Here is a 72,089-nt window from a genome sequence, read left to right on the forward strand (position 1 = left end):
CTTCAAGCGGGTCCATATGGGTGGTTGTCGGTGTCAAAACCGGAGGATCTCGGGTAGGGGGTCCCGAACTATGCGTCTAGGCGGATGGTAACAGGAGACAAGGGACACGATGTTTTTACCCAGGTTCGGGCCCTCTCGATGGAGGTAAAACCCTACTCCTGCTTGATTAATATTGATGATATGGGTAGTACAAGAGTAGATCTACCACGAGATCAAGGAGGCTAAACCCTAGAAGCTAGCCTATGGTATGATTGTTCTTCGTCCTACGGACTAAAACCCTCCAGTTTATATAGACACTGGAGAGGGCTAGGGTTACACGGAGTCGGTTACAATGGTAGGAGATCTACATATCCGTATCGCCAAGCTTGCCTTCCACGCCAAGGAAAGTCCCTTCCGGACACGGGACGAAGTCTTCAATCTTGTATCTTCATAGTCCAGTAGTCCGGCTATCCAAACATCCCCTAATCCAGGACTCCGTCAGTAGCCCCTGAACAAGGCTTCAATGACGACGAGTCCGGCACGCAGATTGTCTTCGGCATTGCAAGGCGGGTTCCTCCTCCAAGTACTTCATAGAAGGTTTTCGAACACGAGGATAGTGTCCGGCTCTGCAAAAATAAGTTTCCACATATTGCCATAGAGGGAATAATATTTACACAAATCTAATCTGCTAACGTATTCCGTAGCGTGACATCACACCACGGTCAAGCCCTTATTCGAATCGTTTTTACTGCCCCACCTCAGCGTGTTTTGCGAGGCAGTTGCCTTGGCACGTCCTTTCAAAGCAGAGATCGTGTCCCCTTCATTTACGGGATTCTCATCAATACGGACATGGGAAACCCAGTCGTACCCATTGGTATGTTTTCTCGATCAAAGGTGAGTCCCAAACGGTCACGGGGAGGGCCCTTGGTATTCAACCTCTTATAAAGAGACCAAGGCCTTACTCCTTTCTTTCAATCTCAAATGAGTTCGCCCTTCGCCTTGAGTCCCAACACCCAAGGCTCTAGATTTCAGGTGCTTCGGACCTTCGACAATGTTCGGTTCCGACCTTCTGATAGAGGCAAAGGTGTCCCGTCTTTCGATGAGATGATGGATATCGCTTTGGTGGAAGTCGACTTTGACGATCCGACTACGAACGTGCGAGGACGTCGCGCCTTAGCAATCGCTAAACCAACTCCGAGAGGTTATTGACCACGCCGGAGCACGATCAACCTGACCACGAGGGTCTGTTTCCTGCGAGCAAACAAAGAACAAGCAAGAAACTAAGATTGCAATCTGGATATTGCGAATATAAGATGAAAGCTTTATTGATCAAGGTGGGGTTCTGTGACGCCTTTGTCTGGTCGTTGAACACAAACGAAGTACGCGAAGTTGCAGCTATGGCGAACTTTAATCTAAACAAAACCCAAAGTCTAAACGGTGCCCTAAGGGCTGTATATATGGAGGAAGAGAGGGGAATTTCGTGGCCCTTGGTGGAGGGGTCCGAAATCAACCCTATCTCTTGTTTCCCCACACATACGGACTCCTAGAAATAGCCTATACTTATGTATTTCGAAATTACATGGGCCTGGCCCAATAAAAAGGTGACGCAGCACCTATAATAGCCTCGGGACGAAATTTATGAAGTGGCATCTTGTATATTTCGTCCAAGGCTTCATGCACCCATTATGGTGGCTTCAAAGTCCTGAAATCATCACTTGTAACTCCGTTCTTGTTCCCCTTGCGCATGGCATCATCTCCATGCTTGTTCTTGCTCCAATGTTCATCCTTCTCCAAGCTAGGCCCTTCATTTGTAAGCAAAACAAATGTATCCAATTTAGGCAGCATCATATTCTCATGAACATTAGAATCATTACCAAGAAACGAAAGTACCTGATAATTTAATTGGCGTGCGCGAGCTCTAGTAATTGGTCCCGTATATGTAGCAGTAGGGGCTGTGGGTGTAACAATGGTATTGATGTCCTCATCATCCTCCCCTTCTTGAAATGAAGTCGTCCTCGATGGAAGCTCATCTTCCTCACCCAAATAAGGCTTCAAATCTGCAATGTTAAAAGTGGGACTAACCCCAAAATCTGCAGGCAGCTCAAGTTTATATGCATTATCATTTATTTTCTCTAACACCTTAAAGGGACCATCAGCCCGTGGCATGAGCTTTGATTTGCGCAAATCAGGAAATCTATCCTTACGCAAATGTAACCAAACAAGATCTCCAGGTGCAAACACAACATGTTTTCTACCCTTATCTCCAGCAAGTTTATATTTGGCATTCATACGCTCAATGTTTTCCTTAGTTAACTCATGCATTTTTAAAATCAATTCAGCACGTTGTTTAGCATCAAAATTAACCTTCTCCGAAGATGGAAGAGGCAACAAATCAATAGGTGCACGAGGTAGGAAACCATACACAACTTCAAAAGGGCACATCTTAGTAGTAGAATGCAATGAACGATTATAAGCAAATTTAATATGAGGCAAGCATTCTTCCCACATTTTCTTATTACTCTTCAAAACAGCCCTAAGCATAGTAGACAATGTTCTATTGACTACTTCAGTTTGGCCATCAGTTTGGGGGTGACAAGTAGTACTAAAAAGCAGTTTAGTCCCCAACTTAGCCCATAAACATCTCCAAAAGTGGCCAAGAAATTTAGTATCACGATCTGAAACAATAGTATTTGGCACACCATGCAAGCGAATAATTTCACGAAAGAACAAATCAGCAACATTAACAGCATCATCGCTTTTATGACATGGTATAAAGTGTGCCATTTTCGAGAATCTATCCACGACAACAAATATGCTATCCCTCCCCTTCTTTGTTCGAGGTAAACCTAAAACAAAGTCCATAGATATATCCTCCCAAGGAACACTAGGTACAGGCAAAGGCATATATAAACCATGAGGATTGAGTCGTGACTTAGCTTTTTGACATGTAGTGCAGCGAGCAATAAAACACTCAACATCCCGTCTCATCTTTGGCCAAAATAAATGTGTAGCCAGTACGTCCTCCGTCTTCTTCACACCAAAGTGTCCCATTAATCCTCCTCCATGCGCCTCCTGCAACAACAAAAGACGAACGGAGCTAGCTGGAATGCATAGCATGTTAGCACGAAACACAAATCCATCGTTAACGACAAACTTGTTCCACATTCTTCCTTCTTTACAATTCTGCATTACATCTTTAAAATCAGCATCATGCACATATTGATCTTTGATGGTCTCCAAACCAAATATTTTGAAGTCAAGTTGTGAAAGCATAGTATAGCGACGAGACAATGCATCAGCAATAACATTTTCTTTTCCCTTCTTGTGTTTAATGACATAAGGGAAAGTCTCAATGAATTCAACCCATTTAGCTTGACTTTTAATATGTTTCAAAGATTCATGATCAGAATGTATAACAAATTCTTTGGGCCATAAATAATGTTGCCATGTTTCTAAATTCTGAACAAGAGCATATAATTCTTTATCATAAGTAGAATAATTCAGAGTAGGCCCACTCAATTTTTTAGAAAAGTATGCAACAGGTTTGCCATCTTGTAATAACACACCTCCTAATCCAATTCCACTAGCATCACATTCAAGCTCAAAAGTCTTATTAAAATCAGGAAGTTGGAGTAAAGGAGCATGTGTCAACTTATCTTTCAATACCGAGAAGGCTTCTTCCTGTGCGGTACCCCAAAGAAAAGGCACATCTTTCTTTGTAAGCTCATTGAGAGGTGCAGCAATGGTGCTGAAATCTCTCACAAAACGCCTATAGAATCCAGTGAGGCCAAGAAAACTCCTCACTTGTGTGACCGTTTTGGGCTGCGGCCAACTCTCAATAGCTTCAATCTTGGCTTTATCAACTTCAATTCCCTGTGGAGTAACAACATAGCCAAGAAAAGATACTCGGTCGGTGCAAAAGGTGCACTTCCCAAGGTTACCAAACAAACGTGCATCACGTAGAGCAATAAAAACAGCACGTAAATGTTCCAAATGTTCTTCCAAAGATCTGCTATAAATCAGTATATCATCAAAATAGACTACCACAAATCGTTCAATGAAAGCACGTAAAACTTCGTTCGTTAGTCTCATGAAAGTACTAGGCGCATTAGTTAACCCAAAAGGCATGACTAACCACTCATATAATCCAAACTTAGTTTTAAAAGTTGTTTTCCATTCATCCCCCAATTTCATACGAATTTGATGGTATCCACTATGCAAATCAACTTTGGAGAATATTGTAGAGCCACTCAATTCATCAAGCATATCATCTAGCCTAGGAATAGGATGACGATAACGAATAGTAATATTATTAATGCCTCTACAATCAACACACATACGCGATGTACCATCCTTTTTCAGCACTAGAATAATAGGAACAGCACAAGGACTAAGGGATTCGCGTATATAACCTTTGTCGAGAAGCTCTTGTACTTGACGCATAATCTCCTTCGTCTCCTCTGGATTGGTACGGTATGGCGCACGGTTTGGCAGTGACGCACCGGGAATTAAGTCAATCTGATGCTCAATCCCTCGAATAGGCGGTAATCCCGGTGGCACGTCTTGTGGAAAGATGTCAGCGAACTCCTGCAAAATGTTAGTGACAGCAGGAGGCAAAGAGGAAGGCACGTCCTCGAATGAAAGTAATGCCTCTTTGCACACAAAAGCATAGCAAACAAATTTGCTGAAATCTAGCTCATCAATATCAGATTTGGTGGCAAATAAACATGCACTTTTCAATTTAATTTCAGAAGCAACACTAGATGGTTTATTATTAGGCTTCATTTGTTGCTCAAATTCTTTTGCCACAATCAGATTTTCACTCTTATTCTTCTCTTGTTTTGCATTATTAGCTCTATTAATATCATCTTTCAAAATAGAATCAGGAGTCATAGGAAGCAAAGTAATATTTTTATCCTTATGAACAAGAGTATAGTGATTGTTTCTACCATGGTGTACAGAATTTTTATCAAATTGCCATGGTCTACCAAGTAATAAGGAACATGCTTGCATAGGTACCACATCACAATCAACATAATCAGCATATGTAGATATACTAAAATGCACACGAACAGTACGTGTTACCTTAACCTTGCCACTGTTTTTGAACCATTGGATGTAGTAAGGATGTGGATGTGGTCTTGTGGTGAGAGAAAGCTTCTCCACCATCTCCATGCTAGCCAAGTTGTTGCAGCTCCCTCCATCTATGATGACGCGCACAGAACGTTCTTTCACAACTCCCTTGGTATGGAACAAATTGTGCCTCTGATTTTGCTCAGCTTGTGTGACCTGCACACTCAAAACACGTTGAGCAACTAAACATTCATACCTGTCAGCGTCTTCAGGAGCCATGTATTGCATCTCATGATCAGAATCATCTCCACCATGTTCTTCACGTGTAATAAGAGCTAAAGTCTCCTCATCATAGTCACTAGCGGACTCATATCCACCATCCGTGGTAGCAATCATCACATGCGTAGATTTGCATTCTCTCGCATAATGACCTCCTCCCTTACAACGACGACAAATAATATCACTTGTGTGCCCTGTTGATGCCATGGAAGAAGAAGAACGTTGTGCAGGCCCCGCAGGTGCGCTCTTGGCAGATAATGGTGGTTGTGCCTGTTTTCTTGTATCACGGCTGGAGGTGGCACCGGATGGAGGTGCTGGTGCAGTTGAAGTAGAAGATGCACGTGGTGTCCATGATGAAGGTCGGCCTGCAGAAAAGTTAGTTCGCCCCAATGCTTGTCGATCCTGCACTTCACGTTCAGCTTTACAAGCAAGATGGAATAAACGAGTGATATTAGTATACTCCTTATAGTCTAGAATGGTCTGAATCTCTCTATTTAATCCACCCAGAAAACGTGCAAGCATAGCTTCATTATCCTCAACAATACCACATCTAATCATGCCAGTTTGTAATTCCTGATAATATTCTTCTACAGAATTTTTCCCTTGTCTTAAACGCTGCAATTTTTGAAGCAATTCACGTTGATAATATGGTGGAACCCAACGCGTACGCATAGCAGTTTTCAAAGCAGCCCAACTAGTTGGAATAGGATATAATCTACAATGTTCAGACCACCATACACATGCAAAACTAGTGAAAGCACAAACAGCAGCAACAACTCGTCTCTCCTCAGGATATTGTAAACATGTAAATCGTTGTTCAGTTTTTAACTCCCAAGTAAGATATATATCAGGAACATATCTACCCTCAAATGATGGAATATTCAATTTCAGTTTAGGAATATGGACATCATCTCGTACCTGAGGTGGTGGTGCAGGCCTACCATTACGAATATATACCTGAGGTCGACCTGCTGGTGGTGGTACAGGTGGCTGCACGTAGTGCTAATTTTGATCAACCTCATCCTCATAATCTCCCACATAATCATCCTCCTCCGCATCAGCAGCAGGAGCCACAGAAGTATCAACAGCAGCACCAACAGTTTGGCCAAACACAAGAGGAACACGGCTTGCTCGGCGGAGGTCTGTTTCGCGACGTGGAGGTAGTCGTTGTTGTTGTTGTTGGAGAGGTGCGTTAGGTGCAGCGGGTGGTGGTGGTGGAAGACGCGCGAGCAATTCATTAAACTTGTTATCGAGCTTTGTTTCGAACGTCTTCTCAAGGCCAGTGATCTTCTCCATGGCCTCTTCAAAATTGTTCAGCACATCTTGCACCTGTTCAGTCATCATTTGCTGAAACTTATCATGAAGCTCCTTGTTCGATAAATTCTCCCAGTCAATCTCGTCGGCTTGTGATCCTGACATGGTTAGCAGCAATAGAAACACGCAAGAATATGATCCTACAGACTACGAACAAGTGGTGGTGGTGGGTGTCACAAATCCGTCAAGCAAAACTCAAATTCTTACCAGTTCTTACCCAGCAACAGGCGGTGATCGGCAACCGTTGTAGTCAAAACTCTCAAAGCTTGGATAGAGCGATTACCAGGGAGAGTCAAACGCACGACGTAGATGTATGTGGAGCTGGGAAGGCTTATAATTTGGTAGCAAAAAGGGTCAGCAATAATCAATTCAGAGATGCAAAGTTGAATAAACGCTCAACGACGGTACTGTGCTGGTCCTAGGCTAGACTGTGCTAGAGACGCGAGCCTAGAACACCAACAAAATCACGGCGCAGCACGTAAACAAGGGAGGAGCACACTCTGAATTTTTTTTCTCTTTTTTTTGCACTTTTTTTCCTCTTTTTTTTTGCTCCGCAACAAATTTTTTTCGAAAAAGTCTACAAATGGTCTAAAAACTGCCTAGCCAGAATTTTCCAGACTTAGTTTTTTTTTTGAAATTGGAACTATTTTTCTTCTGCGGATGGCTCGGAAGTTGGGGAGTCCTTCTCTGTCACGACTCGGAGTATCGCGTCATCTGGAAATCGAGAACAATGCAACAATTACTGGACTCGGACTAGGACTGGTGGCGGAGATGAATCTGATGGAACTCGGACTGGTGGTGGAGATGAATCTGGTGGAACACGGACAGGTGGCGGATATATGTTGCAGGTGAACTCGGATTGGCGTGATGGCGGCGGATATGTGGTGGCGTATATGGATTCGGATTGGCGGTGAATATGTGGTGGTGGTATATGGCAACAGCGACGATGATGATGCGGTGGTGATATATGGCAGTGGCGACGTGACAACCTGTGAACAGAACTCGAAACTCTAAAAGACTAGACGCTAAGACCAGCAACTGGACACGATGATGCAACCGCAAATTCAACAAAGCAAATACAGAAAAGATTATGCAAGGCTCAGATTGGTTCGGATGGGATGAACTAACCCTATTTTTTTTGGCTTTTTCGTGGACTATAGGTATGAAGAACAGACTCGATCTAAACTATGAAAAACTGTAAAATCTCACCGAGCAACCTGGAAATCTGATACCACTTGATAGAGGCAAAGGTGTCCTGTCTTTCGATGAGATGATGGATATCGCTTTGGTGGAAGTCGACTTTGACGATCCGACTACGAACGTGCGAGGACGTCGCGCCTTAGCAATCGCTAAACCAACTCCGAGAGGTTATTGACCACGCCGGAGCACGATCAACCTGACCACGAGGGTCTGTTTCCTGCGAGCAAACGAAGAACAAGCAAGAAACTAAGATTGCAATCTGGATATTGCGAATATAAGATGAAAGCTTTATTGTTCAAGGTGGGGTTCTGTGACGCCTTTGTCTGGTCGTTGAACACAAACGAAGTACGCGAAGTTGCAGCTATGGCGAACTTTAATCTAAACAAAACCCAAAGTCTAAACGGTGCCCTAAGGGCTGTATATATGGAGGAAGAGAGGGGAATTTCGTGGCCCTTGGTGGAGGGGTCCGAAATCAACCCTATCTCTTGTTTCCCCACACATACGGACTCTAGAAATAGCCTATACTTATGTATTTCGAAATTACATGGGCCTGGCCCAATAAAAAGGTGACGCAACACCTATAATAGCCTCGGGACAAAATTTATGAAGTGGCATCTTGTATATTTCGTCCAAGGCTTCATGCACCCATTATGGTGGCTTCAAAGTCCTGAAATCATCACTTGTAACTCTGTTCTTGTTCCCCTTGCGCATGGCATCATCTCCATGCTTGTTCTTGCTCCAATGTTCATCCTTCTCCAAGCTAGGCCCTTCATTTGTAAGCAAAACAAATGTATCCAATTTAGGCAGCATCATATTCTCATGAACATTAGAATCATTACCAAGAAACGAAAGTACCTGATAATTTAATTGGCATGCGCGAGCTCTAGTAATTGGTCCCGTATATGTAGCAGTAGGGGCTGTGGGTGTAACAATGGTATTGATGTCCTCATCATCCTCCCCTTCTTGAAATGAAGTCGTCCTCGACGGAAGCTCATCTTCCTCACCCAAATAAGGCTTCAAATCTGCAATGTTAAAAGTGGGACTAACCCCAAAATCTGCAGGCAGCTCAAGTTTATATGCATTATCATTTATTTTCTCTAACACCTTAAAGGGACCATCAGCCCGTGGCATGAGCTTTGATTTGCGCAAATCAGGAAATCTATCCTTACGCAAATGTAACCAAACAAGATCTCCAGGTGCAAACACAACATGTTTTCTACCCTTATCTCCAGCAAGTTTATATTTGGCATTCATACGCTCAATGTTTTCCTTAGTTAACTCATGCATTTTTAAAATCAATTCAGCATGTTGTTTAGCATCAAAATTAACCTTCTCCGAAGATGGAAGAGGCAACAAATCAATAGGTGCACGAGGTAGGAAACCATACACAACTTCAAAAGGGCACATCTTAGTAGTAGAATGCAATGAACGATTATAAGCAAATTGAATATGAGGCAAGCATTCTTCCCACATTTTCTTATTACTCTTCAAAACAGCCCTAAGCATAGTAGACAATGTTCTATTGACTACTTCAGTTTGGCCATCAGTTTGGGGGTGACAAGTAGTACTAAAAAGCAGTTTAGTCCCCAACTTAGCCCATAAACATCTCCAAAAGTGGCCAAGAAATTTAGTATCACGATCTGAAACAATAGTATTTGGCACACCATGCAAGCGAATAATTTCACGAAAGAACAAATCAGCAACATTAACAGCATCATCGCTTTTATGACATGGTATAAAGTGTGGCATTTTCGAGAATCTATCCACGACAACAAATATGCTATCCCTCCCCTTCTTTGTTCGAGGTAAACCTAAAACAAAGTCCATAGATATATCCTCCCAAGGAACACTAGGTACAGGCAAAGGCATATATAAACCATGAGGATTGAGTCGTGACTTAGCTTTTTGACATGTAGTGCAGCGAGCAATAAAACACTCAACATCCCGTCTCATCTTTGGCCAAAAGAAATGTGTAGCCAGTACGTCCTCCGTCTTCTTCACACCAAAGTGTCCCATTAATCCTCCTCCATGCGCCTCCTGCAACAACAAAAGACGAACGGAGCTAGCAGGAATGCATAGCCTATTAGCACAAAACACAAATCCATCGTTAACGACAAACTTGTTCCACATTCTTCCTTCTTTACAATTCTGCATTACATCTTTAAAATCAGCATCATGCACATATTGATCTTTGATGGTCTCCAAACCAAATATTTTGAAGTCAAGTTGTGAAAGCATAGTATAGCGACGAGACAATGCATCAGCAATAACATTTTCTTTTCCCTTCTTGTGTTTAATGACATAAGGGAAAGTCTCGATGAATTCAACCCATTTAGCTTGACTTTTAATATGTTTCAAAGATTCATGATCAGAATGTATAACAAATTCTTTGGGCCATAAATAATGTTGCCATGTTTCTAAATTCTGAACAAGAGCATATAATTCTTTATCATAAGTAGAATAATTCAGACTAGGCCCACTCAATTTTTCAGAAAAGTATGCAACAGGTTTGCCATCTTGTAATAACACACCTCCTAATCCAATTCCACTAGCATCACATTCAAGCTCAAAAGTCTTATTAAAATCAGGAAGTTGGAGTAAAGGAGCATGTGTCAACTTATCTTTCAATACCGAGAAGGCTTCTTCCTGTGCGGTACCCCAAAGAAAAGGCACATCTTTCTTTGTAAGCTCATTGAGAGGTGTAGCAATGGTGCTGAAATCTCTCACAAAACGCCTATAGAATCCAGCGAGGCCAAGAAAACTCCTCACTTGTGTGACCGTTTTGGGCTGCGGCCAACTCTCAATAGCTTCAATCTTGGCTTTATCAACTTCAATTCCCTGTGGAGTAACAACATAGCCAAGAAAAGATACTCGGTCGGTGCAAAAGGTGCACTTCCCAAGGTTACCAAACAAACGTGCATCACGTAGAGCAATAAAAACAGCACGTAAATGTTCCAAATGTTCTTCCAAAGATCTGCTATAAATCAGTATATCATCAAAATAGACTACCACAAATCGTCCAATGAAAGCACGTAAAACTTTGTTCATTAGTCTCATGAAAGTACTAGGCGCATTAGTTAACCCAAAAGGCATGACTAACCACTCATATAATCCAAACTTAGTTTTAAAAGCTGTTTTCCATTCATCCCCCAATTTCATACGAATTTGATGGTATCCACTATGCAAATCAACTTTGGAGAACATTGTAGAGCCACTCAATTCATCAAGCATATCATCTAGCCTAGGAATAGGATGACGATAATGAATAGTAATATTATTAATGCCTCTACAATCAACACACATACGCGATGTACCATCCTTTTTCGGCACTAGAATAATAGGAACAGCACAAGGACTAAGGGATTCGCGTATATAACCTTTGTCGAGAAGCTCTTGTACTTGACGCATAATCTCCTTCGTCTCCTCTGGATTGGTACGGTATGGCGCACGGTTTGGCAGTGACGCACCGGGAATTAAGTCAATCTGATGCTCAATCCCTCGAATAGGCAGTAATCCCGGTGGCACGTCTTGTGGAAAGATGTCAGCGAACTCCTGCAAAATGTTAGTGACAGCAGGAGGCAAAGAGGAAGGCACGTCCTCGAATGAAAGTAATGCCTTTTTGCACACAAAAGCATAGCAAACAGATTTGCTGAAATCTAGCTCATCAATATCAGATTTGGTGGCAAATAAACATGCACTTTTCAATTTAATTTCAGAAGCAACACTAGATGGTTTATTATTAGGCTTCATTTGTTGCTCAAATTCTTTTGCCACAATCTGATTTTCACTCTTATTCTTCTCTTGTTTTGCTTTATTAGCTCTATTAATATCATCTTTCAAAATAGAATCAGGAGTCATAGGAAGCAAAGTAATATTTTTATCCTTATGAACAAGAGTATAGTGATTGTTTCTACCATGGTGTACAGAATTTTTATCAAATTGCCATGGTCTACCAAGTAATAAGGAACATGCTTGCATAGGTACCACATCACAATCAACATAATCAGCATATGTAGATATACTAAAATGCACACGAACAGTACGTGTTACCTTAACCTTGCCACTGTTGTTGAACCATTGGATGTAGTAAGGATGTGGATGTGGTCTTGTGGTGAGAGAAAGCTTCTCCACCATCTCCATGCTAGCCAAGTTGTTGCAGCTCCCTCCATCTATGATGACGCGCACAGAACGTTCTTTCACAACTCCATTGGTATGGAACAAATTGTGCCTCTGATTTTGCTCAGCTTGTGTGACCTGCACACTCAAAACACGTTGAGCAACTAAACATTCATACCTGTCAGCGTCTTCAGGAGCCATGTATTGCGTCTCATGATCAGAATCATCTCCACCATGTTCTTCACGTGTAATAAGAGCCAAAGTCTCCTCATCATAGTCACTAGCGGACTCATATCCACCATCCGTGGTAGCAATCATCACATGCGGAGATTTGCATTCTCTCGCATAATGACCTCCTCCCTTACAACGACGACAAATAATATCACTTGTGTGCCCTGTTGATGCCATGGAAGAAGAAGAACGCTGTGCAGGCCCCGCAGGTGCGCTCTTGGCAGATAATGGTGGTTGTGCCTGTTTTCTTGTATCACGGCTGGAGGTGGCACCGGATGGAGGTGCTGGTGCAGTTGAAGTAGAAGATGCACGTGGTGTCCATGATGAAGGTCGGCCTGCAGAAAAGTTAGTTCGCCCCAATGCTTGTCGATCCTGCACTTCACGTTCAGCTTTACAAGCAAGATGGAATAAACGAGTGATATTAGTATACTCCTTATAGTCTAGAATGGTCTGAATCTCTCTATTTAATCCACCTAGAAAACGTGCAAGCATAGCTTCATTATCCTCAACAATACCACATCTAATCATCCCAGTTTGTAATTCCTGATAATATTCTTCTACAGAATTTTTCCCTTGTCTTAAACGCTGCAATTTTTGAAGCAATTCACGTTGATAAATATGGTGGAACCCAACGCGTACGCATAGCAGTTTTCAAAGCAGCCCAAGTAGTTGGAATAGGATATAATCTACAATGTTCAGACCACCATACACATGCAAAACTAGTGAAAGCACAAACAGCAGCAACAACTCGTCTCTCCTCAGGATATTGTAAACATGTAAATCGTTGTTCAGTTTCTAACTCCCAAGTAAGATATATATCAGGAACATATCTACCCTCAAATGGTGGAATATTCAATTTCAGTTTAGGAATATGGACATCATCTCGTACCTGAGGTGGTGCTGCAGGCCTACCATTACGAATATATACCTGAGGTCGACCTGCTGGTGGTGGTACAGGTGGCTGCACGTAGTGCTAATTTTGATTAACCTCATCCTCATAATCTCCCACATAATCATCCTCCTCCGCATCAGCAGCAGGAGCCACAGAAGTATCAACAGCAGCACCAACAGTTTGGCCAAACACAAGAGGAACACGGCTTGCTCGGCGGAGGTCTGTTTCGCGACGTGGAGGTAGTCATTGTTGTTGTTGTTGGAGAGGTGCGTTAGGTGCAGCGGGTGGTGGTGGTGGAAGACGTGCGAGCAATTCATTAAACTTGTTATCGAGCTTTGTTTCGAACGTCTTCTCAAGGCCAGTGATCTTCTCCATGGCCTCTTCAAAATTGTTCAGCACATCTTGCACCTGTTCAGTCATCATTTGCTGAAACTTATCATGAAGCTCCTTGTTCGATAAATTCTCCCAGTCAATCTCGTCGGCTTGTGATCCTGACATGGTTAGCAGCAATAGAAACACACAAGAATATGATCCTACAGACTACGAACAAGTGGTGGTGGTGGGTGTCACAAATCCGTCAAGCAAAACTCAAATTCTTACCAGTTCTTACCCAGCAACAGGCGGTGATCGGCAACCGTTGTAGTCAAAACTCTCAAAGCTTGGATAGAGCGATTACCAGGGAGAGTCAAACGCACGACGTAGATGTATGTGGAGCTGGGAAGGCTTATAATTTGGTAGCAAAAAGGGTCAGCAATAATCAATTCAGAGATGCAAAGTTGAATAAACGCTCAACGACGGTACTGTGCTGGTCCTAGGCTAGACTGTGCTAGAGACGCGAGCCTAGAACACCAACAAAATCACGGCGCGGCACGTAAACAAGGGAGGAGCACACTCTGAATTTTTTTTTCTCTTTTTTTTGCACTTTTTTTCCTCTTTTTTTTTGCTCCGCAACAAGTTTTTTTCGAAAAAGTCTACAAATGGTCTAAAAACTGCCTAGCCAGAATTTTCCAGACTTAGTTTTTTTTTGAAATTGGAACTATTTTTCTTCTGCGGATGGCTCGGAAGTTGGGGAGTCCTTCTCTGTCACGACTCGGAGTATCGCGTCATCTGGAAATCGAGAACAATGCAACAATTACTGGACTCGGACTAGGACTGGTGGCGGAGATGAATCTGATGGAACTCGGACTGGTGGTGGAGATGAATCTGGTGGAACACGAACAAGTGGCGGATATATGTTGCAGGTGAACTCGGATTGGCGTGATGGCGGCGGATATGTGGTGGCGTATATGGATTCGGATTGGCGGTGAATATGTGGTGGTGGTATATGGCAACAGCGACGATGATGATGTGGTGGTGATATATGGCAGCGGCGACGTGACAACCTGTGAACAGAACTCGAAACTCAAGACTAGACGCTAAGACCAGCAACTGGACACGACGATGCAACCGCAAATTCAACAAAGCAAATACAGAAAAGATTATGCAAGGCTCAGATTGGTTCGGATGGGATGAACCAACCCTAATTTTTTTTGGCTTTTTCATGGACTATAGGTATGAAGAACAGACTCGATCTAAACTACGAAAAACTGTAAAATCTCACCGAGCAACCTGGAAATCTGATACCACTTGATAGAGGCAAAGGTGTCCCGTCTTTCGATGAGATGATGGATATCGCTTTGGTGGAAGTCGACTTTGACGATCCGACTACGAACGTGCGAGGACGCCGCGCCTTAGCAATCGCTAAACCAACTCCGAGAGGTTATTGACCACGCCGGAGCACGATCAACCTGACCACGAGGGTCTGTTTCCTGCGAGCAAACGAAGAACAAGCAAGAAACTAAGATTGCAATCTGGATATTGCGAATATAAGATGAAAGCTTTATTGTTCAAGGTAGGGTTCTGTGACGCCTTTGTCTGGTCGTTGAACACAAACGAAGTACGCGAAGTTGCAGCTATGGCGAACTTTAATGTAAACAAAACCCAAAGTCTAAACGGTGCCCTAAGGGCTGTATATATGGAGGAAGAGAGGGGAATTTCGTGGCCCTTGGTGGAGGGGTCCGAAATCAACCCTATCTCTTGTTTCCCCACACATACGGACTCTAGAAATAGCCTATACTTATGTATTTCGAAATTACATGGGCCTGGCCCAATAAAAAGGTGACGCAACACCTATAATAGCCTCGGGACGAAATTTATGAAGTGGCATCTTGTATATTTCGTCCAAGGCTTCATGCACCCATTATGGTGGCTTCAAAGTCCTGAAATCATCACTTGTAACTCTGTTCTTGTTCCCCTTGCGCATGGCATCATCTCCATGCTTGTTCTTGCTCCAATGTTCATCCTTCTCCAAGCTAGGCCCTTCATTTGTAAGCAAAACAAATGTATCCAATTTAGGAAGCATCATATTCTCATGAACATTAGAATCATTACCAAGAAACAAAAGTACCTGATAATTTAATTGGCGTGCGCGAGCTCTAGTAATTGGTCCCGTATATGTAGCAGTAGGGGCTGTGGGTGTAACAATGGTATTGATGTCCTCATCACCTTCGAGGCTGATGGATGCCCTCCTCCGTCACGGAGGAGGACGTGCTGAAGTTGAGAGAGGCTAGGTTCTTGATCGGCGAAATCTGGCATAGGCTGCCTACTCAAGGGCAGGTCATTCCCACTCCCAAGCTTGGTGAGAGTGTGGTGTTCATGTCTCACTTCCTTCGGGGGCTAGGCTTCCCGATGGATCCCTTCATGAGGGGCTCATGTTTTATTATGGGCTGGAATTTCACGACTTAGCTCCGGAGTCCATCCTCCATATTTCCTCATTCATCGTCGTGTGTGAATCCTTCCTCCATATTACTCCTCACTTCGGACTATGGCTCAAGACCTTCAAAGTAGAGCCGAAGATGACCGAGGGACGGCACGCGAAGTGCGGAGGTGCTTTTATAAGCAAGAATGCTGGTGCTCCATGGCCCGAGGGCTCTTTTCAAGAGGAGTCCAGCTTATGGCAATGAGAGTGGTTTTACATCACCGTTCCCAGGGGCACCAAGTGGGTGGCGCCACCTGCCTTTCGCTCGGGTCCCCCACCACAGCTAGTGTCATGGGTCAATAAAGGACTGGACTGGGGGCCATCCAAGGACGTGCCCTTGTTGCATGGCTGCATTCGAGATCTCTTAGAAAGAGACATTAACCTGGTCGTGGTGACGCAGGTCATGTTGATCCGCCGAGCCTTGCCCGGCAAGCATCACCCCTTCGCCTGTGGGAGTTCAATCCGGAGGGACCACGAGCTCTCCAGCATTTCATGGGCACAACGCCCGTGGAGATGTACAAATTGTTCTTCGGATAACAAGCAATGTGCCCGGACTTGACCGAGGACGCAGGCCTGAGCTGCAATCGCCCGGATACTCAAGTAAGTAGCCCTGTGCCCGGACTCGCTATCCGTATATTTATCATAAAATTGCCCCTAAAAGAGTTGTCCTTTAAACAGGAGTGGATAGCGAAAGCAAAGCTAATCAGGTGTCCGGACCCCCTCCCCGAGACCATGCCGGATCCCATGCTAGTCAGGATGTTGGAGGTTGTGCCTTCGGAGGAAAGCGAGGGAGGGGACAAGGAAGCTACAGCCTCCTCGAAGGAGGTTGTCCGGAAGGTAGGAATCAAAAATTCCTCTCCTCAGGGGAAGAAGAGGACCGCCTCTGACGACCCGGAGACCATGGCCTCAAAGCGGGGGAAGAAATCTTCGTCAGAGGGTCCTGCGCCGGGGGATACTTCGGCCGAATTATGCCCTCAAGGGGATCGGCCCTCCACCGAGATGTAAGTAGAGAGGAGTTTTTGTTTTTAAGAAATGAGAGAAATCCTTGCATTATATCTGAGAATAGTAATCGAAAATTTACCTTGTAGCTCGGACCTTAGCCCTTCTCAGCAGAGCTCGTCTTCGGGGGATCTTCTTTCGGAGATGATGGAGAGCGGAACGCCTCCCCCTGCTATACCTCCTTGCGAGGCGGGCGACCCTGAGGTATCGTCGCAGAGGGTTTCTCCGAATCTGGCAGGGCCGGAAGGTAGTCATATGCCCCCCCAAAGCCCTCCACGTCCGGCCTTCGAAAAGGGCCATCGGACGAGTCCGGCACCGTCTGGTGCGCGGTCGGAGGAGCTGAAGGATCTGCTAGGGCGAGCATCTATCTTAGAGGAGCACCGTGCATTGATGGGTACGGTGATTGAGAGGATTTCATCCGCGGAGAGCGGATTGCAGGAGGCCGTCAGGAGTTTACTGACAAGTTTTGAGGTACGCGAAATAATGTACCCTTTTTGGACAGTTGCGCATAAATAAGATGCGCCCTGTGTAGATAGTAGCCCCTGAGACTCTGTGCGTTGTCAAAAGTGACGGCGCGCAGAGGATCATAATCCCAGGTCTAATATGCCGCCTTCATACGTAGGTGGCGAAGTGTCGGGTGGCCAGCCGGACTGATGAATTTGCCGAGCTAAAGCGGCAACTTGACGTGGCAGATGCCAACATCGCGCTTGTCAACAAGCGGCTTGACGAGGCACAAGGTATGTAATTACTCCGGCGGCACCTGGTAAGAGGAGCTTTATGCTAGTATCTTCCAATGTGTGCGCTTGATGCAGATGGTGCTGCTGCCATGGAGAATCTTTGGGCGGAACTTGCCCGAGCCAAGGAGCAAGCCAGGAAAAGTGATGCGGCTGCCGAAAAGGCAATTGAAGAGCTGAAAGCCGAACATGCTGCTCACTGCCGAAGCAAGAAGGAAATGGCCGAGATGGCTGTGAAGCTGAAGAGCGCTGCTGACCATTGCAAGCTTCTTGAAAAAGAAGATCAGGCGGAACAAACGTACCTGGAGAAGGCCATTGCCGATGCCAAGGATGCTCGCTCTGCGATGAGAGCTATGAAGGAGGAGCTGCGTCAGGCCAGAGAGATCGCGGCTGGAAAGCCCTTTATGCCACGGAGGAAGTTCTGTGATCCTAAACATGCTCCGTTAGACCGGATGTGGAGTACGGCGGACACCTATCTGGATTTGGCAGCGAGTGCCGCAGATGCGGCCGAACACTTCCGAGATCAAGAAGATCGTGAAGCGGAAAAGCTCTTTTGGTCGCAGTTCCACAATCTGGAGCGTCCACTGTCATTAGCCGATCGTTTGGCCGAATGGGCCGAGCTAAATAGGTTGTCCGGACTCGCCATGAAGTATGTCATGAGTCATCTGTGGCCAGAGAGGCCAGAGCTGAAAAGTTATTTCAACTTGGTGCAGCAGTTCCTTGGTGCGGCGCCGCATATCAATGCGATGAAGAGGTTAGCGTGCATAGAGGGTGCGTGGATGGCTCTGTCAAGACATACTGGGCGGAAATGGAGGCCACCATTGTTGCATCCCCAGACTCGGATGGAAGCCGAGTACTTGCCGAGCACTATTTTCAGGAAGTTCTGCAAGGCGCTCGTTTAATAGAGACGCAGTGCTCGAAGGATACTATATTCGAATAGCATATATTATTGTAAAACAATATTTTGATAAATTTTAGAAGCTTTTTATACTTGTGCCTGCAAGTATTATGATACCTCCTATGCAGCCGTTTAACATATATGTATATATAATCTGAAAGATGGCAGTCGTCGGCTTCAGCCCCCACGCACATAATGCGGGGGGGGGGGGGTTCGCAGAAGGCGCATTTTCACACTTGATCCAACGTCTTGGTCCTACAAAGGAGGTGATAGCGCAGCGAACTAGGCAATCGGACTATGATGCTTTATCACTTTCACTTAGGCATAGGAGTTTGACAGTGAGGCTACTTATATAGCCCCTGGTGGCGCCTGCGCTCGCCCGAACTCGGGGTGCGTATGTGCCTAGCCGGGAAGCGGCCCTTCGTTAAAGCGGAGGAATCCTAAAGATTCCATTAAGTCATCGAGTGGTTGACCAGTCTCACGCTATATCATGACAGTCAGTTTTCGGCTTTCTCTACTGAGGTGCTCGCCTGGCCGAACCGGGGCACAATCGCAGTAGTTCTCCTGGTGCCGCCTTAGCCGATAGAGTGGACCGTAAGGTAGCAAAACACAGGAGCCGGGCAAACCCAACATTTGACCAAAGACATGATTATTTGGAGCTGATGCATATAAGGCCAAACTCGCGACGCCGAACACTCCCTAAGGTATTCGGTCTTTATGAGGGCGGGCGGGATAACGCCCTTAGTAATAAGCCCCTAGTGTCCAGGTACGCGCAAAACTCTGACATGGCCACATGCCAAAATGCCAGCCTCCTCCTTGGTTATACCAAGAAACCAGGGGATGTGTATCAACAAGAGACAATAAAAAAGGTTTACGCAGGGTCTTAATCTGAAAAGAATCCTTGGAACGGGTCCCTAGTGCACGTCTGCGCCTGTGTCTCCGTTGTGCCGTATCCTAGATGGGCGTAGCACGGTGTTCATCTGTAAAAGAGAGGAACTTAGTTGAAGAAAGATCGTGCCGAACATGATTTATACTAAATAAACAAAGTATAAATAGAAATGGGTAAAATTGAGCTTTATTGTCTCTTGTTTTATATGCGCGGAGCCCCTAGTACAGGGGTATACGGCTATTAAGCCTTTATCAATTGTATGTTTATGCCGGACTCGTCTAGCCGTGTCCGTGGTCTTGACGACCTGTTTAGGTGCTTTGGCTGGTGAAGCGCTTTATTGTGGGGCTATCAACGCAGCCGCACTGTCTTCCGCGCGGGAGGAACACTCAATGTTTTCCCTTTAATGAGATGATGCCTCGTAGACCGGGCATCTTAAGTGTAAGAGATGCATAATGCGGTATTGCGTTAAAGTGGGTGAAAGCTTCGCATCCCAGCAGTGCTTGATAGCTACTTGAGAATGGGGCGATGTGGAAAGTTAGCTGTTCGCGACGGAAGTTATCGGGGGAGCCGAACATAACTTCTAACCGGAGAGAACCCATGCAACGGGCATCCGGGCCTGGCGTTACTCCTTGAAAGGAGGTTTTGCTATGGCGAATTTTTGTTGGGTCTATCCCCATGTTGCGGATTCTGTCCTGGTATAACAGGTTTAATCCACTACCGCCGTCCATCAGGACATTTGTAAAGTGGAGTCCGCCGATTATTGGATCTAATACCAAGGCAGTCCAGCCTGCGTTCCGGATACTTCTAGAGTAATCCTGATGGTCTAAGGTGATCGGTTTTAACAACCATTGGCGAGACTCCTTTGGGATGGGCCATATGGCGCGTATCTCTGTTGGTGCCATTCTATTCGTCATGTGAAGTAGGTTTACTATTTTGACTTCTTGTGGGAAATCCTTTTGTTTCCTGGTGCTCTGCTTGTGGGGTTCATCATCATCCTCACTTGGTGTGTCGAGCCCCTTGTGTTCGGTGTTGAGTTTGCCGGATTGCTTGAAAACCCAACAATCTCTGTGGGTATGGTTCGCAGGCTTCCCGGGAGTACTGTGTATTTGACATATCTTGTCCAAGATTTTGTTTAAGTTGGATAGCTCGTCCTTGTTATCCTTGAGGGGCGGCTTTCTCTGATTCTGCCGCGAGCTTTTGAATCCGGCGTTGACCGCTGTGCTCTTTGGGCTGTTTCTCTTATTCCGGCGCTGGTCCTTGCTGTGTCGGGGTTTTCCGTTTCCATCCCTAACTTCGGATGTACTTGGGTCGCTGGTGCTACATCTTGCCAACCAGCTGTCCTCTCCTGCGCAAAAGCGGGTCATGAGGCTTGTTAATGCGGCCATTGTTCTTGGCTTTTCTTGGCCGAGGTGTCTGGCGAGCCATTCGTCTCGAACGTTATGCTTAAAAGCTGCTAGGGCTTCGGCGTCCGGACAGTCGACTATCTGATTCTTTTTAGTAAGAAATATGTTCCAGAATTTCCGGGCTAACTCTCCGGGCTGTTGAGTTATGTGACTGAGATCGTCTGCATCCGGTGGGCGGACATAGGTCCCTTGAAAATTTGCCCGGAAAGCATCCTCAAGCTCTTTCCAACTTCCAATGGTGTTTTCGGTAAGGCTTTTGAGCCAATGCCGGGCTGGCCCTTGAAGCTTGAGGGGTAAGTATTTTATGGCGTGGAGGTCATCTCCTCTGGCCATGTGTAGGTGGAGGATATAACCCTCGATCCAGACCCCAAGGTCTGTTGTTCCGTCGCACGCCTCTATGTTTATGAGCTTGAATCCCGCCGGAAATTCATGGTCCAGCACCTCATCGGTGAAACATAGGGGGGGTGCGGCACCTCTGTATTTGGGTGTGCCGTCATTTTCGGATATTTGTTGTGTTGCATTGCTTACTAGAGCTTGCTTTCTTGGCCCGTAGATAGATCTGGCCGGGCCACCTTTTTGATGCGGATCCTTTGGTGGATCGCGTGCCGGCTTGTGTGCGGCGCCGCTTGCCGCTCCATGCTGGCCATGCGGTCGTCTATCCGACCGGGTGTCTTTCCTATTTTTTGACTGCGGGGGCTCTAAGGCCTCCTCGTCAAATTCAGGCAGTAGCTTTCGCTTTGGATAGCTTTTTGTGCGGCGACTGCCACCATATTTGTCTGCGGTGTTGCGTACTTTGCTCCATCTAATTCTGAGTGCATCTTCCGCAGTTTTGAGCTTCCGCTTCTGCTTTTTCAGGCTACGCGCAGTGGTCACGAGCCTTTTGTGGAGGTTCTTCTGCTCCATGAGCCTATCCGGCGTAAGGTCATCCGGGCTATTGTTTTCACCGGGGACGGGGTGTTCGGTTCTCAATGAAAGCACCAATGTTGGTGTTAAAACCGGCGGATCTCGGGTAGGGGGTCCCGAACTGTGCGTCTAGGCGGATGGTAACAGGAGACAAGGGACACGATGTGTTTACCCAGGTTTGGGCCCTCTCGATGGAGGTAAACCCTACTCCTTCTTGATTAATATTGATGATATGGGTAGTACAAGAGTAGATCGACCACGAGATCAAGGAGGATAAACCCTAGAAGCTAGCCTATGGTATGATTGTTGTTCGTCCTACGGACTAAAACCCTCCGGTTTATATAGACACCGGAGAGGGCTACGGTTACACAGAGTCGGTTACAATGGTAGGAGATCTACATATCCGTATCGCCAAGCTTGCCTTCCACGCCAAGGAAAGTCCCTTCCGGACACGGGACGGAGTCTTCAATCTTGTATCTTCACAGTCCAGGAGTCCGGCTATCCGGACACCCCCTAATCCAGGACTCCCTCAGTGGTTGCTATACTTTTGCTACATTTTCCAAGTGCTTACAACTCTCGCTTTTGATATATTTGGTTCTTTTGAGTTGTAACACTTAAACTTGATGGTCGTCAGCTACCTTTTCGTCAACTATGTAATGTGATGATAAATTCCGCATGTGCGACGATAAATTACACACGAAGTCATTTTGCAGATGTCCATTTTTCATTATGCATGTCACTATCTTCGTTATATCCCTTCATGCATGATGAATTGTCTTCATAAGTAGAAGAGGAGCTCCGCAAGTACAACCTGCCATGTGCATTTGCATTCAAAAGCAAAATACTTATATGCACATCTTCAGGGGGAGCCTTTCTGCTACTTACGAAGACAATACCTAAATCCTTTACAATTTCACATACTTTTATCCCCGTTGAAAACTTCAACCAGTTTGTCATCAATCACCAAAAAGGGGGAGATTGTAAGTGCATCTAGTGCCACCCCTGGTTGGTTTTGGAGTATTGACGACAAACCTGGTTGAGGGACTAATGTGTTTGTGAGAATTACAGGATAACACAGGTAGTAGTCCGTCATTGATTCGGTTTACCTACCGGAGATGACCACTAAAGATAAGACATTGAAGACAAAGGTGGCATGTGAAGATAATCACATTGAAGACTGTGACAAGAGAAAACATCGTGTGAAGACTATGGAGCACGAAGACTTAGTTGTTTCGTTGTTTCTTTTTCTTCTTTGTTGACTCATAGGAACCACGTACCATTAAGTGGGGTCCCAGTGAATAGAGTCAGAGAGACTGAAGTGATGCTTAACCAAAATCCTATGTCTTCGAGCAAAGACAATGAGAGCAAATCTTATCCAGAGCTGGATGAGTCAGCTTTACTTGTAGCCCAAGTAAAGTTGCCACGTGTGTTTGAAATCTGACCATTGGAACACGTGTCAGTTCCTTAGTGACCCAGGGTCATTTCGGACAAATCAGGTTGGGTTGCCTAGTGGCTATAAATAGCCCACCCCCTACACCATAAATTGGTGGCTCCTCAGAGTTAGTGCATGACTTTTGTCGTTTGAGAGCAACCCACCTCGAAGCCTTTGAGAGAGAAATCCTTGCGAGGACAAAGCCCTAAACACCCAGAGCCAAAGAGTGTTAGGCATCACTGAAGTCTTCCTGTCTGTGTGATCTGAAGACTTGTTACACTTGAGGACTGTGAATCCTCCAACCAGTTAGGCGTCGCGTTCTGAGCATCCAAGAGTCATTGTGGATCGCCGGTGAACGAAGTCTGTGAAGGTTTGGAAGTCTGCCTTGAAGACTTACCTGAGTGATTGGGCGAGGACTGGGTGTCCTTAGCTCAAGGGGAATAAGGTGAAGACGCGGTCTTCTGAGTTAAATCTCGGCCTCCCTAACCAGACGTACAGTTGTCACAGCAACTGGAACTGGTCCAACAAATCATTGTCTTCTTCACTAAGCAACTAATTCTATCCTTCCCATCTCTTTATTTACAGTTGGTCCTTGTGAAGTCATTGCCTGTTTGCATTATCTCTTTGTCTTTACTGTGTGACAGTTTGTTCTGATTGGCTTCATACTATCTTCCATCCTGATCCGTACTGCCTAGATGCTATTAGTCTTCGTGCTTTCTCTTCATTGAATACTTGACTAGGGTTTGCCTAGTGTAGTCTACCTTCCGCTGCATGTTTATAGGTTCATTTCTATCATTTGTCTTCGAAACATCCATGTTTTTAAGACTTTCATAAAAATTGCCTATTCACCCCCTAGTCGATAACTAGCACTTGCAATGACTGGCTTGAAGCCAAAGGTCCCCTTAGTAGCTTTCGAGCTGAAGGGAAGAAGGCATGCTGAAGACGAAACCAGGAAGAGGAAGCTCAAAGACACCTCTGCTGATGCTCCCTCCAAGAAGAAATTGAAGAAAAAGGCTTGAAAGTCTTCAAGAACAGAGCGTGTTGCTACCCCAGAGCCCCTCAACGTTGAACCCATCTCTGTTGCTCTCCCTGCCTCTACCAACCAAGAGCGCCGCCTGGTGATTCATGAGCCTACTTCCACAGAGGATCTAGAAAGTGAAGAGATTCCAGCTATTGACCCCATCACAGCCGAAGACATTGGTCATGAAGACAATGTGAATGATGATGAAGTCCTTCCTCAGCTTGAACCCCAGTTGGTATCATCGCCTGCTCTCACGAGCAGTGAACTTATTAGCATTGGTCGTCCATTGACACCGGTTGCTCAAGATGACTCATGGGTTGAGCAACAACAACAAACACCCCTATGCAAGACGAGACCCTACGTACTCCACCACCTCAATTCACCACACCAGTGCTTGATGATGACAATTAGATGGAACAAACCACTCCCTCTCCAAAGGCGTCGCCAACATTTCGCAGGCTTCGCAAAGGCTCAGGCCACAGGTCTCCATGACAAGCATTCTAGAAGAGGATGTGCAACACAGCAGCCCAGTAGCACGTCAAGTGTTCCCTGAAGCCACCCCTTATGTGGCTGCCTCTGAGTCTGAAGCTAAAGTTGCTAAAGATATTCGGGCTGCATCGGCCGAAGAAAAAGAATAAGAGAAAGAAGATGAAAGAGAAGCCACACCCCCTGCCAGTGATCCAGTCGCTCAAGAAGAGAATGTGATCATGCCTGACCCTCCAGTTGTTGAACGTATGGAGGTCGAAAACAATGACGCTGCCACAACCAACTCTACTGAAGCCAATGACACTGTCATGGCTAAAGACAATGTAGAGCCCGAAGCCAATGCTTCTACTGACACCATTGTGCAGCTAATCATCTCTAATGATGATGTTCCCCCTCCAAGGCCTCATACTATGGAACGCGCGTTCGATCATGGTGAGTTGGTGACTGTCAGATGGCCTATCATGGTTCCACCCACTGCTCCCGGACCGCAATATGATTATCATGTGGAACAGAGGCCTCAAGTTTAGAAGCCTAAGCCAAGACTGCCAAGGCATCCAAGTGTTGCAACAACACAGGGCTCGTTCAGTGTGCTCAGCTTCAGAGAGCACAACACCTTCTTTGACAGCGCCAAGAACCCATACATGAAGCCAAAGATATCCTCTGGCAGGTTTTGGAGTCATCAGCAACGAAGCTACTAGTCTTGCATCCTATACAACCAAGACCGGATTTTTCCGCATAAGCGTCTGGATTGTGATGCTATGGCTGGGCTGCCATGCCTCGAAGAGGCCCTTGATTCTTTTCGATATGTTGGGCTTCTGTCGTTTGTGACTGATAAGGAGCACTTGAATGAAGAACTTCTGCTCCAGTTCTATGCTACATTGCACATTCGAGGCCAACAGGGATCCGAAGACTTGGATCCTTGAGTGGATGCCAGGAGATGCTCATCATGAAGCCAAAGCTTAGGACATCATTGAGCTTACTTCTCTGCCCACTCCAGGTGAGTTGTACGAACCTAGTTGTCAGCTTCATCAGAGAGAACTGCAAAGCATTTTTCAGAAGCCAGAGCCCAACATGAGCCAGATGTTAAGCATGATGAATCCTTTGCCCCATGACACCGAATATCCCAAGGAATTATTTGTTCAGGACCTTGAGTACTTGCCACACACAGTCTATCATATCCTGAGGCGTACTCTCTGGCCAATCAAAGGAAATTCTTCTGAAGCTAAACTCGAAGGCACCATGAAGACATTGGTTTTCTATATCATGTAACATCCCAAATTTGCAATTTGGAATGTTATACATAGATCATCATGCATATCATATTTCTTGCATTTTGGTTGATCCTAGAAATTTCACGCAACTCAAGGACCTTCGGAGAGAGTTGGAGATTTCGTTATTTTCATATTTGAGTTTTCTCAAATGTTGAAAAGAGGATCATTTGATTTATTTATTTTATCTTCAATTATTTTTCCGGTGTCAAAATATATGAGAGAGGGAATAATATGACTTTCCCAAATTTAGGAAAAATGAAGATTTAATAAATAGATCAATTTGGTTTTGCCGGAGTTATTTGCATTTTATTTGGATAGGGAAAAATGCATGTTTTCAAAAATTGCATTTTAGGTCCGGAGTAAAGTTCATTTTGTTCGGCTCATTTTTAGGACTCGGAGAAAATTTACTTTAGATTTTTCGGAGTTCGTTTAGTTCTCCTTTTTGTTTTTTTCTGCGCGCTGAACCATTTTTTTTTAAAAGAGAGAGCCAGGCCAGCCAGGCCTAAAGCCCAGCCAGCCAGCCGGCCCCTCCCCTCGCGCGCGCGCAGCCAGGCGCAGGCAGGTAGCCGCCTCGCCTCTTGCCTCAAGCCGAGTCCCAGCGGGACTTAGGCCGGCCCTTTCCTTGTTCCGTTTTCTTTTCTTTTTTCTACTAGGACTCTTTTCCTAATCCTAGTCTATTTTCTTGTCCCCTACCCCAAGTCTCCTCACCCCTCCCCAATATAAATACCCCAACACCCCCCTCTAAACACATCAAATCAAAGCCGCAGCAAGCAGCAGCGCGCAGCCCCACCCCGCGCCCCACACGCGCCGCGCCACCCCACACCCGCCGCCGCCGCACCTTGCCCACGCCGCCGCCGCCCTACGCCGCCGTCGGCGGAGCCCCTCGCCGGAGACCTCGCCGGAGGTTGCCCCGCGTCTCTTTTTCTCGGATCGTTTTCTTCTAATCGTTTCGATTCTTTTCTTCTCTAAACCGTTCCAGTTTTCTAGATCGGTTTTTCGTTCGGTTTTCTTCTCCGAAACCCTAGATCAGATTCGTTTTCTTCTCCGATTTAGTTGCCTTTGGACCGTTCACCGGACCGTTCGTCCTAATGAACGTGATCACCGGATTCTTCTAGGTTAACGAACGTCCGTTCGTTTAACCGTTCTTCTTTTTCTTCTCGTCGGATTTATTCCGCGATCGCGATCTCAGATCCGATCTTCGTTCTAGTCTTTCTTCTCGTTCGTTTATCGGAATCAGGTGATTCAAGCGCCTGGAGTTTCGTTTCGAAACCGCCGTTCCGTCTAATCAACTTAAACAAGTTTTTGCTACGGTAAAATTTGACCTAGTTTCAACTTGCTAGAACCGAGTTGTTTCCTTCCGCCGTTTGTTTTTCCGTTTCTTTGTTCGGTTCGTTCTTTCTTTGAAACCGGAGTTCTTAAGTTGAACTATCTGGTTCGATCACTTGTTTGAGTTTTACCTGTGCATTGGATGAGTACTTATTGTATGCTTGTTGTTTGTCTGCGATAGATCACCTGGATTGCGCCGCCTGTTACTTCAAAACCCTAGGACTCGCGGATCATCAGCAAGGCAAGTAACACTTTGATCATACTTTCTCTACAACCCATGTTTTATTGCATTAGATCAATCCTCTCACATTGCATGATTAGGATCTAATTAAATTGTGGGATGGGAAGTAGATGAGGTAGTACCTATTACCTGTATCATTATGAAACCTTTGGGAGTTACTTCTACGTTTGCTTATTATGCCGTGCTATGCTAGTGGACGTGGATTGGGTGAGTGATATCCATGACAGATGTGAGTTGATAATTTTAATGGTTTATCTAAGGTGGCAACTTAAACACACATCTGGGTGGATTGAGGCACCTGATGTCTATTAGGACTTGCCTGTTTTTTTTGGACCGCCACCCAGGCTCAAAGGGATCATAAGATAATTCATGCTAAAAACTTCCATGTGCAGCCACATGCTACTATGGGCTCTGGCATAGTTGACTAAGTCATGCGAACTCTTACGGGGTGGACTAGCAGATGTAGGGGATGTAGGTGTACCGGTCTACCCCACGTGTAAGGTGCTAGTGCTTCGGAAAGACTATGTCTCGGTCATTCGTTTCTCAAACACCATGTAGTGCGAGAAAACAAATGGAGGTGATCGAGTCATGTGGGGAAAAGTGCGCAAACCTCTGCAGAGTGTACAAACTAATCATGATTAGCCGTGTCCCCGGTTGTGGACAACTTGAGTATCTAGTACTTGAATATCATGTGAATCTCAACATGTTACTTCTAATTAATGTTGTTGGGTTTTAATTATTTTTAATTGGAATTGAGAATGCTGTCAACCATTCTCAATGTTTCACAACCACCATGATAGTTAAATAAATTTATTCCTTTGCAGTAGGGAAAAACTGGCTTTACGCAAAAACTGTAACCATAGAGCTTTCCACCAGCCATATATGCATATAGTATAGCTGTTTCATTTCATTACTCTCTATGTGTTACATTGCCAGCATATTCCATGTGCTGACCCGTTTTCGGGCTGCAACTTCTCATGTTACAGACTTTTCAGACGACGAGTAAGGTGTTTTAGGTCGTGGTTCTATACTCAGTGATGCCATTGGAGTTGATGGACCCATTTATCTTCCAAGTCTTCCGCTGTTATCGACACTAGATGGCCTTAAGCCATGTTTATTGTAATAAGTTCTCTTTGAGACAACGATGTAATAAGTGTGTGATTGCCACTCTGCTATAAATCCTTTGATGTACTGTGTGGTGTCAGCATTACTGATCCGGGGATGACACCTGAGCACAGAGCACTTGATCCATTCGGGTCGGGTCACGACAGAGATGGTATCAGAGCACACGCTGACTATAGGACACGACCACTAAGTTAAAGCCATAGATCACCATTCTCTTCTCATTTTCTAACTCCTCATCTTTTCTACTCTTTTAGGATGACGCACGCGAAGATTAAGTACGCTCAACCCGATGAAGGCACACCATTTGGATTTCACCTGAAGGAAGTCACCAAGTACCTGAACATTGGATTACCAAGCTTCACGGGAACCTTCAACGCCACTCTGCCTGAAGAGGAGCGCTGGAAGATTCAAGCTCACGTTCCGGGAAGGACATTCGCGCCAATCATGAAGCCTATAGATAGTGTTTTCAATGCACCAACCTGGAGTCCGGGAAAGAGCATGGCCGCTCATATCACCATAGGACGCATTGGAGAAGTTTATCAAGAAGACCTCAAGGACACTATCTACCAGATTTGCGGACGCCGAGATGAACAATGGGAATTAGTCAGCACCAAGAAGGATAGATCCATTGCATCTTTCATCCAGGAGTTAAACCAGCACATTCGACGCCACGAGAACCAGATGTGCAATGACATGATAGAGTTGAAGAATGCAAAGGCAAGGATCATCGAGCTAGAAGGAGAGCTGAAGTCTACACGCAAAGACTACATGGACGAGATCGTAGCTCTAGCGAGACACAATGGCGATCTTAAGCAGGAGATTGAAGAACTCAAGAGGAAGTTAGGATCCAAGGAGGAAGACAAGTACGTCGCATGTTCGGACAACTACATCATCATTGACGACACCGATTCGGATCCAAGTGAACCCGACTTTGAAGACGAAGCTCGAGCAGATATCATGGAGTCTTCCATCGGTTCAAATTTCTAGATGACCACCAAATAGTAGTAGTATTCCCCCATGTAAACATTATAGTTCAAGCACTTTTGCGATAGTTTTAGACCGTTTGTAAGCCCTTGTTTGATTGATTGAAGTGATTTTGTGTGCATTTGCTCATGTGCATTGGGGTAGTGTTTTCCCTTTAGACCTCTCTCTATTCTTAATTCTCGTCTTTTCTAAACCCTCAGATGCCTCCGAGACGTGACAATGGATTTCCACCGGAGCTCACTCAGTTGATCCAGCAGCAGAATCAATTGATGCAGATGTTAGTCCAGAACCAGCAGAACAACAACAACAACAACCCACCACCACCACCACCTGTTGACCACTTAGCCCGTTTCCTTAGGCTGAATCCGCCGGTGTTTTCTAGTAGCACCGAGCCGATAGTAGCAGACGATTGGCTCCGCAAGATAGGAAGGGAGTTGACCACTGCAGGATGCACGGATGGTGAGAAAGTGAAGTTTGCCGCTCACCAGCTTGACGGACCCGCGGCGGCATGGTGGGAGAATTTCACTGCCACTTACCCAGTTGACGTTGTCACATGGGATCAGTTTCAGCAAGCTTTCTGCACTGCCCATGTTTCAGCAGGAGCTATGGCCATAAAGAAGCGTGAGTTTCGCAACTTACGCCAAGGAGGAAGGATAGTTGGCCAGTACGTTGACGACTTTAGTAAGTTAGCACGTTATGCCCCAGATGACGTTGCTACGGATGCAGCTAAGCAGGAGAAGTTTTTGGAAGGACTGAATGATGAACTAAGTATGAAGTTGATGGTAGCAAGTTTCAACAACTACCAGGAGTTGGTAGATCGTGCCATCATGATAGAAGGGAAGCAACAGCAGATTGAGAACCGTAAGAGGAAGTATGGACAGGGGAAGTATAACTCTGGAGCCCAGCAGAAGCCCCGTTTCACCCCTAAACCGGGATTTCAGTTTCAGCACACCCATGGAGGAGGTAGCTCGCACAACCATAATGGCCACAAGAATGGTAATGGGAATGGAGGAAGCAACGGCCAGAACCGGACCACCCCATCGACCCCAACCAAGAGGGACCTGAGTCAAGTCACTTGTTTCAAGTGTTCGAAGACCGGACATTATGCCAAGGAATGTCCCGAAGGCCAGAATGGGAATGGCAATGGAAACTCTGGGAAGAAGCCGAACCCTTTCAACAGGGGACAGGTGAACCACGTTAATGTGGAGGAGATTGAAGATCAGCCCGATGCAGTAATAGGTAAGTTTTTGGTTAAGTCATTTACTGCACTCATTCTTTTTGATACTGGTGCATCGCATTCATACATATCAAGGGGATTTGTGGAAAAGTATAGCCTGCCCACTAGGATTCTTAAAACACCTATGCTAGTAAGCTCGCCAGGAGCAGAATACATGGCCAGACAAAGATGTTTCCAAGTACCATTGAGTATAGGAAGGCATGTATTCCCAACGGATTTAATTATTCTGGAATCCCAAGGGTTGGATGTGATTCTTGGTATGGATTGGATGTCGATGTATGGAGGAAACATCGATTGCGCCAGTAAGACAATTTTGCTTACCACACCAGAAGGAAGAAGGATCAAGTATGTATCCCGGCATGTGCCAAACAGGACACAAGTGAATTGCCTAACAGGAGTTGTGCAGGAGGAAGTACCAGTGGTAAAGGATTTTCCTGATGTATTTCCTGAGGAATTACCAGGCATGCCACCGGATAGAGACATTGAGTTTTTGATTGAGTTATTTCCAGGTACAGGCCCAATATCAAAGCGACCGTACCGGATGCCAGCAAAAGATTTGGTGGAAATTAAGAATCAGATTAAGGAGTTATTGGATAAAGGTTACATTCGCCCAAGTTCTTCGCCTTGGGGATCACCCGTACTTCTAGTGGAAAAGAAGGATGGATCATTAAGGATGGTTGTAGATTATCGGGGATTGAATGAAGTAACCATCAAGAACAAGTACCCACTGCCAATGATTAATGATCTGTTTGATCGTTTGCAAGGAGCTAAAGTGTTTTCCAAGATCGATTTGCGATCAGGGTACCATCAGTTGAAGATTCGAGAGCAGGACATACCTAAGACAGCATTCACCACGAGATATGGACTGTATGAGTATACCGTTATGTCATTTGGATTGACTAACGCACCCGCCTATTTTATGAACCTGATGAACAAAGTGTTTATGGAGTTTTTGGATAAGTTCGTCGTAGTGTTCATTGATGACATCTTAGTTTATTCGAAGAATGAAGAGGAGCATAAGGAACATTTGCGTTTGGTTTTGGAGAAACTAAGGGAACATCAGTTATACGCCAAATTTAGCAAATGTGAGTTTTGGTTGAAGGAAGTTGGATTCCTTGGACACGTTATATCCGGAGAAGGTATAGCAGTTGACCCCACAAAGGTTGAGACCGTAACCGAATGGAAATCACCAACGACAGTTGGAGAGATCCGGAGTTTTCTTGGACTCGCAGGATACTACCGGAGATTTATTGAGAATTTCTCAAAGATTGCGAAGCCTATGACGGAGTTGTTGAAGAAAGATACTAAGTTCAAATGGACTGAGGAGTGTGAGGCTAGTTTCCAAGAGTTGAAGAAACGCTTGGTTACCTCACCAGTATTGATTTTGCCAGATCAGACCAAGGATTATGAGGTGTATTGCGACGCTTCACGTCGAGGACTTGGAGCAGTGCTTATGCAGGAAGGAAGAGTTGTTTCGTACGCTTCACGACAACTGAAGCCTCATGAGTTGAATTATGCCACGCATGATTTGGAATTAGCAGCCGTAGTGCATGCATTGAAAGCATGGAGACATTTCCTCATTGGAAATCATTGTGAGGTGTACACGGATCCTAAGAGTTTGAAGTACATTTTCACGCAGAAGGAGTTGAACCTCAGGCAAAGGAGATGGTTGGAGCTCATCAAGGATTATGATATGAGATTGCATTACCATCCCGGAAAAGCTAATGTAGTAGCTGATGCATTGAGCCGTAAGAGCCATGTCAATACCCTAGTGACGGGGAAAATACCAAAGGAGTTAGTAGAAAACCTTCGTGAGCTATGTTTGGAAATAGTTCCGAGAGGCTATGTAGCAGCATTGGAGATTCAGTCAACATTGATGGATAAGATCAGAGAAGCTCAGAAATCTGACAAGGAGATTGCTGCTATAAAAGAGAAATTGAGCGAAGGAAAAGCAAAGGGATTTCGTGAGGATGAGCATGATACCCTATGGTTTGAGGACCGTGTTTATGTGCCCAATGACCCGGAGATCAGGAAGTTGATTTTGCAAGAGGCACATGATTCACTGTATTCGATTCACCCAGGGAATACCAAGATGTATTTGGATTTGAAGGAAACATTCTGGTGGACCGGAATGAAGAAGGATATTGCAGCATATGTAGCGGTTTGTGACGTATGTCAGAGAGTAAAGGCAGAGCATCAGAAGCCAGCAGGATTGTAACAACCATTGCCGATACCCGAATGGAAGTGGGATAAGATAGGCATGGATTTTATCATAGGACTACCCAGGACGAAAGCAGGATATGACTCGATATGGGTAGTAGTTGATCGTTTGACAAAGGTAGCACATTTTATTCCAGTTAAGACCACTTACACCAGTGCTAAGTTGGCAAAGATATACATGACTAGGATCATTTGTTTGCATGGAGTTCCGAGGAGTATCGTATCAGATAGAGGAACCCAATTTACCTCAAAGTTTTGGAATCAGTTGCATGAAACTTTAGGAACCAGACTAGAGTTCAGCACAGCTTTTCATCCGCAGACAGATGGACAGACCGAGAGAGTCAATTAGATTTTGGAAGATATGCTGAGAGCTTGTGCACTAGATTATGGATCAAGTTGGGACGAAAACTTGCCGTATGCGGAGTTTTCTTATAACAACAGTTACCAAACCAGTTTGAAGATGGCATCTTTCGAAGCTTTATACGGAAGGAGGTGCAGGACACCGTTGTCATGGGACGAAGTTGGAGACCGTCAATTCTTTGGACCAGATTTGATTAAGGAGTCTGAACAGAAGGTTAAGTTGATTCGCGATAGGCTCAAGGTAGCCCAGTCCAGGCAGAAGAGCTACGCAGATTCAAAACGCAAGGAGACAGTTTACGAAACCGGAGACAGAGTTTATCTTCGAGTATCCCCACTTCGAGGAGTTAAGCGCTTTGGAGTTAAGGGAAAGTTAGCACCGCATTTCGTTGGACCATATAAGATTTTGCAACGTATGGGAGAAGTCGCTTATAAGTTGGAATTACCAGAGGGACTGTCAGGAGTTCATGATGTATTCCATGTTTCTCAGCTGAAGAGATGTCATGCCGAGATGGCAGAGATACCGCTAAGAGATACAGTGCCGCTGGAAGCGATTCAGTTGAAGGACGACTTAACATATGAGGAGAAGCCAGTCAAGATTCTCGAGTTTGCCAGTAGAGTTACTCGCAGCAAGGTTATCAAGTTTTGCAAAGTTCAGTGGAACCACCACTCAGAGGATGAAGCCACCTGGGAGAGAGAAGAAGATTTGCTCAAGGACCACCCTCACCTATTTTCTAGCCAACCCGAATCTCGAGGGCGAGATTCATCTTAAGGGGGGTAGGTTTGTAACATCCAAAATTTGCAACTTGGAATGTTATACATAGATCATCATGCATATCATATTTCTTGCATTTTGGTTGATCCTAGAAATTTCACGCAACTCAAGGACCTTCGGAGAGAGTTGGAGATTTCGTTATTTTCATATTTGAGTTTTCTCAAATGTTGAAAAGAGGATCATTTGATTTATTTATTTTATCTTCAATTATTTTTCCGGTGTCAAAATATATGAGAGAGGGAATAATATGGCTTTCCCAAATTTAGGAAAAATGAAGATTTAATAAATAGATCAATTTGGTTTTGCCGGAGTTATTTGCATTTTATTTGGATAGGGAAAAATGCGTGTTTTCAAAAATTGCATTTTAGGTCCGGAGTAAAGTTCATTTTGTTCGGCTCATTTTTAGGAGTCGGAGAAAATTTACTTTAGATTTTTCGGAGTTCGTTTAGTTCTCCTTTTTGTTTTTTCTCTGCGCGCTGAACCGTTTTTTTTTAAAAGAGAGAGCCAGGCCAGCCGGGCCTAAAGCCCAGCCAGCCGGCCGGCCCCTCCCCTCGCGCGCGCGCAGCCAGGCGCAGGCAGGCAGCCGCCTCGCCTCTTGCCTCAAGCCGAGTCCCAGCGGGACTTAGGCCGGCCCTTTCCTTGTTCCGTTTTCTTTTCTTTTTTCTACTAGGACTCTTTTTCCTAATCCTAGTCTATTTTCTTGTCCCCTACCCCAAGTCTCCTCACCCCTCCCCAATATAAATACCCCAACACCCCCCTCTAAACACATCAAATCAAAGCCGCAGCAAGCAGCAGCAAGCAGCCCCACCCCGCGCCCCACACGCGTCGTGCCACCCCACACCCGCCGCCGCCGCACCTTGCCCACGTCGCCGGAGCCCCTCGCCGGAGACCTCACCGGAGGTTGCCCCGCGTCTCTTTTTCTCGGATCGTTTTCTTCTAATCGTTCCGATTATTTTCTTCTCTAAACCGTTCCGGTTTTCTAGATCGGTTTTTCGTTCGGTTTTCTTCTCCGAAACCCTAGATCAGATTCGTTTTCTTCTCCAATTTAGTTGCCTTTGGACCGTTCGCCCTAACGAACGTGATCACCGGATTCTTCTAGGTTAACGAACGTCCGTTCATTTAACCGTTCTTATTTTTCTTCTCGTCGGATTTATTCCGCGATCGCGATCTTAGATCCGATCTTCGTTCTAGTCTTTCTTCTCGCTCGTTTATCGGAATCAGGTGATTCAAGCGCCTGGAGTTTCGTTTCGAAACCGCTGTTCCGTATAATCAACTTAAACAAGTTTTTGCTACGGTAAAATTTGACCTAGTTTCAACTTGCTAGAACCGAGTTGTTTTCTTCCACCGTTTGTTTTTCCGTTTCTTTGTTCGGTTCGTTCTTTCTTTGCAACCGGAGTTCTTAAGTTGGACTATCTGGTTCGATCTCTTGTTCGAGTTTTACCTATGCATTAGATGAGTACTTATTGTATGCTTGTTGTTTGTCTGCGATAGATCACCCGGATTGCGCCGCCTGTTACTTCGAAACCCTAGGACTCGCGGATCATCAGCAAGGCAAGTAACACTTTGATCATACCTTCTCTACAACCCATGTTTTATTGCATTAGATCAATCCTCTCACATTGCATGATTAGGATCTAATTAAATTGTGGGATGGGAAGTAGATGAGGTAGTACCTATTACCTATATTATTATGAAACCTTTGGGAGTTACTTCTACGTTTGCTTATTATGCCGTGCTATGCTAGTAGACGTGGATTGGGTGAGTGATATCCATGACAGATGTGAGTTGATAATTTTAATGGTTTATCTAAGGTGGCAACTTAAACACACATCTGGGTGGATTGAGGCACCTGATGTCTATCAGGACTTGCTTGTTTTTTTGGACCGCCACCCAGGCTCAAAGGGATCATAAGATAATTCATGCTAGAAACTTCCGTGTGCAGCCACATGCTACTATGGGCTCTGGCATAGTTGACTAAGTCGTGCGAACTCTTACGGGGTGGACTAGCAGATGTAGGGGATGTAGGTGTACCGGTCTACCCCACATGTAAGGTGCTAGTGCTTCTGAAAGACTATGTCTCGGTCATCCGTTTCTCAAACACCATGTAGTGCGAGAAAACAAACGGAGGCGATCGAGTCATGTGGGGAAAAGTGCGCAAACCTCTGCAGAGTGTACAAACTAATCATGATTAGCCGTGTCCCCGGTTATGGACAACTTGAGTATCTAGTACTTGAATATCATGTGAATCTCAACATGTTACTTCTAATTAATGTTGTTGGGTTTTAATTATTTTTAATTGTGATTGAGAATGCTGTCAACCATTCTCAATGTTTCACAAACACCATGATAGTTAAATAAATTTATTCCTTTGCAATAGGAAAAAACTGGCTTTACGCAAAAACTGTAACCATAGAGCTTTCCACCAGCCATATATGCATATAGTATAGTTGTTTCATTCCATTACTCTCTATGTGTTACATTGCCAGCATATTCCATGTGCTGACCCATTTTCGGGCTGCAACTTCTCATGTTGCAGACTTTTCAGACGACGAGTAAGGTGTTTTAGGTCGTGGTTCTATACTCAGTGATGTCGTTGGAGTTGATGGACCCATTTATCTTCCAAGTCTTCCGCTGTTATCGACACTCTGCTATGTAATAAGTTCTCTTTGAGACAACGATGTAATAAGTGTGTGATTGCCACTCTGCTATAAATCCTTCGATGTACTGTGTGGTGTCAGCATTACTGATCCAGGGATGACACCTGAGCACAGAGCGCTTGATCCATTCGGGTCGGGTCGTGACATATCATCAATGGCATCAGATTCAACACTCAGGATTTCTTCATCCGACAACTTGCGGCTTCTGGGGTTGATCTTTTTGGCCTGAAATTTTATGCTCCATGGATGATGTGCTTGATCAAGCTTCATTCAACCATCAACTATCAACCTTCAACGCGCAACCATATTATATTTTTGCCTAATGTTGGTATGTCTATTGAAGCCATCTACCCCAAGCTAGCAAAGAATCCACTCCACCTTCAGAATGCAGAATTCCAAAGCTTCACGCAGCCTAGTGAAGGGATTCATGTGCGAAATGCTGCAACTCCTGCTCATCCTCTGGCTGGCAACTTGCGTCTGCTGCACTGTGCTAATACTGAAGCCACTGCCAGCACCATTGCTCAAAGGCCTCAGAAGTGTCCTCGTGTCCTCAACGACCATCAGCTTCTGGAGTCTTTACATCAAAAGCAGGATAGGCATGATGACTGGTTGAAGCGTCAGATGCAGAGTCTCTTGGTAGATGTTAATCATATTCACAACTTAGCCACCAAGAACTCTTTCGTTGCACATGAAGCCTGTAGGCGGTCCTGGAAGAGCCTCACATTGCTCTGCTCTGAAGATGATCTTCGTGAAGATGGATTCACAGAGAATTTCAAGTTTGACTCCAAGCCTCCACAAATTGCAAGCTGGCATCACACACCATCCATTGAAGATTCTGAACATTCGTCTTTGGCTGCAACTGTTGTTGCGATAGTCGTCTATGAAGAAGATGACGCCACTTCACCAACGCTGGCTGCTCTGCACCACGATTCTGCATCAGGCCTGTCTACACCACCAAACTCCAATGTCGACCCTGCTCCATCATCTACTCCAACTGGGAACGAGTAGATCCTCTATGTCTTCAAACCTTTTTGGTCCTTAATGACAAAAGGGGGAGAAGCATATGTCTTTGTGAGAATTGCATGATAGCACAGGTAGTAGTCCCTTATTGATTCGGTTTACCTACCAGAGATGACCCCTAAAAATGTGTGAAGACATTGAAGACAATGGTGGTTTGTGAAGACGTTCACGATGAAGATTATGACGTGAGAAGACATTCACTTGAGGACTATGGAGTGCGAAGACATAGTTGTTTCGTAGTTTCCTTTTCTTCTTTGTTGAGTCATAGGAACCATTGTACTATTAAGTGGGGTCCAAGTGAACAAAGTCAGAGTGCCTTATGCGATGCTCAACCAAAAAAATCCTATGTCTTCGAGCGAAGACAATGAGCACAACAGAGCTGGATGAGTCAGTTTTGCTTGTAGCCCAAGTAAAGCTGCCGCGTGTGTTTGAAATCCGACCGTTGGACATGTGTCAGTTCCTTAGTGACCTAGGGTCATTTCAGACATATGAGGTTGGGTTGCCTCCTGGCTATAAATAGCCCACCCCCTACACCATTAATTGGTGGCTGCTCAAAGTTAGTGCACGACTTTTGTCGTTTGAGAGCAACCCACCTCTGAAGCCTTTGAGTGAGAGATCCTTGTGAGGACAAAGACAAAGAGTGTTAGGCTCACTGAAGTCGTTCTGTTCGCGTGACCTGAAGACTTGTTACACTTGAGGACTATGAATCCTCCAACCGGTTAGGCGTCGTGTTCTGAGCATCCAAGAGTCATTGTGGATCGCCGGTGAACGAAGTCTGTGAAGGTTTGGAAGTCTACCTTGAATACTTACCAAAGTGATTGGGCGAGGACTGGTGTCTTTAGCTCAAGGGGAATATGGTGAAGACGTGGTCCTCTGAGTTAAATCTCAGCCTGCCTTACCAGACGTACAGTTGTCACAGCAACTGGAACTGGTCTACCAAATCCTTGTCTTCGCCAAGCAACTGGTTCTATCCCCCACTTCCCTTTACTTTTTAGTTTGTCTTCATGAAGTCATTGCTTGCTTGTCTAATCCGATTGACTTCACTGTGTGAAGACTATTTACTGTTTTGCTTCATACTGTCTTCCATCCTGATCCATACTACCTAGCTGCTGATAGTCTTCATAGTTTCACTAGATTTCTTACTTGACTATGGCTTGTCTAGTGTAGTCTATCTTCTGCTACATATCAATAGGTTAAATTCATCTGTTTGTCTTCAAAGACTCGTGTTTTGAAGACTTCCATAAAAATCGCCTATTCACCCCCTCTAGTCGATAACTAGCACTTTCAGTTAGCCGGATTCTATCATTGATTCATTAAGGACTTTAGCACTATTGCATCACCTTTGCATGCCTTGAGTAAGAAGAATGCACCTATTGTTTGGGGACCATCCCAAGATACCGCATTTCATGAGCTTAAGAATTTGCTTACTCATGCTCCATTGTTTGCTTTACCCAATTTTGATAAAACTTTCGAAGTCCATTGTGATGCTACTGGTAATGGTATTGGTGGAGTTTTGATGCAAAACGAGCATTGCATACTTCAGCGAAAAACTTTCCGGCGCTCAACTTAACTATCCCATCTATGACAAAGAATTATATGCCTTAGTGTGAGTATTACGTGTTTGGGAGCATTACCTTCGCCCGCATGAATTTGTCATACATACTGATCATGAGACACTTAAATACCTTAAAGGCCATACCAAGTTGAATAAATGGCATGCTAAATGGAGTGAATTTATTGAATCTTTTCCTTATGTGATCAAGTACATTACGGGTAAAGAGAATGTTGTGGAGGATGCTCTTTCCCACAAGTACATGTTAGTTACTCAACTTGAAGTGAATGCCATTGGCTTTGAGCATGTTAAAGATCTATATGCACATGATCCTTCGTTTGCGATTCCTTATGCCAAATGTCTTGCTAACACTTACTGGGAGAACTATTACCTCAACAATGGCTACCTTATGCGCGCTAACAAACTTTGCATGCCTGATTCGTCTCTTAATTTGTTACTTTTGCAAGAGGCTCACGGCGGAGGACTTATGGGACATTTGGGGGCGTGACAAGACCTTTGCCACACTCTCCTTCAGGTACTTTTGGCCCAAGATGTTTTGCGACATCGCACACTTCACCAACTGGTGCTCTACAGGCCGCAAAGCTAAGTCAAATGCTCAATCTCATGGTTTACATATGCCACTTTCGGTTCCATATCAACCATGGGAAGATATTAGCATGGATTTTCTACTTGGATTGCCTAGGACTCAAAATGGAAAGGATTCTGAATTTGTTGTTGTGGAGCGATTCTCTAAAATGGCACATTTTATCCCATGCAATAAGATAGATGATGCTTCACATGTTGCAAATCCTTTTTGTAGGGAAATCTTGAGGTTACATGGCGTGCCAAGGACTATTGTTTAGGACCGAGATGTCAAGTTCCTAAGCTACTTTTGTAAGACACTATGCGCCAAGCTCGACATCAAGCTACTATTCTCGATGGCCTATCATCCCCAAACCAATGGCCAAACGGAAGTCACCAACCGGACGCTATCTACTCTCCTACGCGTGTTGATCAAGAAGAACATTAAGGAGTGGGAGGAGTGCTTACCCATCGCCGAGTACACGTACAACCGCTCAAGACACTCTACTACCGGCAAGTCCCCCTTCGAGGTCGTCTACGGCTTCAACCCTTTGTCACCCTTGGGCATCCTCCCTCTACTGCTTCAAGATCGAGCGAACATGGACGCAAGTGCAAGAGCAAGTTATCTCAAGAAGGTGCATGAAGATACAAGGGCCATGATCGCGAGTCAAGTACAATGCCTCGCCACCAAGCTCAACATCAAAAAGACACCAATGTTGTTCCAACCGGGCGATCTAGTATCGGTACATCTCCGCAAGGACTGCTTTCCCAATGAGTGCAAGTCCAAGCTATTAACACAAGCCTATGGGCCATTCTGAAGGAAATATGCCCTAGAGGCAATAATAAAGTTATTATTTATTTCCTTATTTCATGATAAATGTTTATTATTCATGCTAGAATTGTATTAACCGGAAACATAATACATGTGTGAATACATAGACAAACAGAGTGTCACTAGTATGCCTCTACTTGACTAGCTCGTTGATTAAAGATGGTTATGTTTCCTAGCCATAGACAAAGATTTGTCATTTGATTAACTGGATCACATCATTAGGAGAATGATGTGATTGACTTGACCCATTTCGTTAGCTTAGCACTTGATTGTTTAGTTTGTTGCTATTGCTTTCTTCATGACCTATACATGTTCCTATGACTATGAGATTATGCAACTCCCGTTTATCGGAGGAACACTTTGTGTGCTACCAAACATCACAACGTAACTGGGTGATTATAAAGGTGCTCTACAGGTGTCTCCAAAGGTACTTGTTGGGTTGGCGTATTTCGAGATTAGGATTTGTCACTCCGATTGTCGGAGAGGTATCTCTGGGCCCACTCGGTAATGCACATCACTATAAGCCTTGCAAGCATTGCAACTAATGAGTTAGTTGCGGGATGATGTATTACGGAACGAGTAAAGAGACTTGCCGGTAACGAGATTAAACTAGGTATTGAGATACCGACGATCGAATCTCGAGCAAGTAACATACCGATGACAAAGGGAACAACGTATGTAGTTATGCAGTCTGACCGATAAAGATATTCGTAGAATATGTAGGAGCCAATATGGGCATCCAGGTCCCGCTATTGGTTATTGACAAGAGAGGTGTCTCAGTCATGTCTACATAGTTCTCGAACCCGTAGGGTCCGCACGCTTAACGTTCGTTGATGATATAGTACTATGAGTTATGTATGTTCGTGACCAAATGTTGTTCGGTGTTTTGGATGAGATCACAGATATGACAAGGAACTCCGAAATGGTCCGGAAGTAAAGATTGATATGTGGATAGTAGTGTTTGATCTCTGGAAGGGTTCCGGAATTCACCGGAAGGGGTTCCGGATGTTTCCGGAAATGTTTGGGCACGAGAACACTTTATCTGGGCCAAAGGGGAAAGCCCACGAGGCTTTTGAAAAGTGCAAAAGGAAGTTTTGCGGAGACTAGAGGCTAGACGCCAGGAACCCTGGCGTCTAGGGGGTAGACGCCGGGAACCCTGGCGTCTAGCCCTGGAGTCCGAGAAGGACTCTTGCCTTTCGGGTGAAACCGACTTTGAGGAGGCTTTTACTCCAAGTTTCGACCCCAGGACTCAACATATAAATAGAGGGGTAGGGCTAGCACCAAAGACACATCAAGAAACACCAAGCCGTGTGCCGGCAACCCCGTCCCCTCTAGTTTATCCTCCGTCATAGTTTTCGTAGTGCTTAGGCGAAGCCCTGCGGAGATTGTTCTTCACCAACACTGTCACCATGCCGTCGTGCTGCCGGAACTCATCTACTACTTCGCCCCTCTTGCTGGATCGAGAAGGCGAGGACGTCACCGAGCCGAACGTGTGCAGAACTCGGAGGTACCGTGCTTTCGGTACTTGGATCGGTCGGACATGAAGACGTATGACTACATCAACCGCGTTGATATAACGCTTTCGCGAACGGTCTACGAGGGTACATAGACAACACTCTCCCCTCTTGTTGCTATGCATCACCATGATCTTGCATGTGCGTAGGAATTTTTTTGAAATTACTACGTTCCCCAACAGTGGCATCCGAGCCTAGGTTTTATGCGTTGATGTTGTGCACGAGTAGAACACAAGTGAGTTGTGGGCGATATAAGTCATACTGCTTACCAGCATGTCATACTTTGGTTCGGCGGTATTGTTGGATGAAGCGGCCTGGACCGACATTACGCGTACGCTTACGCGAGACTGGTTCTACCGACGTGCTTTGCACACAGGTGGCTGGCGGGTGTCAGTTTCTCCAACTTTAGTTGAACCAAGTGTGGCTACGCCTGGTCCTTGCGAAGGTTAAAACAACACCAACTTGACAAACTATCATTGTGGTTTTGATGCGTAGGTAAGAATGGTTCTTGCTTAAGCCCGTAGCAGCCACGTAAAACTTGCAACAACAAAGTAGATGACGTCTAACTTGTTTTTGCAGGGCATGTTGTGATGTGATATGGTCAAGACATGATGCTAAATTTTATTGTATGAGATGATCATGTTTTGTAACCGAGTTATCGGCAACTCGCAGGAGCCATATGGTTGTCGCTTTATTGTATGCAATGCAATTGCGCTGTAATGCTTTACTTTATCACTAAGCGGTAGCGATAGTCGTGGAAGCATAAGATTGGCGAGACAACAATGATGCTAAGATGGAGATCAATGTGTCGCGCCGGTGACGATGGTGATCATGACGGTGCTTCGGAGATGGAGATCACAAGCACAAGATGATGGCCATATCATATCACTTATATTGATTGCATGTGATGTTTATCTTTTATGCATCTTATCTTGCTTTGATTGACGGTAGCATTATAAGATGATCTCTCACTAAATTTCAAGATAACGTGTTCTCCCTGAGTATGCACCGTTGCCAAAGTTCGTCGTACCCAGACACCACGTGATGATCGGGTGTGATAAGCTCTACGTCCATCTACAACGGGTGCAAGCCAGTTTTTGCACACGCAGAATACTCAGGTTAAACTTGACGAGCCTAGCATATGTAGATATGGCCTCGGAACACTGAGACCGAAAGGTCGAGCGTGAATCATATAGTAGATATGATCAACATAATGATGTTCACCATTGAAAGCTACTCCATTTCACGTGATGATCGGTTATGGTTTAGTTGATTTGGATCATGTGATCACTTAGAAGATTAGAGGGATGTCTTTCTAAGTGGGAGTTCTTAAGTAATATGATTAATTGAACTTAAATTTATCATGAACTTAGTCCTGGTAGTATTAGCATATCTATGTTGTAGACCAATAGCTTGCGTTTAGCTCCCCTGTTTTATTTTTGATATGTTCCTAGAGAAAACCAAGTTGAAAGATGTTAGTAGAAATGATGCGGATTAGATCCGTGATCTGAGGTTTATCCTCATTGCTGCACAGAAGGATTATGTCCTTGATGCACCGCTAGGTGAGAAACCTATTGCAGGAGTAGATGCAGATGTTATGAACATTTGGCTAGCTCAATATGATGACTACTTGATAGTTTAGTGCACCATGCTTAAACGGCTTAGAATCGGGACTTCAAAGACGTTTTGAACATCATGGACCATATGAGATGTTCCAGGAGTTGAAGTTAATATTTCAAGTAAATACCCGAGTTGAGAGATATGAAGTCTCCAACAAGTTCTATAGCTAAGATGGAGGAGAATAGCTCAAGCAGTGAGCATGTGCTCAGATTGTCTGGGTACTACAATCGCTTGAATCAAGTGGGAGTTAATCTTCCAGATAAAATAGTGATTGGCAGAATTCTCTAGTCACCATCACCAAGTTAGTAGAACTTCGTGATGAACTATAATATGCAAGGGATAACGGAAACGATTCCCAAGCTCTTCGTGATGCTGAAATCGACGAAGGTAGAAATCAAGAAAAGCATCAAGTGTTGATGGTAAACAAAACCACTAGTTTCAAGTAAAGGGACAAAGGGTAGAAAGGGGAACTTCAAGAAGAATGGCAAGCAAGTTGTTGCTCAAGTGAAAAAACCCAAGTCTGGACCTAAGCCTGAAACTGAGTGCTTCTACTACAAAGGGACTGGTCACTGGAAGCGGAACTACCCCAAGAAATTGGCGGATAAGAAGGATGGCAAAGTGAACATAGGTATATTTGATATACATGTTATTGATGTGTACTTTACTAATGTTTATAGCAACCCCTTAGTATTTGATACTAGTTCAGTTGCTAAGAATAGTAACTCGAAACGGGAGTTGCAGAATGAACAGAGACTAGTTAAGGGTGAAGTGACGATGTGTATTGGAAATGGTTCCAAGATTGATATGATCATCATCGGACACTCCCTATACTTTCGGGATTAGTGTTAAACCTAAAATAAATGTTATTTAGTGCTTGCATTGAGCATGAATATGATTGGATCATGTTTATTGCAATACGGTTATTCATGTAAGTTAGAGAATAATTGTTGTTCTGTTTATATGAATAAAACCTTCTATGGTCATACACCCAATGAAAATGGTTTGTTGGATCTCGATCGTGGTGATACACATTTTTATAATATTGAAGCCAAAAGATGCAAAGTTAATAATGATAGTGCAACTTATTTGTGGCACTGCCGTTTAGGTCATATTGATGTAAAGCGCATGAAGAAAATCCATGCTGATGGGCTTTTGGAATCACTTGATTATGAATCAGTTGATGCATGTGAACCATGACTCATGGGCAAGATGACTAAGACTCCGTTCTCCGGAATAATGGAGCGAGCAACAGATTTGTTGGAAATCATACATACTGATGTATGTGGTCCGATGAATATTGAGGCTCGCGGCAGGTATCATTATTTTCTGATCTTCACAGATGATTTGAGCAAATATGAGCATATCTACTTAATGAAACACAAGTCTGAAACATTTGAAAAGTTCAAAGAATTTCAGAGTGAAGTGGAGAATCATCGTAACAAAAATAAAATTTTCTACGATATAATCGCAGAAGTAAAATATTTGAGTTACGAGTTTGGGCTTCAGTTAAAACAATGTGAAATAGTTTCACTACTCACGCCACCTGGAACGCCACAGTGTAATGTTGTGTCCGAACGTCGTAATCGTACTTTATTAGATATGGTGCAATCTATGATGTCTCTTGCCGATTTACCACTATCGTTTTGGGGTTATGCATTAGAGACAACTAAATTCACATTAAATAGGGCACCATCTAAATTCGTTGAGACGACATCGTATGAACTATGGTTTGGCAAGAAACCTAAGCTGTCGTTTCTTAAAGTTTGAGGTTGCAATGCTTATGTGAAAAAGTTTCAACCTGATAAGCTCAAACCCAAATCGAAGAAGTGCATCTTCATAGGATACCCAAAAGAAAATGTTGGGTACACCTTCTATCACAGATCCGAAGCCAAGATATTCGTTGCTGAGAATGGATCCTTTCTAGAGAAGGAGTTTCTCTCGAAAGAAGTGAGTGGGAGGAAAGTAGAACTTGATGAGGTAACTGTACCTGCTCCCTTATTGGAGTAGTTCATCACAGAAATCTGTTCCTGTGACTACTACACCAATTAGTGAAGCTAATGATGATGATCATGTAAACTTCAGATCAAGTTACTACCAAACCTTGTAGGTAAACCAGAGTGAGATCCGCACCAGAGTGGTATGGTAATCCTGTTCTGGAGGTCATGTTACTTGACCATGACGAGCCTATGAACTAATGATGAGCCCAGATTCCGCTAAATGGCTTGAGGCCATAAAATCTGAGATGGGATCCATGTATGAGAACAAAGTGTGGACTTTGATTGACTTGCCCATTGATTGGCAAGCCATTGAGATTAAATGGATCTTCAAGAGGAAGACGGACGCTGATAGTAGTGTTACCATCTACAAAGCTAGAATTGTCGCAAAGAGGTTTTTGACAAGTTCAAGGTGTTGACTACGATGAGAGTTTCTCACTCGTATCTATGCTTAAGTCTGTCTGAATCATGTTAGCAATTGCCACATTTTATGAAATCTGGTAAATGGATAAACAAAACTGCATTCCTTAATGGATTTATTAAAGAAGAGTTGTATATGATGCAACCAGAAGGTTTTGTCAATCCTAAAGGTGATAACAAAATATGCAAGCTCTAGCGATCCATCTATGGACTGGTGCAAGCATCTCGGAGTTGGAATATACGCTTTGATAAGTTGATCAAAGCATATAGTTTTATACAGACTTGCGGTGAAGCCTGTATTTACAAGAAAGTGAGTGGGAGCACTACAACATTTCTGATAAGTATATGTGTATGACATATTGTTGATCGGAGATAATGTAGAATTATTCTGCAAAGCATAAAGGAATGTTTGAAAGGAGTTTTTCAAAGAAAGACCTTGGTTAAGCTGCTTACATATTGAGCATCAAGATCTATAGAGATAGATCAAGACACTTAATAAGTTTTTCAATGAGTACATACCTTGACAAGATTTTGAAGTAGTTCAAAATGGAACAGTCAAAGAAGGAGTTCTTGCCTGTGTTACAAGGTGTGAAGTTGAGTAAGACTCAAAACCCGACCACGGCAGAAGATAGAGAGAGAATGGAAGTCATTCCCTATGCCTCAGCCATAGGTTCTATAAAGTATGCCATGCTATGTACCAGACCTATTGTATACCCTGCACTGAGTTTGGCAAGGGATTACAATAGTGATCTAGGAGTAGATCACTGGACATTGGTCAAAATTATCCTTAGTGGAATAAGGATATGTTTCTCGATTATGGAGGTGACAAAAGGTTCATCGTAAAGGGTTACGTCGATGCAAGTTTTGACACTGATCCAGATGACTCTAAGTCTCAATCTGGATACATATTGAAAGTGGGAGCAATTAGCTAGAGTAGCTCCATGCAGAGCAATGTTGACATAGAAATTTGCAAAATACTTACGAATCTGAATGTGGCAGACCCGTTGAGTAAACTTCTCTCACAAGCAAAACATGATCACACCTCAGTACTCTTTGGGTGTTAATCACATAAGCAATGTGAACTAGATTATTGACTCTAGTAAACCCTTTGGGTGTTTGTCACATGTCGATGTGAACTATGGGTGTTAATCACATGGTGATGTGAACTATTGATGTTAAATCACATGACGATGTGAACTAGATTATTGACTCTAGTGCAAGTGGGAGACTAAAGGAAATATGCCCTAGAGGCAATAATAAAGTTATTATTTATTTCCTTATTTCATGATAAATGTTTATTATTCATGCTAGAATTGTATTAACCGGAAACATAATACATGTGTGAATACATAGACAAACAGAGTGTCACTAGTATGCCTCTACTTGACTAGCTCGTTGATTAAAGATGGTTATGTTTCCTAGCCATAGACAAAGAGTTGTCATTTGATTAACGGGATCACATCATTAGGAGAATGATGTGATTGACTTGACCCATTCCGTTAGCTTAGCACTTGATCGTTTAGTTTGTTGCTATTGCTTTCTTCATGACTTATACATGTTCCTATGACTATGAGATTATGCAACTCCCGTTTACCGAAGGAACACTTTGTGTGCTACCAAACGTCACAACATAACTGGGTGATTATAAAAGGTGCTCTACAGGTGTCTCCAAAGGTACTTGTTGGGTTGGCGTATTTCAAGATTAGGATTTGTCACTCCGATTGTCGGAGAGGTATCTCTGGGCCCACTCGGTAATGCACATCACTATAAGCCTTGCAAGCATTGCAACTAATGAGTTAGTTGCGGGATGATGTATTACGGAACGAGTAAAGAGACTTGCCGGTAACGAGATTGAACTAGGTATTGAGATACCGACGATCGAATCTCGGGCAAGTAACATACCGATGACAAAGGGAACAACGTATGTAGTTATGCGGTCTGACCGATAAAGATCTTCGTAGAATATGTAGGAGCCAATATGGGCATCCACGTCCCGCTATTGGTTATTGACAAGAGAGGTGTCTCGGTCATGTCTACATAGTTCTCGAACCCATAGGGTCCGCACGCTTAACGTTTGTTGACGATATAGTACTTCACCAACACCGTCAGCACGCCGTCGTGCTGCCGGAACTCATCTACTACTTCGCCCCTCTTGCTGGATCGAGAAGGCGAGGACGTCACCGAGCCGAACGTGTGCAGAACTCGTAGGTGTCGTGCTTTCGGTACTTGGATCGGTCGGACATGAAGACGTACGACTACATCAACTGTGTTGATATAACACTTCCGCGAACAGTCTACGAGGGTACGTAGACAACACTCTCCCCTCTCGTTGCTATGCATCACCATGATCTTGCGTGTGCGTAGGAATTTTTTTGAAATTACTATGTTCCCCAACACATTCAAGGTCCTCACATGATACAATGACAACACCTACAAGATTGACATCTGATAACCCACAAGTATAGGGGATCGCAACAGTTTTCGAGGGTAAAGTATTCAACCCAAATTTATTGATTCGACACAAGGGAGCCAACGAATACTCTCAAGTATTAGCAGCTGAGTTGTCAATTTAGAACATAGTGGATACTAGGGATCAAACCCTAACAAAACTAACTCGATTACATGATAGATCCCATCCAACCCATCACCGTCCAGCAAGCCTACGATGGAATTACTCACGCATGGCGGTGAGCATCATGAAATTGGTGATGGAGGATGGTTGATGATGGTGATGGAGGATGGTTGATGATGACGATGGCGATGGATTCCCCTCTCCGGAGCCCTGAATGGACTCCAGATCGGCCCTCCCGAGAGGTTTTAGGGCGCGGCGGCGGCTTCGTATCGTAAAACGCGATGAATTCTTCTCTCTGATTTTTTTCTCCCCGAAACACAATATATGGAGTTGGAGAGGCATCAGGGGGCCCACGAGGTAGGGGGGCGCGCCTTAGGGGGGCAGGCGCGCGCCTTAGTACAAGTGAAGGCTAGCAAAAGACTGGGAAGCGACCAGCTAGAGAGCGACAACAGTCATGAACATGCATTAAAATTAATCAACACCGAATGCAAGCATGAGTAGGATATAATCCACCATGAACATAAATATCGTGAAGGCTATGTTGATTTTGTTTCAACTACATGCGTGAATATGCGCCAAGTAAAGTCACTTAAATCATTCAGAGGAGGATACCACCCTATCATACCACATCATAACCATTTCAATATCATGTTGGCACGCAAGGTAAACCATTATAACTCATAGCTAATCAAGCATGACATAAGAAACTATGATCTCTAGTTATCATTGCAAACATGTTTATTCATAATAGGCTGAATCAGGAACGATGAACTAATCATATTTACAAAAACAAAAGAGGTCGAGTTCATACCAGCTTTTCTCATCTCAGTCAGTCCATCATATATCGTCATAATTGCCTTTCACTTGCATGACCGAACGATGTGAATGATAATAATAGTGCACGTGCATTGGACTAAGCTGGAATATGCAAGCATTCAATGAACAGGAGAAGACAAGGCAGTATGGGCTCAACAAGTATGCATACAAGAGCCCCTTCAACAATTTAATTATGGTCTTCTCCTATCGACCCCCAAAGAAAAGAAAAGAAATAAAACTATTTACACGGGAGAGCTCCCAACAAGTAAAAGAAGAACAGGAAATCTTTTTGGGTTTTCTTTTTAATTACTACTACAAGCATGGAAAGTAAACTAATTAAAAGCTACAACTAATTTTTTGGTTTTTCTCATGGTTTATCAAACACACAAGAAGAAAGCATAAAAAGGAAATTAAACTAGCATGGATGATACAATGAAAAAGTATGAGCACCGACATCTAGCAATGAGTGTGTGAACATAAATGTAATGTCGGTGGGAAATACGTACTCCCCCAAGCTTAGGCTTTTGGCCTAAGTTGGTCTATGGCCACGGCTGGCCTGGCGGATATCCATAATAAAAGTTGGGGTCGTACTGAGATGAAGAAGAGGAAGACTCCGATTGCCACTAGTTGAAAATCATATCCGGATCCCACTGGTAATTAGACTGTCGCGATGGATCTACTTGTGGTTCCGGCTCTGGCTCCTTGGCTGGTGCAGAGTTTCGGTAGGCGTGAATAGCCTTTAACGGAACAAGGTACTGGCCTGCAGATAAATCAAACAAAGAAGGAGCAGGCAGGGTAATAGTCTTAGGATGATGTTTATTAAAGAAAAATTGGTATTTAAGCTCTCCTTCCCTATTTTTAACAATACAATCATGTGTCACCATACTTTTATAATCTAGATAAACACGAGGCAGCACTTTTTCTTCCTTCTCATAATGCCTAATAGGTATGTTAAAATGTGCAGCTAGGCGTGAAGCATAGATGCCTCCAAAGATGGGGCCCTTGGTATGGTTCAGACTTAACCGTTTGGCAATAATGCCGCCCATACTAAAAGAGTTATCACTGTATAAACCGTGGAGCAAAATAATAATATCAGGTATACTAAGGTTTCCACAGTTTCCGCGACCAATTAAACAACGACTAGCAAATAATGCAAAATAATGTAAAATAGGAAAATGTATGCTAGTGATTCGTGCATCAAAAACCTTCCTTGTTTCCCCAAAAGTGATAGTATCAATAAACCCCTCCACATCATCGCGATGTGGTTCTTCTCTCTTGCCCTCAAAAGAGACTAAACAAACCCGAGAAAAATCATAAAGTGACATCTCCTTATGCTCGTCATATAAATAAAACTCCACCATAGGTGGTGAGCTCCTAGAATGGAAATGAAAGTTTTGCACAAAGATATTGGTGAGTAAGAGATACTAATCGCATTGGTCGTGGAGGAAAGCGGTGAGGCCTGCATTCTTAGCCAATTCATGAAAATCTTCATAAATCCCGGCTGCTCTCAAGAAATCATCGGAAGGCCATTCACACGCCTGAACCTCCGCGGTGCGAGGCAGATTATACTTAGGCTTCAGTGCCTTTACCTTCGAGCTTTTGCTCGATGAGCCCCTCAAAAGTCTCCTCATCATTTTCTGAAAAATTCTCAACTTTTAGTAACATCAAAATAAAAGTAAACCAAACTCAATAATATTGATAGCAACTACTCCTACAAGTGCCTAGGGCCTATATCATGCATCAAAACTACTTTTGATCATATAAATTTGACATGCAAGCTCAAGAACAGGGTCACGTAAGCAGCAAAAATTTGCAATGAATAAAGCACTAGAACAAAAACTAATTGGACCAATGTAGGAGTCACATACCAAGGAACAATCTCCCCAAGCAGTTTTGTGAGAGGTGCTTTGAGCAAGGAGATCGAAAATGGCAGCAAGATGAGCTAAAACTCGTGCTTGAGCTGGATATTCGTGTTTGTGGGAGGAAGAAGAAGTGTGTGGGTGCAGGAATAAGTGGAGGAGGGCCACCGTGGGCCCACGAGGCAGGGGGCGCACCCAGGGGGTAGGGCGCACCCTCCACCCTCGTGGGAAGGTGGTTGACCCCCCTGCTGTGTTCTCAGTGCCAAATATTCTCAAATATTCTAGAAAAAATCATATTTAAATTTCAGGGCATTTGGAGAACTTTTATTTTCGGGGTATTTTTATATTGCACGAATAATCAGATAATAGGCAGAAAAATATTTATTTTTATTTTATTTAATATAAATAACAGAAAGTAAAAGTGGGGTACAGAAGTTGTGCTTTCTAGTTTCATCCATCTCATGCTCATCAAAAGGAATCTATTAACAAGGTTGATCAAGTCTTGTTAACGAACTCATTCTGAATAACATGGAACCGGATAAATTTCGAATAACACTATGTTACCTCAACAGGGATATGCACATCCCCAATAATAAGAATATCATATTTCTTCTTGACAGTAGGAAGAGGAAATTCAAAACCTCCAAATATAATCGATGGAATTTTTCCAATAGAATTGATACTGTGAACTTGAGGTTGTTTCCTCGGAAAGTGTACCGTATGCTCATTACCATTAACATGAAAAGTGACATTGCCTTTAGTGCAATCAATAACAGCCCCTGCAGTATTCAAAAAGGGTCTTCCAAGAATAATAGACATACTATCGTCCTCGGGAATATCAAGAATAACAAAGTCCGTTAAAATAGTAACGTTTGCAACTACAACAGGCACATCCTCACAAATACCGACAGGTATAGCAGTTGATTTATCAGCCATTTGCAAAGATATTTCAGTAGGTGTCAACTTATTCAAATCAAGTCTACGATATAAAGAGCGAGGCATAACACTAACACCGGCTCCAAGATCACATAAAGCAGTTTTAACATAGTTTCTTTTAATGGAGCATGTTATAGTTGGTACTCCTGGATCTCCATGTTTCTTTGGTATTCCACCCTTAAAAGTATAATTAGCAAGCATGGTGGAAATTTCAGCTTCTGGTATCTTTCTTTTATTAGTAACAATATATTTCATATACTTAGCATAAGGATTCATTTTGAGCATATCATTCAGTCGCATACGCAAAAAGATAGGTCTAATCATTTCAGCAAAGCGCTCAAAATCCTCATCATCCTTTTTCTTGGATGGTTTGGGAGGAAAAGGCATGGGTTTCTGAACCCAAGGCTCTCTTTCCTTACCGTGTTTCATAGCAACAAAGTCTTTCTTATCATAACATTGATTCTTTGATTGTGGGTTATCAAGATCAACAGCAGGTTCATTTTCTACATCATTATCATTACTAGGTTGAGCATCATCATGAACATTATCATTAAAATTATTACTAGTTTCAGGCTCATCACCAGATTGTGTTTCAGCATCAGAAATAGAAATATCATTTGGATTCTCAGGTGGTTTAATAACAGGTTCACTAGAAGCATGCAAAGTCCTATCATTTTTCTTTTTCTTCCTTTTAGAAGGACTAGGAGCATCTATATTATTTCTCTGAGAATCTTGCTCAATTCTATTAGGGTGGCCTTTAGAATACAAAGGTTCCCGAGTCTTTCTACCAGTTCTAGTAGCCACTCTAACAGCATAATCATTATCTTTACTATTCAATTCATTGAGCAAATCATTTTGAGCCTCAAGTACTTGTTCTACTTGAGTGGTAACCATAGAAGCATGTTTACTAATAAGTTTAAGTTCACCTTTGACATTAGCCATGTAATCACCCAAGTGTTCAAGCATATTTGAATTGTATTTCAATTGTCTACCAAAATAAGCATTAAAGTCTTCTTGCTTAGCCATAAATTTATCAAACTCATCTAAGCATGGGCTAGCAAACTTAGTAAATGGGACTTCAGCTTTATCATATCTATAGAGAGAATTTACCATTACTACCTATGTCGGGTTATCAAGACCATGAGTTTGTTCAATAGGTAATGGATTAAGATTATATATTTCTTCAACAGGCGGTAAATTAAGACCGTGTATTTCTTCAATAGGAGGTAAATTCTTAACATCTTCAGCTTTAATACCTTTTTCTTTCATAGATTTCTTTCCCTCTTGCATATCTTCAGGACTGAAAAATAGAATACCCCTCTTCTTCGGAGTTGGTTTAGGAATAGGCTCAGGAATTGGCTCCGGAGGTGTCCAATTATTTTCATTTGTCAACATATTATTCAATAGAATTTCAGCTTCATCCGGTGTTCTTTCCCTGAAAATAGAACCAGCACAACTATCCAGGTAATCTCTGGAAGCATCGGTTAGTCCATTATAAAAGATATCAAGTATTTCATTTTTCTTAAGAGGATGATCAGGCAAAGCATTAAGTAATTGGATAAGCCTCCCCCAAGCTTGTGGGAGACTCTCTTCTTCAATTTGCACAAAATTATATATATCCCTTAAAGCAGCTTGTTTCTTATGAGCAGGGAAATATTTAGCATAGAAGTAATAAATCATACCCTGGGGACTACACACACAACTAGGATCAAGAGAATTAAACCATGTCTTAGCATCACCCTTTAATGAGAACAGAAATATTTTAAGGATATAGAAGTAACGAGTTCTCTCATCTTTAGTGAACAGGGTGGCTATATCATTTAATTTAGTAAGATGTGCCACAACAGTTTCAGATTCATAACCATGAAAAGGATCAGATTCAACCAAAGTAATTATATCAGGATCAACAGAGAATTCATAATCCTTATCGGTAAAACAGATAGGTGAAGTAGCAAAAGCAGTGTCAGGTTTCATTCTAGCATTTAGAGATTGCTTATTCCATTTAGCTAATAACCTCTTAAGTTCGTTTCTATCTTTGCAAGCTATAATAGCTAAAGAAGCTTCTTGATCAAAAACATAACCCTCAGGAATAACAAGTGATTCTTCATCATCACTTTCATCAGTATTATCAGATTCAATATTTTCAATCTCTCTAGCCCTAGCAAACTGTTCATCAAGAAATTTTCCAGGTGGCACAGTAGTATCAAGCATAGAAGTAGTTTCATCATAAGTAGCATGCATAGCAGAAGTGGCATCATCAATAACTTGCGACATATCAGAACGAATAGCAGAAGCAGGTATAAGTGTTACAAGCTTACTCAAAACAGAAGGTGAATCAAGTGCAGAGCTAGATGGCAGTTCCTTACCTCCCCTCGTAGTTGAGGGATAAATCTTGGTTCTTGGATCTTTCAAGTTCTTTAAAATGATAAGCAGATATAAATCCCAAGTGACGCAAAGAATAGAGCTATGCTCCCCGGCAACGGCGCCAGAAAATGGTCTTGATAACCCACAAGTATAGGGGATCGCAATAGTTTTCGAGGGTAAAGTATTCAACCCAAATTTATTGATTCGACACAAGGGGAGCCAACGAATACTCTCAAGTATTAGCAGCTGAGTTGTCAATTCAACCACACATGGAAACTTAGTATCTGCAGCAAAGTATTTAGTAGCAAAGTAATATGATAGTAGTGGTAATGGTAGCAAAAGGTAACAGTAGTAAAAGTAACATCTTTTGGTATTTTGTAGTGGTGATAGCAATAGCAACGGGAAAGTAAATAAGCGAAGAACAATATATGGAAAGCTCGTAGGCAATGGATCGGTGATGGAGAATTATGCCGGATGCGGTTAATCATGTAACAGTCATAACCTAGGGTGACACAGAACTAGCTCCAGTTCATTGATATAATGTAGGCATGTATTCCAAACATAGTCATACATGCTTATGGAAAAGAACTTGCATGACATCCTTTGTCCTACCATCCCGTGGCAGCGGGGTCCTTACGAAAACTAAGGGATATTAAGGCCTCCTTTTAATAGAGAACCGGAACAAAGAATTAACACTTAGTGAATACATGAACTCCTCAAACTACGGTCATCACCGGTAAGTATCCCGATTATTGTGACTTCGGGGTTAATGGATCATAACACATAATAGGTGACTATAGACTTGCAAGATAGGATCAAGAACACTCATATATTGATGAAAACATAATAGGTTCAGATCTGAAATCATGGCACTCGGGCCCTAGTGACAGGCATTAAGCATAGCAAAGTCATATCAACATCAATCTCAGAACATAGTGGATACTAGGGATCAAACCCTAACAAAAGTAACTCGATTACATGATAGATCCCATCCAACCCATCACCGTCCAGCCAGCCTACGATGGAATTACTCACGCATGGCGGTGAGCATCATGAAATTGGTGATGGAGGATGGTTGATGATGGTGATGGAGGATGGTTGATGATGACGATGGCGACGGATTCCCCTCTCCGAAGCCCCGAATGGACTCCAGATCGGCCCTCTCGAGAGGTTTTAGGGCACGGCGGCGGCTCCGTATCGTAAAATGCGATGAATTCTTCTCTCTGAGTTTTTTCTCCCCGAAACACAATATATGGAGTTGGAGAGGCATCAGGGGCCCACGAGGTAGGGGGCGCGCCCCCACCCTCATGGAGAGGTGGTGGGCCCCCTGGCCTTCATCTTTTGCAGGTATTTTTTATATTTTCCAAAAATTTGCTCTGTGAAGTTTCAGGTCATTCCGAGCACGTTTGTTTCTGCACATAAATAACACCATGGTAATTCTGCTGAAAACAACGTCAGTCTGGGTTAGTTCCATTCAAATCATGCAAGTTAGAGTCCAAAACAAGGGCAAAAGTGTTTGGAAAAGTAGATACGTTGGAGACGTAACAACTCCCCCAAGCTTAAAGCTTTCCTTGTCCTCAAGCAATTCAGTTGACAAACTGAAAGTGATAAAGAAAAACTTTTACAAACTCTGTTTTCTCTTGTTGTTGTAAATATGTAAAGCCATCATTCAAGTTTTCAGCAAAGATTATAACTATCCACATTCGCAATAACGCTTAGGTCTCAAGTTTACTCATATCAATAGCATAATCAACTAGCGAGCAATAATAATAAATCTCGGATGACAACACTTTCTCAAAACAATCATAATATGATATAACAAGGTGGTATCTCGCTAGCCCTTTCTGAGACCGCAAAACATAAATGAAGAGCACCTTTAAAGACCAAGGACTGGCTAGACTTTATAATTCATGGTAAAAGAGATCCAGTCAAGTCATACTCAACGTAAACTAACAATAATGAATGCAAATGACAACAGTGCTCTCCAACTAGTGCTTTTTAATAAGAGGATGATGACCCAGCATAAAAGTAAAATAGATAGGCCCTTCGCAGAGGGAAGCAGGGATTTGTAGAGGTGCAAGAGCCCGGTTTTGAAACAGAGGTGAATAATATTTTGAGCGGTATACTTTCATTGTCAACATAACAACCAAGAGATGGCGATATCTTCCATGCTACACACATTATAGGCGGTTCCCAAACAGAATGGTAAAGTTTATACCCCCCTTCCACCAACAAGCATCAATCCATGGCTTGCTCGAAACAACGAGTGCCTCCAACTAACAAGAGTCCCAGGGGGAGTTTTGTTTGCAATTATTTTGATTTAGTTTGCATAAAGCATGGGACTGGGCATCCCGGTGACCAGCCATTTATCTCATGATTGAGGAGCGGAGTCCACTCCTCTTGAGAATAACCCACCTAACATGGAAGATATAGACAGCCCTAGTTGATACATGAGCTATTCAAGCATACAAAACAGGATATTTATTTGAAGGTTTAGAGTTTGGCTCATACAAATTTACTTGGAACGGCAGGTAGATACCGTATATAGGTAGGTATAGTGGACTCATGTGGAATAACTTTGGGGTTTAAGGGATTGGATGCACAAGCAGTATTCCCGCTTAGTACAAGTGAAGGCTAGCAAAAGACTGGGAAGCGACCAGCTAGAGAGCGACAACAGTCATGAACATGCATTAAAATTAATCACCACCGAATGCAAGCATGAGTAGGATATAATCCACCATGAACATAAATATCGTGAAGGCTATGTTGATTTTGTTTCAACTACATGCGTGAACATGCGCCAAGTCAAGTCACTTAAATCATTCAGAGGAGGATACCACCCTATCATGCCACATCATAACCATTTCAATAGCATGTTGGCACCCAAGTTAAACCATTATAACTCATAGCTAATCAAGCATGGCACAAGAAACTATGATCTCTAGTTGTCATTGCAAACATGTTTATTCATAATAGGCTGAATCAGGAACGATGAACTAATCATATTTACAAAAACAAAAGAGGTCGAGTTCATACCAGCTTTTCTCATCTCAGTCAGTCCATCATATATCATCATAATTGCCTTTCACTTGCACGACCGAACGGTGTGAATGATAATAATAGTGCACGTGCATTGGACTAAGCTGGAATCTGCAAGCATTCGATAAATAGGAGAAGACAAGGCAGTATGGGCTCTTTTGTTAGATCAACAAGTATGCATACAAGAGCCACTTCAACAATTTAAGTATGGTCTTCTCCTATCGAACCCCAAAGAAAAGAAAATAAATAAAACTATTTACACGGGAGAGCTCCCAACAAGTAAAAGAAGAACAGGAAATCTTTTTGGGGTTTCTTTTTAATTACTACTACAAGCAGGGAAAGTAAACTAATTGAAAGCTACAACTAATTTTTTGGTTTTTCTCAAGGTTTATAAAACACACAAGAAGAAAGCATAAAAAGGAAATTAAACTAGCGTGGATGATACAATGAAAAAGTATGAGCACCGACATCTAGCAATGAGTGTGTGAACATAAATGTAATGTCGGTGGGAAATACGTACTCCCCCAAGCTTAGGCTTTTGGCCTAAGTTGGTCTATGGCCACGGCTGGCCTGGCGGATATCAATAATAATAGTTGGGGTCGTACTAAGATGAAGAAGAGGAAGACTCCGATTGCCACTGGCTGGCAATCATCTTTGGATCCCACTGGTAATTAGACTGTCGTGAAGGATCAACTTGTGGTTCTGGCTCTGGCTCCATGGCTGGTGCAGGGTTCCGGTAGGTGTGAATAGACTTTAACGGAACAAGGTACTGGCCTGCAGATAAATCAAACAGAGAAGGAGTAGGTAGGGTAATAGTCTCAGGATGATGTTTATTAAAGAACAATTGGTATTTAAGCTCTCCTTCCTTATTTTGAACAATAAAATCATGTGCCACCATACTTTTATAATCTAGATAAACATGAGGCGTCACTTTTTCTTCCTTCTCATAATGCCTAATAGGTATGTTAAAATGTGCAGCTAGGCGTGAAGCATAGATGCCTCCAAAGATGGGGCCCTTGGTACGGTTCAGACTTAACCGTTTGGCAATAATGTCGCCCATACTAAAAGAGTTATCACTGTATAAACCATGGAGCAAAATAATAATATTAGGGATACTAAGGTTTCCACAGTTTCCGTGACCAATTAAACAACGACTAGCAAATAATGCAAAATAACATAAAACAGGAAAATGTATGCTAGTGATTCGTGCATCAGAAACCTTCCTTGTTTCCCCTACAGTAATAGTATCAATAAACCCCTCCACATCATCGCGATGTGGTTCTTCTGTCTTGCCCTCAAGGAAGAAGGGACACCCCAAAGGAGGAGGATAAGCAACCCAAGGCCTCAAGGAAGAAGAAGAGGACCAAGAGGAGCAAGACTGCACCTCCTAGGGGACCCCATGCCCACGGGCCCCCGTGCGCATGGGCCACCCAGGGAGCTACTGGAACCAAGATACACCACCTCGTGCGCACGGCCTCCATATCCTATGCGCACGGGCCCGGGCCGCTGTAGCACGTCGTGCACACGGGTGTGTACCGTGCACACGGGACCCCCGTGTGCACGGGCCCAACTTACCCCGTGCACACGGGCCCTTAAGGATGGATGGCCGGGAGTGGCTGTTTGGGCCTCCACTTCATCCCCTTCACCCATCTACCTATATATTTTGTACCTAGGTTCATGTTTAGGGTTAGCAAAGTGTATGTGATACATTGATAGAGCTTTGCTCCTTCTACCACTCCTCTTGGAGATCAAGACCTCTTAGGAGAGGATCCCAAGTGGATTTCAAGACCTCTGTTTGCAGAAGACTATCATCAAGACCTCACCTCTTTAGGAGTGGGAAGAACCTTACCTTTGTGCTTGTTTCCTTAGATTGTTCTTGTATACTTGTGGATCTCATGTGTTTGCTATTCTAGTGGATGTGTGATTGGGTCTTTGTTTGAGTGAATTTCCTCTTCGTGTTCTTGTGTTCATCCTATTTTCCCCTCCAAGTGTGAAAAGATCTCCATCTAGGGTTCCACCCTACAACACCTTGCTTAAAAATTTACTTTATAAAAAGGATATTAAATGGCTTAACTCGAAGCCTGTCAGGAGGCCACCAAAAGCTTCCTTCAGTCCACTGTTAACGGACCGAATACTTCATAAAACCATGCCCATCAGGGCGCGGTGTTCCGCAGTGATGGACAAGCTATTCAAAGCCTCCTCCATCACGTCCGACCACCCAGCCGCGACCCCCTCTCTGGTGGTTGCCGCTGGTGGCGGGGCCCCATCCCCTCTTTAGTGGAGGGCGGGATGGACGACTCCGGGGGCCTCGGGGGCTCCAGAACCGTCTTCGGGGAGGCCTCGGGTTGACCGAGGTCCCACTCTTTGTTCACCGGGAGGGATCCCTGATACGTCTCCAATGTATCTATAATTTTTTATTGTTCCATGATGTTATATTATCAATCTTGGATGTTTTATAATCATTTTATATCATTTTTTGGAACTAACCTATTGACCTAGTGCCAAGTGCCAGTTGTTGGTTTTTGCATGTTTTTTACATCACAGGAAATCAATACCAAACGGAGTCCAAATGCAATGAAACTTTACGAAGATTTTTAATGGACCAGAAGACACCTAACGGGCCAAGGCTGCGCCTAGGGGGTGCTTTGAGGGGATCACAACCCACCAGGGCACGCCACGAGGACCAGGCGCGCCCTGGTGGGTTGTGCCCACCTCGGGTGCCCCCCAACCGCCTCTTTGATCTATAAATACCCCAATATGCCAGAAACCCTGGGGGAGTCGACGAAAATCAATTCCAGCCACTGCAGGGTCTAGAACCACCAGATCCAATCTAGACACCATCACGGAGGGGTTCACCACTTGCATTGGTGCATCTCTAATGATGCGTGAGTAGTTCTTTGTAGACCATTGGGTTTGTAGTTAGTAGCTAGATGTCTTCCTCTCTCTCGTCTGATTCTCAATACAATGGTATCTTGGACATCCATATGATGTAACTCTTTTTGCGGTGTGTTTGTTGGGATCGGATGAACTTTGAGTTTATGATCAAATCTATCTTTTTATATCCATGAAAGTTATTTGAGTTTCTTTGATCACTTATATGCATGATTTCTTATAGCCTCATATTTCTTCTCCGATATTTGAGTTTTGTTTGGCCAACTTGATCTATTTATCTTGCAATGGGAAGAGGCGCTTTGTAGTGGGTTCGATCTTGCTATGCTTGATCCTAGTGACAGAAGGCAAACCGACACGTATGTATCATTGCTACTAAGGATAAAAAGATGGGGTCTATCTCTACATAGATAGATCTTGTCTACATCATGTCAACGTTCCTATTGCATTACTTTGTTTCTCCAAGAACATTATACACTAGATGCATGCTGGATACCGGTTGATGTGTGGAGTAATAGTAGTAGATGCAGGCAGGAGTCGGTCTACTAATCTTGGACGTGATGCCTGTGTAATATTCATTGCCTAGATATCTTCATGATTATTTGAAGTTCTATCAATTGCCCAACAGTAATTTTTTTACCGACCGTTTGCTATTTTTCTCGAGAGGAGCCACTAGTGAAACCTACGGCCCCCGGGTCTCTTTCTTTTATTATTTGCCTTCGCGATCTATTTTATTTTCCTTTTATTGTCAAATATATTAAACCAAAAATACAAAAATACCTTGCTACAATTTATTTTATTTGGCGTTCGATCTATCAATATTTACAACTTTCTCCCGTCCACGTGCCAATTTCTGGCGCCGCTACCCGAAAGGGATTGACAACCCCTTTTACACGCCGGGTCGCGAGTATTTGTATTTGTTATTCGCGATCTATTTTAGCTTGGGTTGCTTAGTTCTCCTACTGGTTCAATAACCTTGGTTTCATATCTGAGGGAAATACCTACCGCCGCTGTGCTGCATCATCCCTTCCTCTTTGGGGCAATATCGACATAGCTTCAAGCGACATCAAAAGGAATTTCTGGCACCGTTGCCGGGGAGGATCTTCAACATATACCAGGTTCGTAATGACAAATCTCATCTCCTCGCAATTTACATTATTTGCCATTTGCCTCTCATTTTCCTCTCCCCCACTTCACACAAATTTGCCGTTTTATTCGCCTCTCTTTTTCATTAGCCGTTTTCTTGTCGGATCTGTTTTTGAGTGCAACATTGTTGTGTAGTCATCATGACTCAAGAGAACACCAAATTGTGTCATTTCTCAAATACCAACAACAATGATTTTATTGGCACTCCGCTTGCTCCTCCTGCCACTAGTGCGGAGTCTTGTGATATTAATACTGCTTTGCCGAATCTCGTTATGAAAGACAATTTTTCGGTACTCCTAATGAGGATGTCGCGTCCCATCTTAATACCTTCGTGGAATTATGTGATATGCAAAAGAAAAAAGATGTGGACAATGATGTTGTGAAGATGAAATTATTTCTGTTTTCTTTGCGTGATTCTGCAAAACTTTGGTTCTCTTCTTTTCCTCGCAATAGTATCGATTCTTGGAATAAATGCAAAGATGCTTTTATCACTAAGTATTTTCCGCTCGCAAAAATTATTTCCCTTAAAACCCAGATCATGAATTTCAAGCAACTTGAACATGAGCATGTTGCACAATCTTGGGAAAGGATGAAAATGATGCTAAGGAATTGCCCAACTCATGGGTCAAATCTTCGGATGATCATACAAAAAATTTATGCGGGATTGAATTTTGTTTCTCATAATATTTTAGATTCCACCATGGGTGGTACTTTTATGGAAATTACTTTGGGTGAAGCCATTAAATTTCTTGATAATTTCTTGGCAAATTATTCACAATGGCATACCAAAAGAGCTCCTACTAGTAAAAAAGTTAATTTGGTTGAAGAAATTTCTTCTTTGAGTGAAACAGCTGATGCTCTTATAAAATGGTTGCTAGTAAAAGTGCTCCTATTGATTTCAACGATATGCCTTTGTCTACTTTGATTGAGCAAAATAGTGAATTTTATCTCTCGAAATAATTTCAATAATAATGCGTATAGAGGTAATTTTAATCCTAGGCCTTTTCCTAGTAATTCCTCTAATAATTATGGTAATTCCTATGGAAATCAATCTTATAATAGTAGGAACACCTCTGATCTGAGAATAATATTAAAGAATTTATCAACATGCCAAAAGCTTTCAGCACTACCATAGAAGAAAAGTTCAATAAGATTGAAGTATTGATAGAATTTCTCATGAAGTGGAAAGTCTCAAGATGAAAATTTTTGTACCTAAGGTTGAGGAATAAATTAAAGCTCTTTATGTTTCTATTGATGAAAGTAAGAAAAGAACCGCGATGCTTAGAGCTAAAAGACAATTTTTAGAAAAAGCGTTTTCTAGTGATTGCTTTTGTAAAAGTGATGAAGATCTTAATATGATTGGTGTTCCCTCTATTGATTCCTTGTTTAGTAAATTAAGATTGATGAAAAAGAGACTGGATAAGAGTCACATTTAGTTAGAAGGTGTCCCGATAATTCGGAGGGTGAAAATCTTGTTGAGAAAATTGATAAAAGTGGGTTTGATGAGGTCAAGACTTTAACTAGTGATGTGCCCACTCTTTTGGATTACAAAGACTTTAATTATGACAGTTGCACTTTGGTTGATTGTATTTCTTTGTTGCAACCATGATAAATCCACCCCATGCTTATGAACAAAATAAAGCTTTTACTAAACATATTGTTGATGCTATGATGAAAGTTTTAGAAGAAAAGTTGGAATTAGAAGCTTCAATTCCTAGAAAATTACATGATGAATGGGAACCTACTATCAAAGTAAAGATTAAAAATTATGAGTGTTTTACTTTATGTGACTTGGGTGCTAGTGTTTCCACAATTCCGAAATATTTATGTGATGTGCTTGGTCTTACCGATATTGAAAAATGCTCTTTAAATTTGCACTTGGCGGATTCTACTATTAAAAAGCCTATGGGAAGAATTCATGATGTTCTTATTATTGAAAATAGGAATTATGTTCCCATAGATTTTATTGTTCTTGATAATGATTGCAATCCATCTTGTCCAATTATTCTTGGTAGACCTTTTTTACGCACTATCAGCGCCGTGATAGATATGAAAGGAGGCAATATTAAGTTCCAATTTCCTTTGAGGAAGGGTATGGAAAACTTCCCTAGAACAAGAATTAGGCCACCATGTGAATCAATCATGAGGGCAACTTATGGATCTCGAAACAAAGATGACAAAACTTAGATCCTTGCTTTATGCCTAGCTAAGGGCATAAAACTATAGCGCTTGTTGGGAGGCAACCCAATAAATAAAATTTATTTTTGCTTTTTGCTTTATGTTCTTGAGTGTTAGAACAATTATGCTACTGTTATGATTGTGTTTTTTATGTTTTAATTAGTGTTTTTGCCAATTAAAGCCTTTAGGATCTTCTTGGGTGATAGTTGTTTGATATTGCTGAAAAAATAGAAACTTTTACGCTCGCGAAAATAATTTTCATTTTTAACCAGAGAGTGATAAAATATCCATTCCTTTTGCATTAGATTAATATACATATTTCCCAGATCGTCCTAATTTTTCAGAGTTTTTTGAGTTCCATAAGTATTCAAAACATCCAGATTTCTACAGACTGTTTTGCTTTTGAGAGATTCTGTTTTCTTTGCGTTGTATGCTTATTTTGATGGCTCTATGGTTTTCTTTGACGAGTTTTTGCCATAGAAAAGTTGGAATACAGTACATATAATGCAAGAACAAAATATGAATTGGTTTACTACAACACTTATAGTAGTGATTTGTTTTCTTATACTAACGGATCTCACGAAGGCTTTTGTTGAGTTTTGTGTGATTGAAGTTTTCAAGTTTTGGGTTATCTTACGATGGATGAAGGAATAAGGAGTAAGAAGAGCCTAAGCTTGGGGATGCCCCAGCATCCCAAGCTATTATCCAAAAGAGAGCAAGCAACTAAACTTGGGGATGCCCCCGAGTGGCATCCCTTCTTTCTTCTAACGACCATCGGTATTTTACTCACATACTATGTGTTTTGCTTGGAGCGTCTTGTATGATATGAGTATTTGCTTGTTTTATTTTGTGTTTTAAGTCTTGATTCCTTGCTGGACACACCTATTTGAGAGAGCCAAAATTATGTCATGACTTGTTAGAATTGCTCTCTTTGCTTCACTTTAATTTTTATGAGCTATGGACTTGATCTAGTGCTTCACTTATATCTTTTTTGAGCACGTTGTGCTTTAGTATTTTGAATAAATACTCTCTTGATTCACTTAGATTTATTTTAGAGTTAGTAAAATTTTGAAGAAATTCTCTCTTGCTTCACTTAAATTAATTTGAGAGAAAGAAATATTATGCTCATGATCTTCACTTATATTTGTTTGAGCTTATCAAAAGCAACACATGAAAATTAGTCCAAAGTGATAGATATCCAAGAAGGATATAATAAAAACTTTCATGAAGATCATTGGACAAAATAAACTTGATTCTTAGTAATAGTTTTGAGATATGATGATGTGATATGTGAGTTATGTTGATGAGTAATTATGCTTTAGTAAGAATATTGGTGTTAAGGTTTGTGATTCCCTATGCAAGCACAAAACTCAATAATTATGCAATGCAATTATATCCTACTTGTGGTGCATTATTCGGTATTAATTATGCTTAATGCTCGCTTATGAGATTATTCGTTCTTGGTTGGTCGCTTCTCAATCTTTTGCTAGCCTTCATTTTGCACTAAGTATGATCACTACTTGTGCATCCAAAAACCTTTGAACCAGTTTTGCCACATGAGACCACTATATCTACCTATATGTGGTATTCTTTTGCTCTTCTAAGAAAATTTGTATGTGCCATCTCTAATTTTCAAAATAAACTTCTTTTTTTCTATGTTCGTTTCGCTCGCGGAATAGTGAGGGGTGGCTAATATTTTCCATGCTAGATGTGTTATTCTCATGATGAGTGTTTATTCACTTGTCATTGCACGAGAGTAAGGCAAAGGTATTAGGGATGCCCAGTCCTGAAATGAAAAATGAATTTACTTTATGTTGTCAAATAATAATTTCCTTGGAAAGTGTTTGTATGGAAGGCACCCGTGGATATGGTTATCCATGGAAAGTGAAAGTGTGGTGGAAAAAGGAATAAACTTTAATTTCTATTTGGGAATCGCCTATGATATATCTAGCATGGAAAGTGTTGGGAACTCTAAGTCATTTTGGTTGGCAGGAAGGACACACCTCCCAAAATGTTTTTGTCTCTAAGTTTTTCGCTTTGAGCTCTGGCACCTCTACAAATCCCTACTTCCCTCTACGAAGGGCCTTTCTTTTACTTTATGCAATTTTTATTTTGAATTTGATTCTCAATCTTCTCTTATAAAAGCACCAACTAGGAGGCACTATGATCATGCTTGAGCATTGGGTGTAGTTAATATGCGAGTGTGTTTCATGAATGGATCAATGATTGAGCATGATGGGCTAGGGATAGCTTATTTTAGCGTTGATATTTCCAAAGACATGGTTGCTTGTTGATATGCTTGAGTATTTAAGTTATCATGTCAAAACTAGACTACTGCTTTGAACAATATAAAAGTCCAAATGTCCATGCTATAAAGAAAAGAATATGATATGACATGTTAGGCAGCATTCCACATCAAAAATTTTGCTTTTATCGCTTACCTACTCGAGGACGGACAGGAGTTAAGCTTGGGGATGTTGATACGTCTCCAACGTATCTATAATTTTTTATTGTTCCATGCTGTTATATTATCAATCTTGGATGTTTTATAATACTTTTATAGTCATTTTATATCATTTTTTGGTACTAACCTATTGACATAGTGCCAAGTGCCAGTTGTTGTTTTTTGCATGTTTTTTACATCGCAGGAAATCAATACCAAACGGAGTCCAAATGCAACGGAACTTTACGAAGATTTTTTATGGACCAGAAGACACCTAATGGGCCAAGGTTATGCTTGGAGGGGTTCTCCAAGGGGAGCACAACCCACGAGGGTGTGCCAGGTGGCCCAGGCATGCCCTGGTGGGTTGTGCCCACCTCGGGTGCCCCCGGACCGCCTCTTTGCTCTATAAATACCCCAATATTCCAGAAACCCTGGGGGAGTCGACGAAAATCAATTCCAGCCGCCGTAGAGTCCAGAACCACCATATCCAATCTAGACACCATCACAGAGGGGTTCACCACTTCCATTGGTGCCTCTCCGATGATGTGTGAGTATTTCTTTGTAGACCTTCGGGTCCGTAGTTAGTATCTAGATAGATTCCTCTCTCTCGTTTGATTCTCAATACAATGGTATCTTGGAGATCCATGTGATGTAACTCTTTTTGCGGTGTGTTCGTTGGGATCGGATGAACTTTGAGTTTATGATCAGATATATCTTTTTATATCCATGAAAGTTATTTGAGTTTCTTTGGTCTCTTATATGCATGATTGCTTATAGCCTTGTATTTCTTCTCCGATATTGGGTTTTTTTGTCCATCTTGATCTATTTATCTTGCAATAGGAAGAGGTGCTTTGTAGTGGATTCGATCTTGCGGTGCTTGATCCCAGTGACAGAAGGGGAACCGACACGTATGTATCGTTGCTACTAAGGATAAAAAGATGGGGTCTATCTCTACATGGATATATCTTGTCTACATCATGTCATCGTTCTTATTGCATTACTCCATTTCTCCATGAACTTAATACACTTGATGCATGCTGGATAGCGGTCGATGTTGGAGTAATAGTAGTAGATGCAGGCAGGAGTCGGTCTACTAATCTTGGACGTGATGCCTATGTAATGGTCATTGCCTGGATATCGTCATGATTATTTGAAGTTCTATCAATTGCCCACCAGTAATTTGTTTACCCACCGTTTGCTATTTTTCTCGAGAGAAGCCACTAGTGAAACCTATGGCCCTCGGGTCTCAATATCTTATTATTTGCCTTCGCAGTCTATTTTATTTGCCATTTATATTCAGATCTATTAAACCAAAAATACAAAATTGCCTTCCTGCAATTTATTTTATTTGGCGTTTGATCTATCAATATTTACAACTTTCTCCCGTCCAGGTGCCAATTTCTGGCGTGGCTACCCGAAAGGGATTGACAACCCCCTTTACACGTCGGGTTGCGAGTATTTGTTATTTGTGTGTAGGTGCTGTTTAGCTTGGGTTGCTTGGTTCTCCTACTAGTTTGATAACCTTGGTTTCATATCTGAGGGAAATACCTATCGCCGCTGTGCTGCATCATCCCTTCCTATTTGGGAAAATACCGACGTAGCTTCAAGCGACATCAATCCCCCCTCCTGGTCTTTGGCGACCGAGTATTAACCTCGGCCATGACATCATCACCCCCGTCCCCCGTGTTTGGGCCGGGATGGGTCTTCCAGGACAACACCTCCTTGGTCTTCTCGATGACCGGCGGGGGGCGCAGAGCATGACGCGGTCCCACTCTCCGCTAGCTCGGCGGGTGGAGAGTTCCCCTCTGAGACCTGGTCAGTGGGGAGGTCGTGCGGTGAGCTGCAATATGAAAGACATGTCTACGATCAGTAACAAATTAATGAAGCAAGCGCCCGGGGAGGCGGCCATTATAAAATACCTTGACTATCTTCAGCTTGATGTTGAACACCTTTAGCCACATGCTGAACTGTGGCTGGACCCACCGAAAGGCCTCACATATGACGATGAAAGCAGAAATATGCAGAAAGGAGTTTGGGGCGAGATTGTGAAAATCTAGACCATAAAAGAACATCAACCCCCTGACAAATGGGTGAAGCGGGAAGGCCATCCCCCAGATGAAGTGGGGGACGAACACCACCCTCTCGCCTGGCCGAGCGTGGGGACGACTTGGCCCTCATCCGAAGCCTGGTGAGTGACGTTGGCCGGGAGGTAGCCGGCATGCTTCAGATCCTCGATGTCGTCGTTGGTGACGCTGGAGGCCTCCCACTTGCCTTTCAAACCATATCCTGCCATGGCCGGATTAAGGTAGTGGTTAGAGCGCAGTCTTAAGAAAAGATGGGTCACGACGCTGGAGCTCAACAGATTGGGAATGTGATGGCAAGGGAGGGAGGGGAAAGCATGCAACGAACAATGATGGTTATTTTCCTTTTATAAGTTGTTGTGATACTAGGAGTCCCTTTACTGCACCGTAGACGATGCCACTTCTCGATATAATCGTGCCTTTGTGCGTGAGTGGGATAACCGAAATCATTGATCATATCCCTTAAAAAATGGGGCACGATCTCCATATTGACGGGATGTGCCAATGGAGGGGCTGCCTCAAATCATGAATCGAGTTTTTCATGATTATCCAATGTTTGTGGTTGGCTGTGTCCTTTCGCCAAAAGTTGTCAGGTGAGGGCACTATTCACACTTGAGCAGTTGGCTTTCGAGGCTAAGTCGTATTCATAATTCAGAATTAGGACATAGTTTGGATAACACATGGCCAAACATGGGTGAGTTATGTACCCTTGAAGATTTGGATGACGAGGACTGCTAACCTGATGTGAAAGTGAGGAAGGAAGGAACTGTTCCATGGAACCGATGAATCCCGCACATGCCTCATCTCCGAAGATTAGTTCGGGGGCTACTGAGGGAGTCCTAGACTAAGGGGTCCTCGGGCTGCCAGCCTATATCTTATGGGCTAGATAGGTGGGCATCTCTACCGATACTAGAAGGCCGAGCTATGACGCGACTTTGTGTCCAGAAAGGAGACCTTTGAGGCCTTGGTGTGTCCCCCAAGTCAACATGGTAGAATCGACATGTTTATTCCCTTGTTGTAACTGACCATGTGTAACCCTAGCACCCCTAGTGTCTATATAAATCATAGGGTTTAGTCCATAGAGGCTAAGAAGAAGAACCATCATCAGACTCACCTAGGGTTTAGTTCATCTGATTCATGGTAGATCGACTCTGCAATCATCCTATACACTTCAATATAATCAAGCGGACATAGGGTTTTACCTCTTCGAGAGGGCCCGAACCTGGGTAAACATCATCTCCTTCGTCCCTTGTTCCCCATTGACCCAAGATCCATAGCTCGGGGACCCCCTACCTGAGATCCGTCGTTTTTGACACCGACAATGAGCATCATGAAATTGGTGATGAAGAAGGGTTGGTGATGATCATGGCGATGAATCCCCATCTCCGGAGCCCCGAACGGACTCCAGATCTGGCCTCCCGATGGAGAACAGGAGGTGGTAGCAGCTCTGTATCGTAAAACATGATGAAACTTCTTCTCTTATTCTTTTCACGGGGAGACAATGTTTATAGACTTGAGATTAGGGTCAGCGGAGCCATGATGTCTACTACACAATTTGTTCTTGTAGACTTGTGTTGGGCCTCCAAGTGCAAAGTTTTGTAGTACAATAGCATTTTCCCCTCAAGTGGATGACCTAAGGTTTATCAATCCGTGGGAGGCGTAGGATGAAGATGGTCTCTCTCAAACAACCCTACAACCAAATAATAAAAAGTCTCTTGTGTCCCCAACACACCAAATACAATGGTAATTTGTACAGGTGCACAAGTTCGGCGAAGAGATGGTGATAAAAGTGTAGTAATGAAAGTAGATATTGATTTCTGTAAAAGGAACAATAAAAACAGCAAGGTAGCAATTGGTAAAATAGAGCAGAAACAATATTGCAATGCTTGAAAATGAGGCCTAGGTCTGTACTTTCGCTAGTGCAATCGCTCAACAGTGCTAATATAACTGGATCATATAACCATCCCTCAACGTGCAATGAAGAATCACTCCAGAGTTCCTATCTAGCGGAGAACATAAGAAGAATTGTTTGTAGCTATTCTTTCCAATCGACCTATCCAAGAGTTCGTACTAAAATAACACCAAGTTATTCTTTCCAATCGATCTATCAAGAGTTCATACTAAAATAACACTAAGTTATTCTTTTTGATCAATCTATCAAGAGTTCGTACTAAAATAACACCAAAGCAAATTCAGATTCATAATACCCAATCCAACACAAAGAACCTCAAAGAGTGCCCCAATATTTCTACCGGAGAAACAAAAGACAATAACGTGCATCAACCCCTATGCATAGGTTACCCCAATGTCACCTCAGAAATTCGTGACTTGAGTGCCAAAACACATATCAAGTGAATCAATATGATACCCCATTGTCACCACGGTATTCATAGCAAGACACACATCAAGTGATCTCAAATCCATAAAAGTATTCAATCTGATAAAACGAAATCTCAAAGGGAAAACTGAATTCACAACAAGATAGAGGGGAAACCATCATATGATCCAACTATATTAACAAAGCCCGCGATACATCAAGATTGTGACATCTCAAGAACACGAGAGAGAGACAGAGAGATTAAACACATAGCTACTGGTACAAACCCTCAGCCTTGAGGGTGGACTAATCCCTCCTCATCATGGTGGCCGCTGGGATGATGAAGATGGCCACTGGTGATGATTTCCCCCTTCGGTGGAGTGCCAGAACGGGGTCTAGATTGGTTTTTCGTGACTACAGAAGCTTGCGGTGGCGGGACTTCTGATCTAGGGTTACCCACAGGTTTTTTGAATATTTGGCAATTTATAGGGCGAAGAGGCAGTGCGGGAGGCCACCGAGGTGGGCATAACCCACCTGGGCGCGCCTGGGCCCCCAGGCATGCCCTGGTATGTTGTGCTCTCCTCGGAGCTCCCCTCTGGTACTTCTTTTCCCCACCAGGTGTCTTCTAATCCAGAAAAAATCTCCAAAAAGTTTCACTGCGTTTGGACTCTGTTTGGTATTGATTTTCTGTGATGTAAAAAACAAGCAAAAAACAAGCAAAAACAGCAACTGGCACTGGGCACCATGTCAATAGGTTAGTCCTAAAAATGATATAAAGTTGCTATAAAATGATTTTAAAACATCCAAGAATGATAATATAACAGCATGAATACTTCATAAATTATAGATACGTTGGAGATGCATCAGCATCCCCAAGCTTAAATCCGACTCGTCCTCGAGTAGGTGAATGATAAAAGAAATAATTTATGAAGTGTGAATGCTAGCAAAGTGCATAAGTTTGATCAATTATAATTTCAATCACTTTTCCTAGCACCATAACATCAATTCTTTCTTATAAAACTTCTCATGTTAAAGTAGCAACCAATTCACATGTTAAGGTTCAAACAATGAATTCT

Source organism: Triticum aestivum, chromosome 6A (assembly GCF_018294505.1).
Source record: "Triticum aestivum cultivar Chinese Spring chromosome 6A, IWGSC CS RefSeq v2.1, whole genome shotgun sequence".
Classification (NCBI taxonomy): Eukaryota; Viridiplantae; Streptophyta; class Magnoliopsida; order Poales; family Poaceae; genus Triticum; species Triticum aestivum.